General features: G+C 42.5%; 2 protein-coding genes across 2 annotated transcripts; both read right to left on the reverse strand.

Moving 5' to 3' along the window:
• Window positions 1-24,759: 24,759 nt before the first annotated feature.
• Window positions 24,760-48,762, reverse strand: sec63 (SEC63 homolog, protein translocation regulator). The gene is made up of 20 exons (XM_015974464.3): window positions 48,506-48,762; window positions 47,529-47,628; window positions 45,908-46,022; window positions 45,649-45,761; window positions 45,479-45,540; window positions 43,600-43,658; window positions 43,471-43,521; window positions 43,254-43,362; window positions 43,047-43,141; window positions 42,756-42,888; window positions 41,260-41,352; window positions 37,718-37,863; window positions 37,138-37,285; window positions 36,940-37,022; window positions 36,793-36,858; window positions 36,542-36,694; window positions 36,282-36,452; window positions 36,002-36,202; window positions 34,940-35,044; window positions 24,760-25,543 (listed from the first exon to the last, which is right to left on the reverse strand). The coding sequence occupies exons 1-20, from the start codon at window positions 48,627-48,629 to the stop codon at window positions 25,406-25,408; spliced, it is 2,265 nt and encodes a 754-aa protein (XP_015829950.1). The 5' UTR covers window positions 48,630-48,762; the 3' UTR covers window positions 24,760-25,405.
• A 1,210-nt stretch (window positions 48,763-49,972) lies between these two features.
• Window positions 49,973-52,388, reverse strand: iyd (iodotyrosine deiodinase). The gene is made up of 5 exons (XM_015974463.3): window positions 52,045-52,388; window positions 51,007-51,204; window positions 50,755-50,914; window positions 50,521-50,677; window positions 49,973-50,340 (listed from the first exon to the last, which is right to left on the reverse strand). The coding sequence occupies exons 1-5, from the start codon at window positions 52,226-52,228 to the stop codon at window positions 50,158-50,160; spliced, it is 882 nt and encodes a 293-aa protein (XP_015829949.1). The 5' UTR covers window positions 52,229-52,388; the 3' UTR covers window positions 49,973-50,157.
• Between the last annotated feature and the right edge of the window lie 8,560 nt (window positions 52,389-60,948).

A 60,948-nucleotide genomic window follows, 5' to 3' on the forward strand; every position in this document is an offset into this window, starting at 1 on the left:
CTTTTCACAAGTTGATCAAAAACACAACCTACGTTGTGAAAGAAGCACAGGTAAATCTCTGCTGCATCTGTTTTTTCTTCATTCTCAAATATCTTTTTCAGAGCTACGGGACAGCTCTCTCCGAGCGACCTGAAGTATGAGACGAGAGCAGGCCAGTGTTGGTCTCTCTTCCTTTAGACCAAGCACGGGTACGGAGTAGATGGAGTTAAACACCTTTTAAGTTGACAGAACGAGGAGACAAATGATCAGAAGTCCATTCACTGTTTCGCCGCTCATGAGGGGGAGAGTCTCTGCAGCAAGTCCCGCGACCTGCTCTTGCCAGATGCTTCGGACAGACTCTCGCCGTTCTGCTGAAAACGGCTGATTTTTATTGAAGATTACAGGAATGTTACATACGTAGTTTGCCATACACACACGTAATTCTGCCATCTGCACCTGCAGACGCACGTCAGCTAATAGCCTTGTTAATGAAAGACCAATTCATCCCAAGGACATGCAACCTTGAGATGATCAGGACACATCCTGCAACATCCTTTGCTAACAAAGACAGTTGTTCTTGTATTGAGGAACTGAAGGAAGGAACGCTTTCACTCCCTTATGCAGCTGTTCAGCTTGAGCAGAAAAGGCACAGAGAGGTCTTTGATATTATAACAAGATTCCATGAAAAGGCATATAATAATGTATTTATGATAATATATAAGGGGCAAAAGTGAGAGATACATATTTAATCATATAAAAGAGCTTATAATAATATATGAAAGAGCTTATATGAGAGATATATATTTTCAATCCCCCTTTTGAACTCTTTTAAGAGTTCAATAAAGATATAAGAAATCAAAACAATAACACCAAATTCCATCAAAAAGAATCCAATAAGCAAAGTTTTTTTAAAATACCAATACAAACAACCAATCAGATTACATTTACTCATCTCTCTAGCAGTAAACTAATACAAAAAACATGATTATACTTTCAACTGAACATGTCACAACATGTATGGATCGCATGCAACTCCATATGAGGGCGAAAAACCCTAATTATCATATGTTTATAGGGAAAATTCCCCCATGTCCCCCCATTTGTCATATCTCAATTTTGGGGCGAACACCTGTTGGCATAGAGTGTGCATGCCTAGGACATCAATGATCAAAAGAAACAAAAACAATAAAAACAAAAAACTCATAGAAATAAACAGTTTAAGGGATTGTTACAGAAATCACTCAATATTCTCACACTCTAACAACATCTTCTTCATCATGAGAGTCATCACTTTCATCAGAGGGTTCCCCTCCCAAATAGATGTTAGGATTGGCTAGTAACAAGGGCATCTGGATAATTGGGTCAGCAGGTGGAGGGTGTAAAATATTACCCTTGTAAAATAAATGAGGGTGTTAAATACAACCCTTGTAGAATGTTCATAGGGTGGTTACTTCTTCCCCCTGTTGAGGACCCTTCACTGGCTCCAGGCAGCTGCAGGGGGTGATGATATCAAGATTCTCGTCCTGCAGGATGTGGTGGTAGCTTGGCACGCTACTGTAGTCAGCTACTTCTCTTCCTGGTTTTTGGATCCTTTTTCTGGTTAGGCAGATGTCAGCTGCTTCTCGTCCTGGTCCTTGGGTACTTTTTCTGGTCAGGCAGATGTCGGCTGCTTCTCTTCCAGGTTAGGCTCCTCCCGTCCAGCCGGACAGCGTGTGATGTCCTCTCCGTGATCCTGTATGGCCCGGTCCACCTTGGTTCCGTCCACTTCCTTTTGGTGACTTTTAGCAGGACCCAGACGCCTGGCACCGAAGGCGAAGCCTCTTCGTGTGTGTAGTTTTGGTCCAATGAAGGCTTTCTCGACTTGTGCAGTCCTTGATCTCGGCAGATAGTTGGTAGGAAGGCTCACACTCCGGCCGGACCAGAAGTTCCCTGAACCGATCGCCTAGGGATTAAAGGTTATGCACAAAAATGTCCTAGCTCTTACTGACCCTAGCCTCTGATACCTTCAACATCAGACACATACAGTTACAAACAGCAAGCGCAATTAAAGGTATAGTGACATCACGACATGGACACACACAGACACACAAACACATACACATGCACATACACACACAGAGAGAGGGAGAGAGTAAGAATGTGTGTGGGAGAAAGAAATGAGTGGGATCCACTTTGCCACCAGCATCTCCACCTGTGTCACAGAGAAAAATTACAAAGAAATTAAAACACAAAGCAAACAACAATAATTCAATGAGTATAAATGATCAAACTAAAATATACAACCATGCATGGGTTTTATAACAGTTCCGGCAACACTGGAGAGGAAGCCTTGTATAATGAATACTTAAGATGTCCTTCATCAATTAGAGGTTATAGCCAAATTGTTTCAGGATCCTGAAGTTGAATTGGTCAATTTACTCAGAATAGCCCAATGGCTTTGTTGATGTTTCTCAAGGCTCAGCCACGCCCATATAGATAAATAAACAAGACAAACACAGTCAAACACACGGTCCATACACGTCTCTGTGCCCTCACACACCAAGCAAATGTCAGACTGAAGCGAAAGTGTGAAAACACTTAACCTAACGCTAAATCAGTGGAAAGAAAAAAAATAAGACCTAAAGCGTGTAATCAAATTAATCCAACAAAACTTCCCATAACTGCCGTTCTAAACTCATGTTGCGGTGTGATCTCTCCAATTAGAAATTAGGACAACCACTTTTACTATCAATTCAACCAAATAGTTTCAGGTTGTCCCTTACCTAAACTACCTGTCTTTCTTACCTTCTTTCTTTCTTTCTTTCTTTCTTTTTTAAGAACACTACTCGCACAAGAAATCCTAAGAATTAATTCACTACTTAAGGTTAATTCATAAATAACGAAACTGCAGTTACAGGTTTGTTTGTGCATAGTATTGGTAATCAGCAGTTTTTTTTCCTTATCTCCTCATCTAGAAGTGTTTCTGTGCTACTCCTCCATCTATAACACAAGTTAGTATCATCCTTAAAGCATCTGAAATTAAGCTGCATTGCTAAATCAATAACGTGATTTGTGCTAAGAAATACTCCCCTATCCTCTTCCTTTTTCCAGTGGCGCTGAATGACAGATTTTAGATCAATTTAACGTTTTATCACTATTACGTTTCATTTAATTAATTTTGCTTTTTCTCTCTTATTTTTGTCTATTTATTTATTTATGTTATTTACTTATTTATCATGCCATCCTGTGATGATAATCTTAAAGACTTTTTAGCCAATTGTCGTCAAAAAGGCCAATTAAAATATTATGTTAAAGATTTCACAAGATAAAAATGTGAACATAATTTTTATCGAATGAGGGGTACCATTATTCAATATTTTTGTAACACTATTTTCTACCTCACTATTGTCTCGGATGAGATGTTCCATGAATTATTTAGTCAGCTGAATGCCAAATTATTCATTTAATGTTTATTTTTATGCAATGAATGGAATGGGATGGAACGTTACTATAAACTGTCCGGAAATTTGCGCATGTTTGCTCGAAGGAGAAAACTGTTGAAGCCTAAAGCGTTCTCCTAGACTTATAAATAGACACCGTTTCCTTAACTAATGAAGATAAGTGATGACGCCGATGAATGACTTTTTGAAAAGAAAATAAGGCTTTACTGCATGTCCGCTGCAGCTGAGAATCCTAAGACAATAAAGATTATATTGACGTCCAATGGTGAGTTGGGCTGAAATCCAGGTTACTAATCCTATTATTTATTTATTTATTGATATTATTAGTATCTTTTTTTAGGCTAACTTTCTCAGTTAACTATGTTCTACAGTAGTTTAGTAAATTTTCCACAGTTCTGACATTTCATCAATTCAACTGGTTGTTGCCAAAAAGCCTTGTTCATTACCTGACTGCAGCAAGCACTCTTTTACTGGGTGTAACCATAGGAAACAGTCTCTTTTGAGCCTCTCTTTGTAAGTCCAGGATGACCACCGTCATTGATTGAAGTTCACATGTTAGCACACATGCTCCCCCTTTTGTACTTTGTTTCATCAGCAGCAGGGCAAATAAGTTTCTGCCTCTTTGTCCATCTTGTAGTGCTCCCCGTCTTTATGTTATGAGTCACAGCTTTTGGTGAGGGCTTCCAGGTTCTCTTTGGTGAGGGCTTCCAGGTTCTCTTTGTATAGAAGTCAGAGCCAAACATTCTTTGCAGCTGGTTGTGACAGGCCCACCCAGTAAAGTTCATGCCTGCCACAATGCACAGTAAACGTTTTCCTTAAATATGTTGATTGAGTTAAAATGACAGAACTTTCTCTTTTACAAATCAAAATCAACGATGGTTTCTAATATTTAGTCGACTTTATTGACTCAAAGGTAAATCTAGACTACTTCCTATGCACAATTTTTCTGAATCGTCAAATCGGTTCTACACAGGTTTTAAACTTTAGGCACAATCTATCCCAAATGCAAGATCCCTCCTTTCATTTTTTATTTATCTATTTTATTTTGGGAAAATAACTACCAGTTTTTAACTCAAAACAGCCTAGTACAGTTTCTAGCCAGGTTACAGGAAATAATACTTAGTTTATCTGTTTTTTCATTATTCAGCGTCCCAAAATCCAGCCATTAACGTTAATGGTTCTTAAAGTTGAGGCAAGACAATTATTGGATTTTGTTTTATAGCAAGATTTAACAAATATTTTATTTCCTTACTGATTATTTGTTAATTTTATGGTTTTCATAAAGATGATCCTGAGAGGTTCAGAGCTGCTTTTCGTAGCACCCTGTGCTATTTTTAGACTGCGGAACTCCTGTGTGTAAAAGTGGGTGGAGTCAGGTCCTCAGGCTGAAACTCCAGTCATTCTCACTAGATCTGTCCGAGAGGAAGGATCTCCTGAATACCCTAACCAGAAGCCTTAAGGTACGTCCAAAACACCGAAAAATATCCTTTCTAAAGTCACAAATTGCTTAAAACTGCATGTTACACAGAAAAACTGTGAGAGCGAGGGAGTCCAGCTGACTCCACGGCCCATAATCAGACAAAATACTTCCTGTATAACCACAACCATACAACTTTTGTATTTTAAAGGATTTTCTTGTCCTCACACTAACGATAAATTCTTTTTCTATTGTTTCCACAGTCTCTCGAACTAAATAACCGTCTAGTAAAAACATGGAACGCACCCTGTTTCTCAAGCAGCTGCTCCCTCTATTAAAAACTGAATCATTCAGAAGATCCAGCGAAAGCAGCTCATGCAAGAAGACACACATTCACTCATTCACAAGGCACAGAGACATTCTTTGTTTGTCACAGTCTCTTTTTATTATTATTATTATTTTTTAAGGTAAGTCAGTTCGTCACTTATTTATTCTCTCTCTATATATATATAATATTTTAAGCACAGAATTTATTTAACACTGCACTGGTTATTTTCAGAATTTAATGCTTACTATGCTTTTAAGCAGGCCTTATGTAACATTAGAGCAAATCCAATTGCAATTTTTTTTTGAGAGCGCTCTGAGGAATAGTTTATATATTTATTTTCTGCAGATCTGTTTTGATTTTACTGTTTAGCAGCTTATCTGACTTTATATATATGTATATCCATATATTTCTGAAATAAAGCTGTCATATACAACCTTACTTGCATTTCTTATTGTTTTTTTTTTTTTTTTTTTTTTTTTCCTTTTTTCATCTCCAGGTCACTTAACCCCCAGATCGGGGTCACTCACATGCTGCCCCACACACAAATGATTATCACGCTTCTACACTACATATGTATATATGTATACACATATACATACATACACACATACATATGCATATGTTACTTTAAAAACCTTTTATTTATTAACTTATGGTGTTCTGTTCAAAGACTGATCAGAACAGGGTTGCAGAATTTGAATTTTGCGTAGCTCCAAACATTAATTTTTAGCACTGCAGTGTAATTTACATATACGAGTTGCAACTTTTTAAAGCTCTTATTTATCTTATTTATTTATTTTCTGGTACTGCATCAGGCCTTCACACACACACCCAGCGCTGTACACTCACACGCACACACATGGAGCTCCCAAAACTCTGCTCTGCATTCTGCACTCTCCTAGTGCTGCACTTTCAATCCAGAGCCGTAAGCAGCCTCTTGCTGCGCCTCACACACACAGGCTGAACTCAGCTTACACACACAGGAAGCTTGTCTACAGCTGTGCCTTTTTTCTCTCGATTCTGCAGCCTTCACTTCCCAAATCTTTCTCCAGTTACCTCTACTGTTAACATCTACCCCTTTTTTCTTCATCGCCTCTTCCGCTGACTTTCTCAATAAAACCTTATTTCTCGTGGCTTCAACTGGGCTGCTTGTCATATTTAAACATTGCTCATTTTATGCAAAAACAGCCAAAAGCACGCAGAAATAGCCAAAAGCACTGCTCTCTTCACACAGAAGCAGTCAAAACATTTATCATCTTATGCAAAAACAGTTACCTCAGAACATTTTTCTCATCTCATGCAAAAGGTCCTTGACCTTAAAAATCCAGGGAGCTCTCTTTAGCCTCCCCTTCCCTTAACACAAAACCAGGTCCTTGACCTTAAAATCCAGGGAGCTCTCTTTAGCCTCCCCTTCCCTTAACATAAAACCAGGTCCTTGACCTTAAAATCCAGGGAGCTCTCTTTAGCCTCCCCTTCCCTTAACATAAAACCAGGTCCTTGACCTTAAAATCCAGGGAGCTCTCTTTAGCCTCCCCTTCCCTTAACATAAAACCAGGTCCTTGACCTTAAAATCCAGGGAGCTCTCTTTAGCCTCCCCTTCCCTTAACATAAAACCAGGTCCTTGACCTGTGGACTTTTAGGGTTCCCACACCTATGGATCCAGCCAAGCATTATATAACCTCGTTATATATTCTATCCGCTCGTCAGCAAATAGTGTGGTCAGCCACGACCTGGAAATGGAACTTTAGGGCTATTCTATTAGCCCTGGGTCACCATCCCTTCTTCTGTACTATTTCCTTATCTCATTTACCATTAAACCATTAAAAAAAAAAATCCTCATTTCATTTCACCATTAAACCATTACAAAAAAAATCTCTTATTTCTTCTGCACTTGTCTCCACTTTCGTCTCCAACTATTATTTTAGGACCACAGCTACTATGATTCTGGACACAAAGGCTTTGGATAAATCCAATGAGCAGATTTTAGATAATAGGCTCTGCTCACCTTGTTTTCCACCGCGGTGTTCTGTGCCAAGATCGTTCGCTGGGTCAGTGGGTCGAATCGTCCTCCAAAAAACTCCTTTTTCTTCAAAAAGAAAAAATCCTGTTCGTGACGCCAAATTTGTTGGTCTCTCTTCCTTTAGACCAAGCACGGGTACGGAGTAGATGGAGTTAAACACCTTTTAAGTTGACAGAACGAGGAGACAAATGATCAGAAGTCCATTCACTGTTTCGCCGCTCATGAGGGGGAGAGTCTCTGCAGCAAGTCCCGCGACCTGCTCTTGCCAGATGCTTCGGACAGACTCTCGCCGTTCTGCTGAAAACGGCTGATTTTTATTGAAGATTACAGGAATGTTACATACGTAGTTTGCCATACACACACGTAATTCTGCCATCTGCACCTGCAGACGCACGTCAGCTAATAGCCTTGTTAATGAAAGACCAATTCATCCCAAGGACATGCAACCTTGAGATGATCAGGACACATCCTGCAACATCCTTTGCTAACAAAGACAGTTGTTCTTGTATTGAGGAACTGAAGGAAGGAACGCTTTCACTCCCTTATGCAGCTGTTCAGCTTGAGCAGAAAAGGCACAGAGAGGTCTTTGATATTATAACAAGATTCCATGAAAAGGCATATAATAATGTATTTATGATAATATATAAGGGGCAAAAGTGAGAGATACATATTTAATCATATAAAAGAGCTTATAATAATATATGAAAGAGCTTATATGAGAGATATATATTTTCACCAGCTATGCAGGAGGCGGTCAACAGCTGGATGAAGAGAAAGCCATCGGGTGCAAACGTGACGCAGAATTTCATGCCACTCAATATCAACAAAGTTGAAAAAACTCTGCAGTTCCTCTCTCCGTGAAGCAGATACTGAAAAGTGGCTGTAGATCTTCAGGACAAGTGCCTCTATGTCCACAGAAAGCTGATCACATGCATGCTTGCAGGTGTTGTGCGCAATGTGAGCGGGGCAGTTTGCCTTGAGAATGCGATCGTTATCACTGCTGAACAGTGAATAAACTGAATGATGTTTACCAAAATTAACATTGGCATTATCTGCTGAATATGCGGAGATGTGACCAATATCTAGATCACATTTTTTTAAAGAGTTCATCAGTGCTTGATGTATGCCATTAGCGGTTTCATCACAGTCTTCATAAAAGTCCAGTAACTTACACTGCACTCCTTCAGAAGCAGAGAAATATCTGACACACACTGGAAACATCTTTCTATTACCTTTGTTCGAGGCATCAGTGGAGACAGAAAAATATGCAGGCTCACCTTCTTGTGGAGACAGCTCGTCCAAAATATCCCGCACAGTTTTGGGTCCTAGAACGTTCATTGCAATCATTTCTGCTTTTGTCCGACCCAAGTGAAGCTTTTTTACCACATTATTATCACTGAATAAGGCACCATTAAGTTTAACAAGGCAGTCTGTGCTGTTGTAACTTAGTCCATGTTTCACTGTGTGGTACACATAAGCAGCTTCAATTGCAGCAACTCTGTCATTTTCAGCCGTGGATGTTGCTAGGAATGCACCGATGTTGCTGGCACCTTTAGCTTGCTTGGCTTTCTTGTGCATGTCTGTGGCGGCGTGCTGAGTGAGGTCATTTTCACCTCCATGGCCAACAGAAAATTCTCAGCGGCATAAAGTGCAGAAAGCTTTAGTTGTGTTGCTGCTCACGGGCTTTATCCATGTTTGTTTTACCTCCCACTCCTTTTTGTACCTGCACAGCCTTTTCTTTTTCGGAGGTTTATCCATATTCCCAAAACAGCTTCCAAAGCCCCATTCCCACCTGTACCGGGTCGGCCCGGGCCGGGTAGCGTAGGTTGTTTACATATCTGGGTGGCCTGGAATTTTCCCGGGCCAACCAAGGCTCATTCTCGGCCCTCTTCCCGAGGGGTACTGCTTCAGGCCGACCAGGGCCAACACACCCACTGCTGACAAGAAATTCACACCTTCCATTAGAGCAAGCCTCTGATTGGTGGGTAGAGTCAGCCCATTCACACCTTCCATTAGAGCAAGCCTCTGATTGGTGGGTAGAATCAGCCCACATGGGCTTAAGACAAGGATGTGTGGAAACAACCGGGCCAGACTGGGGCCGACTGGGGCTACCCGGCCCGGGCCGACCCGGTACAGATGGGAATGGGGCTCAAGTTGACTCAAAATCTGACCGCTAGATTGCACCTGCTGCTGCATGAAATATGTCCTCTGTGGAGTCTTACTACCATCTGGTGGTAGGAGTAGGTAACTGCAATATAACAGGGGAAATATGAAGCAGCGCTGAGCAGCGCTCATAATAAGGGACAACAGAAATCCCGTACGGGACTCCCCAATTTACATTAATATACGGGACGTCCCGGCTAAAACGGGACAGTTGGCAACCCTAGTCAGGACACGGCTGTCTTCTACACCGCCGGCATTGCGCCCTCAAAAACATAAAGAGAGCCGAGGATAACAAGCGGCAGACACGGAGAAGCTTGAAGAATACCTCGCGAAAAAACTCTAAAAATATGAACGTTTAGTTCCCCGTGACTGGAGGAGTGAAAAGATGCGCAGCAAGCGTTTTATTTGTGGATGGAAATGACAGGAAACGTGGGTTTAGAGGTGGCGAGCACATGAAGAGATGGAGGAGAATGAGAGACAAATTTGTCCGTGTTAAAAGTCTCATATACAAAAAAACACAATATAAACACACTATCATGGACCGATACATGACAGGATACCATAGAACAGCGCTACGCCCTCTGTTGTCCTGCCGGGCAATTGCTTTGCAACACTCCCAAGGAGACGGAGAAGTCTGAGAGCAAAACGTATCGCGTCAGACCCGTGCCACAACCCGTGCACGCGCATTGGGTCCACAGCGCGCGTGTGAACGGGACTCGCGAGCGAAAATATACATGGCAGCGCGCGCGTGAACGGGACTCGCGAGCGAAAATATACATGGCGAGAGGTCATTTGTGCACTGAGAGGGAGCAAACTGTGTGAGCGCACAAGGATGTGCACAAGTGACAAACCTGCGTGCGCGCGTTGTCAACGAGCACACGGCAGAGGAAAACGTGCGCGCGCGGCAGCCTCTGTGCGCGCTCGGCAGCCTCTGCGCGCTCGGTTTCTGACTCCTGCTCGCTCGGCTGTAAGGGCTTTTGGCACTCTGGAGGCGTGGCCTGTGGCAGATGTTCTCTGTCCTCTGATTGGTTAGTTTACCCCGCACTTTACCATCTATATATATAAAAAAGTCTGATATTCAGTAGTTGCTGGCATAGCTCAGCTGGGAGAGCGGGTGACTCTCACCCCGGAGGATCCAGGTTCGAGTCCGGGCAAGGAAAATGCAGTAGATGTCATGTTAATTTTTCTTAATTTCAGGTATTTTACAGTTGTGACCGTTCAACTGTCATTAAACGTCCGAATGTTTGCTGGGCAGTGTTTTAAAAAGTGCACATAAGCTAGATGGTTTAAACCATATAAAATTACATTTTTTGTGATACTGGAAAAATACATACTGAAATAAAACTACTGATTGAAAACTTTATGACTGTGGTTGTACAATATATGACTCACTAATACACTGCAAACTCCCTTAGAGTGGGGCTTCCAGAGAGAGAGAGAGAGAGAGAGAGAGAGAGAGAGAGAGAGAGAGAGAGAGAGAGAGAAGTTCTTGCCTCATTAATGAATTGTTTATTTTTTTCAGTATTTAATTGACAAATTATCCTTTCAAATAATTAATTGATGAGTTACATAATTGTCCATTTAGAATTGTTGAATGGACTGAGTCAAGTTTGGTGCACTCTATATATTTCAAAACATGTTTTTTTTATTTTAATGATGCATATAAATAATTTAAATATTAATTTAATGAAATATTTCTATTTTTTCATTACCTCACCCTTGTTTTGACAAAAACGGGACCTTGCTGGATAATATCATGGAGAAACTATTTGTTCACAGTACATGGCTCAGTGAGGATCTGTGTACCAAAGGAGGAGATACTCAGAAATCTGTCTGCAGATTGTTACAACCCAGACTGGAAGTGGTGGGCTGTAATAAGAAAGGAGACCAAACAGAGGAGTGGGGGTTCAACAACTGATTTATTTGATTTGATTTATTCACTACAGCACTGCATTTAGAACAGAAAACACAAACTAAAATTAATACCTAACCTTAATGCAAAGTCATCAATAATGTCATCATATGAAATCTGCTCCCCTACTGAGTGATTGATACGAATCAGAGCCAGGTTAGTGAACCGCCCCTGAAACATAGTTGACCTCAGGTATGACTTGATCAAGTTTTGAAAAGCTCCTCTCAGCTTAGCAACAGTGACTGGCAGAGCAGTCCAAAAGTTGGGGTAGATCTCCAATAGATCTTTATCATGATCCATAATATTTTACAATTGCCTCTGATATTGTAATTTAAACTGACATAAAAAACTGTAGACTACCAATAATGCCAACTTTTACAGAACAAACCAGGTAAAAAATAATCAGTGCAGCCATCTGCAATAAATAAACAGGATAGTTAGTGGTGACTGGGGAGTTTTCTTCTGCTTGTAGAGTTGTTTTATTTATTATTATGTGAACTTGATCAACATGTGTTTGTTGTTGTTCAGGCAGGCCACAGGCTGCAGCGAGCATTTAACAAATCCTAGTTTGAATCAGTAAAAAACGATTCAAGGAATTTATTCGAACCATTTGAATATTCGTTTCAATATTTCAGCCCTATTAGCTCTGTTAGCAACTAGTTGACCGAATTTAACCGTTAAAATCCCAGTTAACTGGTTCATAAAATTGAAAACATTCATCATGAGAGCGAACATACCTTTATTTTTCTCCTCTTTTTTTCTTTTTTATTCCTGAATCGGGCACCTGTTGGTTTTAGCCTTTTTATGTTCATCTCTTCTGTTTGGCTCTTGACTTAATAAGTTTCCTTTAGTCAGGACTAAACAATTTGACCTTGATGGGGGGGGGGGGGGGGGTGACCACAAAATCGTTTTGTTTTTCCTTTTTTTATTTGGCCATTTCACACAATTCAGAAACACCTGAAAGAATGATAGGCCTGTGTTTATGATATTATGAATGAAATGTGGAAGAACATCAAGATGTGATCGACTTTAGCCATGTTGATACAGTTGATTCAGCCCCTACCCGCTCATTTCATTTGGACCCACCCAGAGGTGAATTCCCCCGCCGCACCCCTCCCCTCCCTCTTCTTCATACACACACGGTGCACGGAGCGCCTGCAGCTGCAGGGGGCGCCAACTTGCTGTTTCCAATCCAGACACTGTCATCTGACAGATAATAGAAAACCTCGGTGCGGCGCAGATTTCCTTTTTTTTTTTTTTTTTACTCAGCGCTTGAGCGCCCCTTTTGTGTCATGAAAAAATGCCGCCCCGGGCAACTGCCCTGTCTGCCCGTGCCTAAAACCGCTACTGCGTGTCTGTCCCTTGCGGAGCTGACGGAGAAGCATGAACCAGGCTTTAGACAGCATGTTTCTTTCTACATAAGCCGTACCATAGACATCATTGGCTGCTGGAGAGTAACTGCTTCACCGCCATATTGAGTAGGTTTCTAACTCCAAAACCCAATTTGAATCCAGTCATTGGATGCCTGTTTTTGTGCAGCTCACAGTTCCAACAACCAGCAGTTGCATCTGCCTGTAAGCTTTGTTTGTTAATAAAGTTATATAAAAATAAACAACCGTTACGTCACAATCTCATCGCTTTCTACAGGAAGTTTTAAAAAATTTGTTCAATAAAGATTGAAACACAAACATGAAGCTAAATGAGGAGCTCTATGAACATACTGAACGCCGCTTTAAAAAAATACTGAATGTGAAATATGGCATTTCTCTACTGCTGACTGATGAAAGGGAGTCCGATGTGCTTGTTGTCATTTTGCAGGAGGTTGAACGATCTGACAAGGTAGTTAGCCCGTTAAAAAATTGTGCTGCAACACTCCCAGTGCTTTTTTTGTGGCCTTTACGGCTATTCATAGGTAGGCTCCTCACAGAACACAAAAATGTAGCTTGTTTGTTATGATTTAGGTACGTACTGCCCCCTAGTGGCAGAAAACCACAGACTGTCGCTTAAAGAAATAGCATAAAATGGCCAGGGATGCACTTCAATATATATTCTCTTCTACGGTTTTAAAATTTTGAAATAATTATCTATCGATCGATTAGATATTTTAAATTAATATGCTTTTATTCATCAACCAGCCCTAAAACCTACTAAAGGTTAAAATTTTTAAACTGCAAACTGTACTTAATAACGGTGATGCAAGTAAATGACAATTACACCCCTGCAAAATAGTAAAAGTTCTAAATCAAAAACCATTTTGAATTTTTGTTATTCGTGTCCCTGCTATTTGTAAGTTTTTTAATCTAATTTTGACATATAGTAATCCTGCACAACCCTGTATACACAATGTGATAATTTGGTTTCTATTAAAATTTAGGGAATTTTGCTTATTTGTTGACAAATTGCAGCTCAATATAGAAACATTATCATTGTTCTCTTGTTGTAATGTCAGGATTTCCAAGAGCCAGATATCGACTGGGATGTTGCAGCTGAGTACAGCCCAGATGTGGACGATGCTGTTGTGGTCCCGGAGTTCTACAGTCCCCTCACTGAAGAGCAGCATGCTGAACTGCAGTTGCTACTGGCACAAAATTGGGAGCGTTCAAACACTAAGGAACTTTATCTATTGTGCAGAGAATATTTTAATGCTGCTTTGTCAGATTAATGTGTACTTGAAATAAAAAAATCAAGAGATCAGTTCCAGTGCTTTTTTTAATATTACAAAAGAAATACATAACATGTATTTGAAATGGCAATAGGCCTAACTTTATTGATTCATGTAACAATGTCGCTTTCTAGCCCCAAAACATTACATTATTTAACAAAACAATTTGTCTTTTTGGATTCAAAGTTAAATTTGAACCATTATACAGGTGCTGGCCAGTAAATTAGAATATCATCAAAAGGTTGAAAATATTTCAGTAATTCCATTCAAAACGTGAAACTTGTACATTATATTCATGCAATGCACACAGACCAATGTATTTCCGATATTTATTACGTTTAATTTTGATATTTATAGGTGACAACCAATGAAAACATCAAATCTGGTATCTCAGAAAATTAGAATATTCTAAAGGCCAATGAAAAAATGTTTGTTTCTCTAATGTTGGCCAACTGAAAAGAATGAACATGAAAAGAATGTGCATGTATAGCACTCAATACTTAGTCGGGGCTCCTTTTGCCTCAATAACTGCAGTAATGCGGCGTGGCATGGACTCGATCAGTCTGTGGCACTGCTCAGGTGTTATGAGAGCCCAGGTTGCTCTGATAGTCGTCTTCAGCTCCTCTGCATTGTTGGGTCTAGCGTATTGCATCCTCCGCTTCACAATACCCCATAGATTTTCTATGGGGTTAAGGTCAGGCGAGTTTGCTGGCCAATCAAGGACAGGGATACCATGGTCCTTGAACCAGGTGCTGGTGGTTTTGGCACTGTGTGCAGGTGCCAAGTCCTGTTGAAAGGTGAAGTCTGCATCCCCATAAAGTTGGTCAGCAGCAGGAAGCATGAAGTGCTCTAAAACTTCCTGGTAGACGGCTGCATTGACCCTGGACCTCAGGAAACAGAGTGGGCCAACACCGGCAGATGACATGGCACCCCACACCATCACTGACGGTGGAAACTTTACACTGGACCTCATGCAACGTGGATTCTGTGCTTCTCCGCTCTTCCTCCAGACTCTGGGTCCTTGATTTCCAAAGGAAATGCAGAACTTGCTTTCATCAGAAAACATAACTTTGGACCACTCAGCATCAGTCCAGTCCTTTTTGTCCTTGGCCCAGGCGAGACGCTTCTTGCGCTGTTTCTTGTTCAAGAGTGGCTTGACACACGGAATGCGACACCTGAATCCCATGTCTTTCATGAGTCTCCTCGTGGTGGTTCTTGAAGCGCTGACTCCAGCTGCAGTCCACTCTTTGTGGATCTCCCCCACATTTTTGAATGGGTTTGTCGTCACAATTCTCTGCAGGGTGCGGTTATCCCTAGAGCTTGTACACTTTTTTCTACCACATTTTTTCCGTCCCTTCGCCTGTCTGTTAATGTGCTTGGACACAGAGCTCTGCGAACAGCCAGCTTCTTTAGCAATCACCTTTTGTGTCTTGCCCTCCTTGTGCAAGGTGTCAATGATTGTCTTTTGGACAGCTGTTAAGTCAGAAGTCTTCCCCATGATTGTGGTGCCTTCAAAACAAGACTGAGGGACCTTTTAAAGGCCTTTGCAGGTGTTTTGAGTAAATCAGCTGATTAGAGTGGCAGCAGGTGTCTTCTATATTCAGCCTTTTCAGAATATTCTAATTTTTTGAGATACCAAATTTGGAGTTTTCATTAGTTGTCACTTATGAATATCAAATTTAAATGTAATGAACATTGGAAATACATTGGTCTGTGTGCATTGCATGAATATAATGTACAAGTTTCACGTTTTGAATGGAATTACTGAAATATTTTCAACCTTTTGATGATATTCTAATTTACTGGCCAGCACCTGTACAGTAACCTGAACCCAGAACAGTGGCCATCTTTCTTTCACTTAATGTCTGCTAAAATCAAATCCATCACAGACTGCCTGAGTAAGCTGACTTTCAAAGTCAGTGTATGTAGTAACGTGCCGTGTAGGTAAGGTGATTGCAACAGCACATGCATTAACAGTAGGAAAGCACAGTGTGTGGTCCATACCGGGTGGTACTGTCGTGATCAAAATTTACAGTTATCTTGTAAAATTATCTTTCTGTGTCTGTTAGTGGCACATGTGCCTGGCCTGAAACCCACTGAAAAAAATCCTTGCACTGACAACTGCTTTGCTCCACAGCCATTTGATGGGCTCCCATCTTGGTCATCTGTTCCTGAAGGGTGAAAAAAAAAATCAGTGTGTCACTAACATAATTGAGGTACTGATTACCTCTCTGTAATTAGCCAGTTACTTTATTGTCTAATTAAGGTGTGATGGCTAAATCAGTTTCAAAACAAATATATTTATAATTTATTTTTTTACTTTTTTTCTTTGATGGGGGATTGGGTGAAACACAATGGTCTCTCTGACACTTCAAAATGTTCTCAATCAATCAATTTTTATTTATGCAACACCTTCCACTGCCTTTACAGGAGCCCAAGGCGCTGAACATAACAATTTTAAAAAGAACTAAGCATTATGAGCAGTAAAAGTGGAATAATCCACTGGTGGAATAATACTGTGAATTAAAAAGATAAAACTGTTAGGGCTGCAGCTATCAAATAGGTAATGGACTATTCTTATGATTACTTAAGAACTCAAATAAATACAGGACATTTTTCAGTTATACAAATTTTATTCTGCTTATCCTGCAGAGCTAAATTAATATAAGAAAATGAAGATGTTTACCACTAAAAAAATGTAAAACTTAATTGTCATGATATTAGAATAAAAAATACATCTGATAGCTTCCTTAAAGAAAACTTAAAATTGATGTCTGTAAAAAAAATTATAGCTGTGAACAATAAATTGGGGCAAATAATGTTAAACAAACAGATTCTTGTACTTGTGAATCGATTTGATTCTTAGTATTTTTATAAGAATCGGTTAGAACTGTTGATGGAACAAAAACAGCTTCAGCTTCTCTGCATTTCCTATACGTTTTTATAATGGACATATTTTTTTGCAGAGGCCTAAAGAATTTGTACTTACCTGTTTAAGGTTCCCAGGAAGAAAGAGGGGCTGAAGTGCCTGGTGGTGTTGTGGCAACAGCTCATCCAAACCCTAGATGGCCAGTCCTTCTCTAAGCTGACTTAGCGTCGGTATGAGTCTCATCACTGAATGCAAACTGATGGCCCTAGTAAAAATAATTAATGAACTTGTAATAACTCATTTTTAAAAATTGCATGACTTGTTTAATGCTACATAAACATAGCCTACTCAATGATGGCCTTTTTGCGATCGCTGTTAATTGGACCGGTGTAGCCACATGCTACTGTGGCATCAGAAAGGTCTGTCAGTGCATCTTCTTCGGCATGTTACACCTTCAAACAGAAACACTTGTTAGTACAATTTACAGAAAATAAATTATTCTGTTCAATTTACCTTCTGGATTTCCGTATCGGTCACCTCTGGCACCTCATTTGTCCAGGACGCAAGAAATGGTAGGACCAAGTAGAAAAGAAATTCGGTGCTGGTCCTCCTTGAACCAAGCTGGTGGCAATGATCTCCCCACAGATCCTGAACACAAAACAAGCCAAGTTACACTGCAGAGCAGCATCATACTGTACATACCTGTATCTGTTTTCCTGGTAGTAAGAGATACTATATTTGGGGTTTTTGCCTTTGCGTGAAACTCCTTCAAATAAGTTCAACTCAAGGCCTCGCATCATTTCTATTGGGAAAAAAGAAATGACAGTTTGCCATTTTCAACTATATCCAAAGTTGGTATGTTGACATTAGCAAGGAATACATACCGGTTGGGAACTCTCGGCGTAGTGCTCCTTCATCAATGCCGTGTTCTCCAATAAAGGAAACACTTAGCTGGTTTTTGGGGTGTTGAGGGTCTGACCTCATGAGGAAATTACTATGCAGTGATTTTCTCCAAAATGACTGTGCTTAAATTGCTCTGAAAAGCAAATAATCACATCAGCGCCAAGAAACTTCATTTCCCATGATGCTTTGCACACGGAAGCATTGTGATGACGTCACCGCCTAATACCAGAAACACATTCGGTGCATGTGCGGGAGTCACGGAGCTTTCCCGCGAACTCAGACTATAAATCATCAGGAAAGACAAAGGAACCTCGTTCTTTTGCCCAGGATACCTGGCGGTAAGGACACGCTTGTCGAACGCTCCGACTCCCTTGAGCACGCGGAAGCTCTAAGTGCCCAAGTTGAGCCCACGGAACTGCTGGAAACTAAACTGCAAGCCCAGCTCGTTTCTGCTCCCCTCCAGCTGATGTTTGAGGACACAGAACTGCGGAGCCCGTGGAGAAACATTCGTGGAGGTAAACAACGGAGAAAGCATCAAACCGACGGACGACGCCAAACTGCGGAGAAACACGGAGAACCGTCAAATCAAACAGTGGGGGACGCCTTGCTGTTCTGGTGATCAGAAAACTCATTTCTCTCTCTCCTCTTCTTCTCCCGTTTCCTCTATAGTCAAGAATAAGCAATAAAACCACGCTATTGCTTAAAAAGTAGCTTCGTGTTTTCCTCTTTCGTCCCAAACACGTCAGTCGGGTCATTTTGAAAGAATAAACTGCTTATTGATCATCGTTAATATCTTTAGTCGTCAGCTCTGGCCAGGCTGCCGACTCCTTTTAGATTAAATAATTTACAAGTGACCTTTTGTTGTTTGTTAACTTTTGAAGTGTTTGAGTTAAGTTTTACTGTGATTCTAAGCCACTAAGTGTTCGGGAAAGTTGAAAACTTTACACATCCAGGTCTCCTGTGGAATGCGAGGGGAGGGGAAGAGCCCCACACACACTCACAGCTCACTCCCCCCACCTACTCTGGGGAAACAAAGACCCATTCATCTCACACACATACACACTCACACACACCACACACACACCACTCCTTTTATTATATCACATGGTTATTATTCATTTATTTCATTGTTTATTCATTTGACACATTGTTTAATTAAATGTTATAAAATTCAGATTTTTGCGTCCAGTAGCTTTGTTGTGTCGAAGAGAAGTCTCTGCTCCAAGGATTCTACGAACTTCAAGAAAGACTGATAAGAGTTTTGGATTCAATTTTTCCCCGGTTAAAGGGGAATGGTGCCCCGTATATCTAAGAATATCTTAATTAATTAATAAATCAGTAAATATTCCCATATTTACAGAATTTATTGAAGAATCCAAAAGTAAGTTGAAGCTTACTAATTGTTCGCTACCGAATAACCCCAACAGGGGAAAGCCTGCTTCTGTCTGGCCCACTGTTTCAGACCTCTCTGGTAAAGGTCGTCCCTTGTCACATTAATGTTAAAGGTATTAGTGTTGTCAACTCTTTCTTGTAGGAACTTCAGGATGTCTGATAAGCTATTGACAACAACATTGTGTTTATTATTATTTATTTTAAAACCTACACATTAACACAAATGTTTGTAAAAATTGAAACCAGCTTAAGTGCTTGGAAGAGTCATCCACATCCAGTATGATGCTGTTCAGATGTGTGTGTGTGGGGGGGGGGGGGGGGGGGGGGGGGAGATTAAATTCTCATATTGTGTACAATGTGCATGGGTAAAAACATGTACCTGTCCTCTTCCTCTTCACCACAAAAGCTGGCATGCAATTGTATAGACTCCTGAGTAAATTCTTTATCACACAATGGACAAGAAACCTATTAGACATTTTTTTAAATCAGTGACCAACAATCAGTGTTCAGTAAACAATAAATGTGCACAAAATGCTACTACCTCCCATTAATTTACATGGTTTATTTTAATCTAAAGCAGACAGACTGCTGGCAGATATGAATTACTGCGCTGATTAAAACAATCCTTTTTCATTCACTTATCCAACTCTGGGGAACATGGCACTAGAAAACATTTCTGGATCTTTCCCTGACAGATATCTAGCCCCTCATAACTCGATCCCAGCACCTGGATGAAGCACCGGACATTTTATTCCATGTAGGACCCTAACCCACCTAGCTGTGCCCCTGTTGTAATATAAAATGTGAGGAGTCGTAAAAAGTAGCATAACAAAACAATTTTATGGAATAAACTGCAGCTAGTAGCCTTGACAAATAACTTACTTGAGCGTCTTGTTGGTTCTGGTCCATTTTGCTGGTGCAGGTGAAACTCCCGCTCCAGATCAGGGCGGGTATTAGCCAGGCTGTTAGTGCGCAGGTGCGGCAGCCACACAGGAAAATCCACAGAGCGTCAAAACGAGCGCACCCCAAAGAGGTTTGTTCCCGCCCAGTCCCACAAGTCTTTCTATTGGCTGAGCGGTTGCTAGGAGATTGTACTTCTAAGTTTTGAGCGAGAGCAGATAAAATCCGTGAGAGCAGGGGACAGACTTGTGGGAGGAGTTTTGATCCTTGCAGAGAAAAAGCTGTCACGTGAGAAGACAATACCAGTGTAAGAAGGTTAAATCTGAGCGCAGAAACAAAGATTTGAAGGAAAACAGAGTGAATTTGAAAGAGAGCAGACATTTTGAGCGCAAGCATTACAAGGTTTGAGAGCAATAATATAAAATCTTATTCTGAAATTAAAAAGTTGGTCTCTTGATATGAAATTCTGCTCTCAAATTGAAAGTTCAAGTGCTCAATTTCTGGCCCTTTAATTCTTCCACGCCTTCAGAGTGCCAAAACTACCAACAGCCGAGCGAGCAGAATCAGAAACCAAGCGTGCAGAAAGGCTGCCACACGCGCAGTGAGGCTGCCGCGCGCATGTTTTCCTCTGCCGTGTGCTCGTTGCCCAACACGCGCACGCAGGTTTGTCACTTGTGCACATCCTTGTGCGCTCACAGACACAGTTTGCTCCCTCTCAGTGTACAAATGACCTCCTTGCCATGTATATTTTCACTCGTGAGTTCTAACCTCCACGCGCGAGTCCCGTTCGCACACACGATGTGTACTATACGCGTGCACGGGTTTTGGCTATGCTTGCACGGGTTTTGGTGGAAACCTGACACCATACTACTGCAAGCTGTGGTGTTTAAAAGCAGACTTCGATGGTACAAGAAGGGTCCTAGGTGGGGCCAGAATATCATCACACCACCAACAGAAGGATAGACCAACTGAAATAAGAGTCATTAGACCAGAAAGGGTGTTCCCAGTTTCTTATGGTGCAGTTCTGAAGAGCCTGTTTGAATTGTTGCCTCAGTTTCCTGTTCTTAGTCGACTGGAGGGACACTTGGTGTGGTCTTCTGCTGCTGGAGTCCATCTTCTTCAAGGTTCAACATGTTGATGCTGTTCGGCAGAACTTAGCAGGAAACGGTGCAGTTGAGCCACACCAGTCAATCTTCTCTGACACCAAGGTGTCTTGATACACAACAGTTCAATGAATACTTTCTCTTTTATGATGATTCTTTATAAATCTGAAATGGTTGTGGGTGAAAATCCCAGTAGATCTGCAGTTTCAGAAATACTCAGACCAGTCCATCTAGTACCAACAACTAAGTCACTTAAATATTTTTCATGAATGGAGTTGCTGCCATGTTGGCTGGGTAGTTATTGTATATATATATATATATATATATATATATATACACACACACACACACACACACAGTGTGGCAAAAAAGTATTTAGTCAGCCACCGATTGTGCAAGTTCTCCCACTTAAAATGATGACAGAGGTCAGTAATTTTCATCATAGGTACACGTCAACTGTGAGAGACAGAATGTGGAAAAAAATCCATGAATTCACATGGCAGGATTTTAAAAGAATTTATTTGTAAATCAGGGTGGAAAATAAGTATTTGGTCAATAACAAAAATGCAACTCAATACTTTGTAACATAACCTTTGTTGGCAATAACAGAGGTCAAACGATTACTATAGGTCTTTCCCAGGTTTGCACACACAGTAGCTGATATTTTGGCCCATTCCTCCATGCAGATCTTCTCGAGAGCAGTGGTGTTTTGGGGCTGTCGCCGAGCAACACGGACTTTCAACTCCCTCCACAGATTTTCTATGGGGTTGAGGTCTGGAGACTGGTTAGGCCACTCCAGGACTTTAAATGCTTTTTACGGAGCCACTCCTTTGTTGCCCGGGCGGTGTGTTTGGGATCATTGTCGTGTTGGAAGACCCAGCCACGTTTCATCTTCAAAGCTCTCACTGATGGAAGGAGGTTTTGGCTCAGAATCTCACGATACATGGCCCCATTCATTCTGTCCTTAACACGGATCAGTCGTCCTGTCCCCTTAGCAGAAAAACAGCCCCAAAGCATGATGTTCCCACCCCATGCTTCACAGTAGGTATGGAGTTCTTGGGATGCAACTCAGTATTCTTCTTCCTCCAAACACGACGAGTTGAGTTTATACCAAAAAGTTCTACTTTGGTTTCATCTGACCACATGACATTCTCCCAATCCTCTGCTGTATCATCCATGTGCTCTCTGGCAAACTTCAGATGGGCCTGGACATGCACTGGCTTCAGCAGCGGAACACGTCTGACACTGCAGGATTTGATTCCCTGCCGTTGTAGTGTGTTACTGATGGTGACCTTTGTTACTGTGGTCCCAGCTCTCTACAAGTCATTCACCAGGTCCCCCAGTGTGGTTTTGGGATTCTTGCTCACCGTTCTCATGGTCATTTTGACCCCACGGGATAAGATCTTGCGTGGAGCCCCAGATCGAGGGAGATTATCAGTGGTCTTTTATGTCTTCCATTTTCTGATAATTGCTCCCACAGTTGATTTTTTCACACCAAGCTGCTTGCCTATCGTAGATTCACTCTTCCCAGTCTGGTGCAGGTCTACAATTCTTTTCCTGGTGTCATTCAAAAGCTCTTTGGTCTTGGCCCATAGTGGAATTTGGAGTCTGACTGTTGAGGCTGTGAACAGGTGTCTTTTATACAGATAATGAGTTCAAACAGGTGCCATTAATACAGGTAACGAGTGGAGGACAGAAAAGCTTCTTAAAGAAGACGTTACAGGTCTGTGAGAGCCAGAGATTTTCCTTGTTTGAAGTGTCCAAATACTTATTTTCCACCCTGATTTACAAATAAATTCTTTAAAAATCCTGCCATGTGAATTAATGGATTTTTTTTCCACATTCTGTCTCACAGTTGAAGTGTACCTATGATGAAAATTAATTACCTCTGTCATCATTTTAAGTGGGAGAACTTGCACAATCGGTGGCTGACTAAATACTTTTTTGCCCCACTGTATATATATATATTTTTTTTTAATTAGAACATTTATTCTATTTTCATGGCAATATTCAAAAATATGCCACAATTTCACATAATACTTTCCATGACAATAGAACAGGAGTGAGATGAAGAAAAAGTCTTACGATCTCCCACCACTTCCTACTTCAATATTACTACAAACTTAGCAGACTGACCAATGCCCGAATACGATAAAACACAATTACTCTTCAAACCTCAACAGCGTTACCAATGTTAGTATCAACTGTACATTTTTCCTTTCCATGTAACAATATTTAACTTCCACATTCATTTTTATACAACTTGAGTAGCTTCTGCGTATACTGATACTTCAATTCAAAAGTGTTAGAACAACATTTTACATTATTTTCTGAGTTCCACTGTACCACACCAGTAACTGAGACACACATTTGTTTGAGGGTAGTTCCAGCAAAGGGTTGTTAAAAACATTTGTTAAAAATGCTTTGAAGTCCATGTGTCAACAGACTTTTTCCTCACTTAAGCAACAAACTCCATTTTTTATCTAATTTAAAATGAGGCCCAACATTAACACTGGACTGATTTTAAAAAAGATTTTTGTTTTCATTTTAATCACCATTGTTAAAGCCATCGATAACCGCCCTTCAGAGTAAAAACAAAAAAGGCCAGCTAGTTTAAAACAATTTATTTGAAATGATTTAAATACAAATAATATATATATATTTCCCATTTACAATGACAGTTCCTTTGTAAACAAAAGTGGCAGATAGTCATTTTTCAGGGCTTGTCCAGGATGAGGTGGCCTGCTGACCACTCAGCTTGTTATGAGGGATGGTGGGTTTTTTTCCTCACTTTTTTCTCTTTTTCCTCCAAACCGCATTATTCTCTGATGCTACATTCTATTGTTTAGTGATAAATATTCAGAATGAATAACTTATTAAACACCTGCTTCTAAGAGTTTGTGCCTGAGAGCCGGAGGGAGAAGAAGCAATTTAAATTTCAAATTTCTACCTCTCTCACACAGACATTACACACTCCTTTGTACTGTAGAGAAAGACATAAGATATTGGCTGTAGATTAATAAAACTGAAGAAACACGGTGAGAGATTTTTCTCCCCACAATCGAACATGGAAAATTAAACAAAACCAAACATTTAACACAAAAATAACTAAATGGGATGTCATTTTGCTTCACAAAACCTGCTTCCCAAGATAACAAAAAGGAAAAAAGCTTTTCAGATACTCTTAAAAAGGTTGTTATGCTTTGATTTAGAGGAAAAATTGGCTTCATCCCAAACTAAGAAAGGTTTTATTCCGGACACTCCTCCTTGCCAAATGTAGCAGGGATCTCACATTCAAACCCCTAAAACTAAGTCTCATTTTACACAAAAATGCAAAAGGATGGATCGTATTGAGGGATCAAACTCCTTGCTGGGATGATGTGAAAAGATGAAAAAACTAGGAAAAATAAAATTCAAAGTTGTATTTGACCAGTGCATAGCACCAGAGAGCTTGTATATAAAGTTATTTATTTTATTTGGGTTAAAGGCCTTTTAAAAACAATAACTATTAACTGGAATGTGCTACAGCAATGAAAGAAGTATGCTAAAAAACCACGCTAATGTACATTTGTCCAACAGTCCCTTAAAGAGACTGACAATGCTCATGTGCTATATGAAGATGATGAGTCGACCTCAGTTTATAACACTGTCACTTCTGTCATTTCTCCAACGATTCATGTTGGGATCCATTTACAAGTTGATTCTTTAAGGATCATGTTGAGGACAGAACGGTCATCGTTAACAGAACCAAAAGCAGATTGTATCTCTGTAGACGCATCGGCGAGTGCACACTGGTTTGTACAAGTACATGGAAATACAAGGATGACAAATTAAAACAAAAACTGTGCCCCCTCCCCCATGCACTGAAAAGAGAAGAATGTTTCTTTAATAGTCGACTCCAAAGTTCCCAGACAAAGAAGTCTAAAGCTTTGTAGATTCCGTCTCAAAGGTTTTGTTACTTTTAGCAGTTCTATAATCCTCACTCTTCCTTTCATAAAAGAAATAAGGTCCTCCAGTGCAAAGTGTTCCTCTCATACCTGTACAGACACTTACACACCTCTCACACACTCACTCAGGCCTGTTAGTATTCACTGAATTCACTTCCGCCAGCAGCAGACAGTAAATGAACAAATCTCTGTAAAAGGAGGAAATCGGAGAAAGGAAGAGAGGTGGGGTCACGGTTTACAACATTTTGTAAAGTTAACATGGTGGAGGGCTCTGCGTGTAGAAACTGTCCCCAGTGATGTGTCGTTTGTGGCAGGCACAGCTTTGCTTCTCCTCGTCACTAGTGGATAGGCGTCACCTTCGACTGCACATTCAGTCATTGTCCTCATCCTCGTCATCGCTCTCCTCAATGCCTTCGCTGTCCTCCTGCTCCTCGTCTTCTTCCTCTGTGTCGGGGATGTCCCACTGCGGGTGGTTGTCCAGCATAGCCTTGGCCTCGTGGACCTCCAGCTGGGAAAACAGTAAATTAGCTTTTATAGCTCCGTCTGCGGCTGTACTTCATGTGCTACCAGAACTTTAGATTAACTTTTGTATTTGCTTTTAAACAGCCTCCATAATACATGAGGTAATGTGCATTGGGATTATTTAGCTTTATGTGGCTCCCACTTTCCCATAATTCACCACACGTCATCTCATTTAAGGAGTGGGTGACTCATTTAATCAATACATGTGCAGTAGTCTCTAGTAGGAATGAATGCCTTGTAATTCGTACTCAGGGGAAAGAAATACTGATGCACCGTTTCCAGGAACTAGAAGTGAACAACATCACAGCTGAGCTTCAGACGGCAGGATCTGGAGTCGGAACGAGCCCCCGCAGCGTCAGAACAAATATCCCAGCTTTAAAGCTGATCTTCATCTGCGTACGTCACACGTCATGTGATCAGGAAGCAGAAAATCCATGTGTATTGGGCCGCCGCTGTAAAAAAAAAGTGATGCGCAAACCGGAAAAGCTTCTGCCGATCACAATTCAACAACGGATTATGAAAGAACGGATAACGCTCAAAACGCAGACTCTTCCTGATGTAAGAGGTGAGTCTCCTCTTTGTTTTGTTAGTTTTGGCATTGACATCACCATAGAGCGCAACGTTCTGCGACTCAACGAGGGTTACTTGTGGAGTACCACAGGGTTCAGTGCTTGGACCAATTCTTTTTACTATATATAGGGCTGAAACAAACGATTATTTGGATAATCGATGAATCGGATGGGGTCTCGACACGATTAATGGGATTACATGGGGAAATTTTTTTAAAACTGCTAGGGAAACGTTTTTTCTCTCCTTCCTTCACTTTATTAAACACAACGTTATTAGAAAATACTTCAATAGCAGAAGAACAACGCTTTCACCTAAAATGTCTTACAGCTGCTATTTGTGATGACAGCTGCTTGTTGAGGTGTGAATGATTTGCTTGACAATAATAAGCTGCTCAGTGTTTGTTGTTTTGCCCTGGAGATCAGAAAGAATAAAGTCAGCCTATTATGACACAACATGAACTTTTAGCATAGCAAGTAAGAAAGTGTTGACTCCACCCAGCCCCTTCCATGTGTACCATGCGGCTCGCCAGACAACACCTCTTTCTGCCTAATTTTTCAAAAAATGAAAAACCAGAAATGAAGCCTTCAGAATACTTTGGAAGGGGATGAGCAAGGGAGGATAAGGTGTATAGACAGAGACCTTAAGCTACACCTATCTGTGACCTAAAATGCTTGGTCCACGTTAAACAGCTTCAGGCAATTCTCATCTGTCTTGTTTGATCTCATCTGTAGACATTTATTATAATTGGGGATGTCAAATGACTCATTTTTAAATGTAATTAAACATAGGCTGTGAATTAATCAAAATTAATCACTATTTCCAAAAACGACTGAAAAAATACCAACCAAAACACACAAAAAAAATAAAAAATAAATTAAAGCTGCAAGCAGTGTCGTTCGGCCCTCGCAGCAAAGCTGCTCGCCCTCCTTCCGCACCCCCTCCGCTCCATCCCCGACGCTCTCCAAACCCAGCTCCGCGCTTCTCCATCCTGGCCGGCAGCCGGGGGCACCAGGGCACGTCTGGCAGAACAGAAAGTCAACCAACCCGACACCAGAAACCGTGAACGGCCTCCTCGTCCACACCTCACCCTGACTCAGCATCCCCTCTGAGCCCACCATTACACGTCTCACCACTAGGAGATACTCTATCTTTACCACACTGGTGATGTGATGTTCGGTCTCGGGCAAATCGGAGGCTGTTTGTGGAAGTTACAGTCAAACGTAAGGTCACAGCGTCACGCCAGAAATCGCCATGGCATCAAAGCCCCTCCCTTTCTGAAAAGCTATCAGATCTGAATGGTCATTACAACATCATGAAGACAGTGCATGACCTTAGTGTCATCTTGACTAAATTAGAGGAGACAAATATGGGCATTTCATCATAAAACAGTAGACTTCCTGTAGTCAGGGGGCGGGGCTTAGGTGATGTCAGCTGTCCACATTGTCACTGTCTTCAGATGTGGTCAATGATCACACAGACACAGTTTGAAATTGATCTGATCATGCACATGGGAGTTATTAAGTCAAGTAACGTAATGGCGACTGGTCAAAGTTTGAGGCTTAGCCACGCCCACACCTTTATACTTATTTAAAATCCGACGGTTGAATTTTTTCCTCTATGTCTCAAGAGTATATAGCAGGAGTTTGAAGGTGATCGGTGGAAAGGACGACGAGACATCATTCTCCTAATAACGTGTGCGAAAACCACTAAATCGAGTACTTGGACCAAAATGGCCGACCTCCTGTGTGACATTGTACTTGGCTCCAAGAGACTTTTTTGTAGGTCCTGAGACACTACATTAGTATGCCAAATTTCATGATCCTCAGTCAAAGCATGGCTTGGGGCTGACAGTTTTAATGGTCCTAGGTGGCGCTATTTCAGAAAATAGGCCACGCCCACAAACTTCAGCTGTCCAATTCTATTAGGGGTCAGAGTAAGATCACTCACCAGAAATTGTGTGGCGATGTCACAATGATTGAAGAAATGAGAGACAAACGTATTTCCATGGCGTGATGGCGAATTTCGCCATGCTCCCAAAGCCCCGCCTTTATTCTAAACCTGCCTGTACTGGAGACCAATGGGCCATTCCCATCTGTACCGGGTCGGCCCGGGCCGGGTAGCCCCAGTCGGCCCCAGCCTGGCCCGGTTGATTCCACACATCCTTGTCTTAAGCCCATGTGGGCTGATTCTACCCACCAATCAGAGGCTTGCTCTAATGGAAGGTGTGAATGGGCTGATTCTACCCACCAATCAGAGGCTTGCTCTAATGGAAGGTGTGAATTTCTTGTCAGCAGTGGGTGTGTTGGCCCTGGTCGGCCTGAAGCAGTACCCCTCGGGAAGAGGGCCGAGAATGAGCCTTGGTTGGCCCGGGAAAATTCCAGGCCACCCAGATATGTAAACAACCTACGCTACCCGGCCCGGGCCGACCCGGTACAGGTGGGAATGGGGCTCAAGTGACCTCAACTTGTCTGCTGCTATTTGCCAGTGATTGCTGGTGATTGGTTAAAAGGAGTCCAATAGGGAGCTGTGAAAAAAGGAGTGGCGTGGCGACAGGTCAAAGTTTGAGGCTTAGCCACGCCCACACCTTTATACTTATTTAAAATCGGATGGTTGAATTTTTTCATCTATGTCTTAAGAGTGTATAGCAGATGTTTGAAGGTGATTGGTGAAAAGGGCGATGGTGCAACACTCTCCAAACTACGTGTGCGAATACCACTAAATCGAGTACTTGGACCAAAATGGCCGACTTCCTGTGCGACTTTGCACTTGGCTCCAAGAGACTTTTTTGTAGGTCCTGAGACACCACATTAGTGTACCAAATTTTGTACTCCTCAGTCAAAGCATGGCTTGGGGCTGACAGTTTTAATGGTCCTAGGGGGCACTATTTCAGAAAATAGGCCACGCCCACCGGATGTTCACATCAGATTATTTTTGGGGCCAGACTAGGATCACTCCCAAGAAGTGTCGTGGCGATATCTCTAGAAATGACGAAATGGGAGGCAAATGTAAGGCCTAAGCGGTACGCCTGACTTCGCCGCACCGCCACAGCCCCGCCTTCTGCAGAAAACTCCCATAAAGTGACGCCAAGCAACCCCAACTTGTCTTCAGTTACCTGCTACAAATCTGGGATGATTATTTGAAAGGGCGAATTTTGGAAAATTTCCCAGTAAAACTTGACCTTTTAAGTCCTGAGGGGGCGGGGCTTATGTGACATCACCAATCGACCATTCATTTGTCTTCGGAGGGCGATGACGACCGTCCTTAGAAATTGCTTTAACTGTAATTCTTTCATTTGTGAAATTATAGCAATTTGAATTTTTTTGGCGAGTGCTCGAACTTTGAGGCCTGGCCCCGCCCTTTCAGTATTTACGAAAAGTCAATTTTATTGTCTCATTTGAATCGTCCATCGCTTCTGTTCGATCTCGCACTATTTTGAGACAATCGTGCGAAAAATGACCAAACTGTTCAACCAAATATAGACCCTAGAAATGGCCAAAACGGCTAAAAATCGCCATTTCAACCCAAAATGGCCGACTTCCTGTTTGATATTGACCAAGGTTGCAAGAGGCTTTTCTGTGCGGACTGTTGAGTAGTACCGGTATACCAAATTTTATAACTGTACGATAAACTAAGCTTTATGGAGAGGGGTATTTTTCACTTTCTAGGGGGCGCTGTCGAGCCATTTTTTAATCAACTTTCACACCGCCAGTGAAATACGTAAATTTCACGCACTTTCTATATTGAGCCAGAATTTGGTGAGTTTTTGGATATGCTAAGACCCCCTAAAGGCCATTCAAAGACGCGGAAGAAAAAAAATAATAAGAAACGGAGCAGATACAGTAGGCCTTCGCAGCTTCACTGCTCGGGCCTAATAATGGATGCCGCCCTCCTTGTGATGATGCCCTAGGAAACTGCCATAAGGTCACATCAAGAAATGCTGCTGATCATTCCAATGACCCCAAATTCCATTTCCAAAACATCACCAAAAAACTTAACATTTTAAGTGGACTCACATTAGGCCACATGAAAGCAACTGAACTCAAAAATACATTAACCAGTATATAACTGCACTCTCACACAACACGCCTACAGCAACAGTTAGGACACCCCCCTCCCTTTTAAAAGTGTTTTCGCTTCCGAGGACATTGTGGTTGTAAAGCCACATGTTAGTCTGGCCCCGGGATGATCAACCAGTGTCTGCGGGAACGTGATGGCGGAACCGGTTCCAAACACCTGCCGGCTCTCCCTCGCGCTGATCTGACTTGCTCCGGTCTTCGCGCAACGGCGGGGGGGGGCTTTGGAAGACTTGTGCAACACAACGAATCGATGACGCAATTCGTTGCCAACGCTTTTAGTAATCGATTTTATCGATTCGTTGTTGCAGCCTTAACTATAAATATATGCTCCCAACTGGTAAAATTATTACACAGCATGGGATAAACTTCCACTGTTATGCTGACGATACTCATTTATATTTATCCATTAACCCTGATGAACCTAATCGGTTGGGTAGATTACAGGCTTGTCTTGAGGACATAAAAAATTGGATGACTCTAAACTTTTTGCTTTTAAATCAACACAAGACGGAAGTTCTCATCTTTGGACCAGAAATCCAGAAAAGGAAATTGCTTAGCCAATCACCTGACCTGAATGGCATTACATTAATCTCCGAGAACAAAGTAAGGAACCTTGGTGTTATCTTTGACCAGGACATGTCATTCAAATCCCAGGTTAAACAGGTTTGTAGGATTTCCTTTTTCCACCTTCGGAATATTGCTAAGATTAGAAGCATCCTTTCCAGGAGTGATGCTGAAAAACTAGTTCATGCATTTATTACATCAAGACTGGATTACTGTAATTCATTACTCTCAGGAAGTCCACAGAATGTAGTTGAAAGTCTTCAGCTTGTCCAAAATGCTGCAGCTAGAGTTCTGATGAGAATTAAAAAGAGAGATCATATCTTTCCTGTCTTAGCTTCCCTACATTGGCTACCTGTTAAATTCAGAATAGATTTTAAGATCCTTCTTCTCACGTATAAAGCTCTTAATAATCAAGCTCCATCATACATCAGTGATCTGATTGTTCCATACGTTCCTAACCGAGCACTTCGCTCTCAGACTGCAGGTCTACTGGTGGTTCCCAGAATATCTAAAATTAGGATGGGAGGAAGATCTTTTAGTTATCAGGCTCCGCTCCTGTGGAACCAGCTCCCAGCTTTAGTCCGTGAGGCAGACACTTTGTCTACTTTTAAGAATAGGCTTAAAACATTTTTATTTGATAGGGCTTATGGTTAAAAACTGATGTTAGCCTAAATCTGGACAAGTGGGGGAGTACAGGGAGGTGGAGTGTTCAGTCGGTAAAGACGGCTCTCCCTTGCCCTGCCTCCAACATGCCTCCATCTAAATAGGAAAGATTATCCAGAGTTATCTCTGTAGTTATGCTGCTATAGGCTTAGACTGCTGGAGGACACACTGACCACTTTTCACACTCTACTGCTTTCTTCTACAGTCTGCTCTTTAACTGTATTATTTTCAGCAATTTCAGCTGTTAACTTTATTTTCTCTCTAAGTGTTTTTCTCCCCAGAAGAAGCTACAACAATGTTCTGCTGAGCTGTGGTGGCCTCATGGAGGGGGCCATCGTCTAGCACACTGCTGCTAACCACTTAAACATTCTCCCTCTCCTGATAATAACTCTTTGCTTTCCTTGACGTTGGACGTGTTACTGCTAGTTTATCCATTTAATCATAGATCCACTAGGATAAATACAATAAAGTTTATCGCTCACCAAATAGAATATTTACTAGAACATCACAATATAACTATAGACACATTACTCTCTCTGTCTGTCTGTCTGTCTGTCTGTGTGTGTGTGTGCTCTGTCTTCTCCATCCCCAGTGAGTCGTGGAGGATGGCTGCTTATACTGAGCCAGGATTCTCTGGAGGTTTCTTCCTGTTAAAAGGGAGTTTTCCTCTCCACTGTCGCTTTATGCTTGCTTAGTATGAGGATTGCTGTGACTCGATGCAATTTGCTGGGTTCCTTGTATAGGAAACATTATTTCTGATTGGCTTATTGAACTGACCTGAATTGGAATGTTTATTATGTGAAGTGCCTTGAGACGACTCTTGTCGTGATTTGGCGCTATATAAATAAAATTGAATTGAATTGAAAACGCTGAAAACCGCTGGCAGCGAAGGGCTTTTCTGATCAGGAAATGGCTGGCAGTGAATGAGTTAATGTTACTGTGGACACTTTTTGGCACCGATCAGTGACATCACTCACAGTCAAAGCAGTCGTGATACGCTGACGTCTGTTCGAAGTTCTGAAAGGGCTGGATTTGAATGGAGACATAACAGCTGAGAGGACTTGGACACCTTATCTCCTGGTCATTTTTCCCATCCCAGGAATTATCCTGGAGTTCCAGGAATGGAAACACAGCTATATCTGGCAGGGTAATTTCAGCCTTTATTTGTATTTTCATTTTCACTCCTAAAATCTAGCTACAACCTGTAAATCTAATTATCAAAACTCATGGCACACGCATTTCACATATTTAACTTTCTAGGGCCGCATTTAGAAAATGTGTTGGGATCCAATATGAAACGAAGCCTATATTTCCCTACACTTTCGACACTGTAGCGTTATGGATGACCATCTTTCTGGGACAAAGTTCACGTTCCAGCTAGGTCACAGCTGGGTCAAGATATAACCTTTATCCACAGATTAAAGCCATCAGGAGCCGGAGTGTCTGAAGAATAATCATCAGCCTGACTGTTTATCTGTGTCCATCCCAAGATGAAGGACATCTTCAACTATTATCAAATAACTTAATAAAAGCTTATTATTATTAAGGTTTATAATAATAATCATAAATAATCATCATTTTCATATTAAATGTATTTTAATTAATGAAATGACTTATTAACATTTGGTTAATAATAATTATTATTTATGATAATCAGTAATGTTTATTCAGTAACCAGAAGATGCCTTTGCACGTGTCCAGCTCATGCAGGATTCACTTCAAGGTAAATGCTTCACATTGACCCACATTTCCAGCTTCCTATCGGGAGAGGGGTGTGTTCTGAGGTTTTTGTGAAAACTAAGAGCTTTTGCAGCTTAGAGTCAGTTATTGAACCAAGCTGATGCTTTCGTGGCGACGAGAGCATCCCGAGGATTAGGGTCGGCCGCCCAGCCTCAACACAGCTGTTCTGTCACGTCGACAGGATAGCCTCGCACCTGTAACTGCAGCTAACGCTAAGAAAGCCTAAGAACCAGCTAACGCTAAGAGATTCCTTAAGAATCTGCCCAGACGCAAAACCAATTTTTCCTGTGCACCTGACATCAACTCTTGGACCAGAGCGTCGGTAACTTGGTCATCTGCCGGACCTGAGTGCCCCGAGCTGACAGCTCCCCAGACCTCCGGATCCAACCAGAGGGTCGTCTAATAGGTGAGGTAGAACACAGAAGGCGTCTGTATGCATTTATTTATATCTAAGAATCTAAGGTTAGCTGCAAACCAATGCTTCACCCAGAACTACTCTCTCTCACTCTCACTCTCTCTCTGAAAGAAAGCTCTGAGAACTTCATTCACGCATCCAAACTCATCATTCTCAAATTAGTTTTCCATCCAACACAGGGGTTTGCTTTTAAACAAGTATAATATCAAAGCAGTTAAAAATTGTCATTAAAATTGCCATCCATGAATTGTCATTTTATAATTGTCGTTTCAAATCTTTCAGTTTAAAATTGTTAGTAATAAATTTCTTCACTTTTAAAATTGCCTCCTTTTTGAAACGAAACACAGAAAAGGTATAAGATTTCTGGTCATTTGAAAGCAAAGATCCTAGCTTCTGATTCAAAATAACTTTTGCTATTACATTTAATTATCTAAATTAAACATTAATCTTTGGATTTAAAATTAGATCAAACAGGTTGATGTATGAACTTAGATCGTTATACAAGTATCTGGGATATTTATATATACGATATAAGCTTCATAGGTTAATCGGATTGGTCATTTTCGGAATCTCCACTGAATAGCAACAGAGGTGTTTTCAGTATGCAGATTAACTCTACATAAATGGGGAGCCAGCCAGTCTTTCAATAATTAGTCTTATTCATTAATCCGGCGAGCCATTTTTCCTAAATTAAAACGCTATTTCTGTGTTTTATTTTCAATATTTTACTAAAAACGGAAGGTGTCCCACCCTAATTTTTTTCCTCCGGAGATTTCCAGAAGGGAAGCTTTCACGGTGGCACCGACATCCGACACCCGGCGAATTCAGAAGCAGCGTTAATCCACAGATCTTGTGGGACTGTTTTAAAGACACCCTAATTGCTAAAGTAAGTGAATGTGTTGTTTGATTGTGTGTTTGACCGTTTATTTCTTCACAGATTAACTCTACAACACCGTGTTAAGTGTCCACATTCCCTACATTTGTATCTCTAATTTAGTTAAAAAAATCCCAGGCTGCATCACTATCAGATCATGCCAAAACAAATACAACATGACCCCCAAAGCACACTCAAATAGCAACCCAATGGAAAGAACTACTAGTTAACATCAGCCCATCTTTATTTAACGGCTGATCCGATTCTTTCCAGATATTTTACTGCATAGAAAGTGACTTACGTAAGATTTATAATGAGACCCCGGGTCTTCAATACCAAAATACTCCATTTACCTGGGTACCGTCTCCATTTAACCTCAGCATTTGCCTCCAGGTTTTAGGATAAATGTGATTTGTTATTAAAGTGATCAATAATTGCTGACTAGCAGAGACATAAACCTTAGTAAAAGCTAGTCATCACCTTAAGTGGTTTGATCTGGTCCAGTCCCAGGTAGGAATCAGAGCGGAGGATGACGGAGTACTGGTAGTTTCCGGTTTTGGAGGGAGCAGGAAACTTGAGCTCCACCTGTAAAACAATGGAAATGAGTGTCAATAGCTGAGAGTAACCTCCAACTTATTGCCACGTGCCCCACATCATGCAAGATCTCTGTTTGAAACTTTACCTTCTGCAGTCAACCACGTCTGTTGGCAAAATACACAAAGAACTACGCTATGCTGTTTCTGATGCACCCTGCCTCTGTTTCATGTTGCCAGGTGTGGCCCTACACCTAAGCAGATAAAATAAAATGACTTTTATTCAACAAGCTCACCCAATCATCTGTCAGCAAAAGGGCAGAGTGAGGAAGGTAGTGTGAAATGAACCGAACCATGATGAAAGGGTCCAAGTGTAAATATTAGACCGCGGCTGCCTCCGGCTGTGATTATTAGTTTGTGCAATTAGACCGCAAACATCTAATTATCGGCACAATGAGGCCATTTATTATTCAGCATGAAGGTGCAGAATAAAGGCTGAACATGGCTGCTTATTTATGGCCCCGTCCTGTTGGGGAAAGCAGCCAATCTGTCCTCCCTAAACAAACAAACAAACACACACACACACACACACACACACGACAGGAAGCTGTGATGACAGACTGATTGATTGCTAGCCAGCGACCCATCGTGCATGAAAGGTGCAACTCCCTACGGAGCGCTGACGGACGGTCACGCAGCGTCACACCAGACACTCGTTAAGCGTTCAGCTCGCTGACAATCTGAGTTACTGTTGGAGAACACCGGAGTCAAGAGGTGGAATTGTTCTAAATAACCACACACACGCACGCTCTCACAACCCTGAGGAAATAATGACAAGTGAAAAGAGTTGCCTAGCAATAAAATTTGAAGAGTTAGACTGCACAAGTAGAAACATCTTAATTGAGAGCTCCGGACCTCAGATTATCGGTGGATCTAAAACATTTGAAGAAAAGACAGAATCAGATAAAACTGATCACTTAAACATGAATGGGGTGGAGCCTGCTCCCACCTCTTCTGAGTCTTTTAGCGTGCAGACATGGTAGGGCATGGAGACGAGGGTCTGATCCCGGCGGTCGGCGATGTACAGCCACCACCACTCCTGCTTCTCCTCGGGGAAATAGAGGCTGTAAGCGGGATGCGTCACCTTTGATTTGGTTTCGAGTAGCGCCCGCTCTCGCCGCTGGATGCTCTGCTGCAAGGCCTCCCACTCCTGAGAGGGTGAGACAAGCCGAGAATTAGACTTCCAGGGATTTGACACAAACTTCTCTGAATCTTAAATGCTCTCTGACCTCCTCGTCGTCTCCGGCCACCTCGTCTACTTCGGTGTCGCTCTGTTTGTCGCTGTCCTCGTCTCTCTCGCTGGGTGAATCTTTATTAGCCTCACCTTCATCTGATTCGCTGCCTTTGTCTGAAGCTTCATCCTCTTCCTCCTTTGCTGCTACTGCTGCAGCCGTAGCTTCCTGGGACCAAAACACAACAAACATTCTTCAAAATCATGTGAAATGAGGAGGAGTTTGAAACAGGAAGCAGCTTTAACATGGAGGGTTACATTTCCTGTCACGTTGCCGTTAGCCTGCTTGGTTTTAGCAAGAGCGGGAGTGGCCTTCTTCTTGGTTAACTTTTTCCTCTTGGACTTGGCCGCCTTCTTCGCCCCTTTACTCTTGTTCTGCCACACTTTGGTTTTAGCTTTATTTGCATCTCCCTGTTTTAAATATAAAAAATTAAAAAACAGCAGGAATCTCAAGTTAATAAATTTACAAACAGCAGGACCCTGACGTGTCATCGGTTTGTTGTTCTTACCGCTTCCTCTGTGTTGGCCGCCTCATCTCCTTGACATGTTGATTCCTGCTCTTTTTCAAATATATCCTGCAAACAAACCAAGTCTATCAACAGCACACCCTAGTGGTCATCCAAAGAACTGCATAAATAAAGGTTAGTTTCACCTACCGACATGCGCTTTCTGGTTAAGGTGACAGTTACTGTCACGATTGAGCCTGCTGTGATGTTATTGCTGTCCTCATCATCAAGGACTGTTAAAGAGAGACAAACATTTTAACGCAGATTCACATCCACACAATTGGCTTTTCTCACATATATCATCTTCAGGACACCAAATGGTGTGAAGATGCATCTGTTAGAGCTTACCCTGAAGTTTGGTATCCATGGTGATGTGAGGGAAGGTTCCCAATACCGCCATGACCTCATCATACTTCTCCTCCCCCAGGAAGCGCAGCATGCTGCGTCTGTCGGAGTCCTTCAGACTCACCAGATCCTGCAGGGTTCGCACCTTATACTAAAGAGAAGATTGAAACCGATGTGAGTCGAGCCTCACGTTCAGCATTTGTTACGGATTTGACAGAATTTGCTGACATTTCCTAGCGTTTTTTGCAGTTTTTGCAGCAGAAACACACAATTTGTTTCTATTCCAATAAACGTGCAGAAACCACTGCTCGCCATCGATTAGGAAATACATTAATGTTTATGTTTATGTAAAAAACATAAATGTTCAATTTTTGAAATAAATTACACAAAAATGAGGAGAAGCATGAAATAATTGACCCCCCAACTTCCAAAATTGATTAAATGTAGTTCTGATGTATTAGTGTCATTCTCGTGTCATTCTCCAAAATATCTGATCATAACCCACTAAACTAATGAAACAGTGCTGAAATGTTTGGGAAAAGGTCACAGATGTGAAGTGAAAACAAACACAGGTAGAGTTTACCTTCTTAGAAATGCAGTAGCGGAGATGCTCCTCCTCAAAGTGAGGGAGCTGCAGCAGAGGCGACTTGGACTCCTGCAGACCCTGAACGATCATTTGGGTCAGCTTCATGCAGTTCTCAATGGTTACCAGTCGAGGAGCGTGGAAACCTGAGGAGAAGCAGGTCAGTGCAAGTGGTGCTCGCTGCAGAACCACAATGGCGGAGCTGCATCAGAAGGTGGAGCTGCACCAGAGTCAGCCCCGCCCATTCCAGAATCAGCCCCGCCCATTCCATCAGAGTCAGTCCAATTCCTTCCAGTTGTCAGACTTGATAGCATTCTGGAACCAACGAGGGTGTTATAGCTAAAAAATGCAACATTGAGGATGGAGTTGAGAAGTTAATTGAACAGTTTTTGTAAAGGTTGCATATAATTAAAAATCTAACTTTTGCAACTTTTAATCATGTTATATTGTCATTTCCTCATAAGAAACACGCCAAAGTCATTTTTAGCCTCATTCATGCATTTTCCTCCCATCTCAGCTTCAATTTGGTCTCCTCCCCCGAAGCGGGTCTGGTCTTGGTTCTCAAATCTGGATATTCTGTGAATTTTCTGACAAATTATTTCTGAAATGACTTCTACTGAGACACCGCCAATAAACCATACAACCCATCTCAGAGACACATTGGGCAGCACAATCACATGTAACGCCACACGATTTATAACAGATGTGGTGGTGTAGTGGTTATGGAGTCAGGTTGATATGCAGTTTTGCGCAGGTTCGCCTCCCAGTAGTGTAAGTTTTAGGTAGTTTACAACCCCTTTTCTTCATTTCTAGCTACACTTGCCAGTACTATGTTTACAACAATTTACTGGTATACTGTTTAACATATGACTAATGTGTTTATTTATTTATTTATTTATGCGTTTATTTAGCCAGTGTGAGTCCATTTGTGAGCAGAGTTTCAACTAAAATGCTGTTTAGGAACGGCCAAATTCAAAGAACTTTTAGAGACATAAATATTTTTGCTGAAAATAAACATTACAACTAAAATATAAACAAATTAAATGTTTCAGCTGGCTAAATAGATTGCTGACGCCCCCACCGAGAATCGAACCAGCATCAGCTGAGGGCAAAGCAAAAACTAACTCGGATGATCTTGCCACTAGACTACCAGAGCCCATTCAAAAGTCTGACATGCTGTCGTACACCAGTTTTGTTAGACCGGCTGTGGGCAGATATTCGCTAAAAGAAACCTTTTCATTTCTAGATATATTCAGTCTTTGTCATGTAGCACATTATATTTCTCTTGTTTAATTGGAGCATAGAACATAGCATTAACGACTGTAAACTAGTAACAGCCGTAATTCATGTGGGTCAGGTCAGTTTGCGATCAAGTTGAAAACAAAAACGGAAGTCAGTGGGTTAGGCTGAGATTGCGTGAATGGGCGGGGCTGACTCTGGTGCAGCTCCACCTTTGTGGTTCTGCAGCGAGCACCCTCTCGGTCAGTGTGGGGAAGGGATCAAAGGATCGTGTGATGCAACTTGTGTGTGTGTTGGGTCTGAAACGAATCATGGAATGGTTCGCTTCATTAAATTCCTCGATTCATTATTTAATGATTGGAAGCTTTGTTAAATGTGCAAACCACAGTCTGAACAATTTTACTGGTGCACTATGTGGTAATCTAGATGCTGTGGAGAAAAAGCAAAGACACAAACCACAGGAAAAGGCAGAGACGCTCTAAAGTTTAGGATCAAGAGTGAAATTACAAGCAGATTTGCTAATGCTAGCAGTTAGCACGCTCATGATTAAGTGGGGTTCAGAAAAAACGTGACTGTTGTGAATAAATAAACTCTAAAACCGGAAGAAAAATCCCACCCTCTTGTTTTTGCGGATGTCTGCCGTTGCAGCGGTGTGGGAGAGAGCCGCAGCAGCTACCTTAACCGCAGCAGGCCTATGTCAAGCTGTTGTAGCATGTAATTCACAAACGCTTCTATATTTGAATATAATTTAGTCTGAATTATGTTGCCAACCTCTACATAATAAAATAGATATGCCACCATTACATTATTACCAGTAGAAATGAAATGTTTTAATTTCCTAGCCTGGCCTGTCAGATGACTCCTCTGTTTAAAGGGACTTAACGGAGTTTTGAATTTTTATGCTTGTGATTGCCCCCTCGGGCCAAAAGCGTAACGGCAGCTTCAATAGTAGGCTCGTCACGAGGTGCGCATGCTGTATGTGCACACTCCTTAACGAAAATAACAGCTGAGACAGTCCCGTGTGTGTGTGTGTGCGTGCGTGTGTGTGCGCGTGCGTCCCAGAGGACAGAGGACAGGAGAACACGCAGCTAATTAATTAAATAATGTGGTTCTGTACCTTTCTCTTCAGCACAGCCGACAAAGGTTTATGATGGGTCAGTCCTCCTGCATGCTCAGATCATTCCCTTCCCTTGCTTGAAAAATTGTTCCAAAATGAAAGTTGAACCCACATCTTTTTTATCTGTGAATTCAATGCCGTTCAGCGAGTCTCAAATAAAAATGTGGGCATCTTACTGTAAAAAATATACCATTGATGTAAAAAATAAACTCTAAAACAACTATGTCACATCCAGAATCAAACCCGGGTCTTCTGCACGTCTTATTAGACGAGATAAACCACCAGTGACGTCTTCTGTATCTGTAACATTTATATTCTTGATGACAGCTAAAACAACGTTCAAAGAACGGTTTGGAGGGCTATGCCTGAGCGTGAACGTGCATGAAGCAGCCTGCTCAACCCGAGCAACTCTCTTTTTCTGTGATTTTACAGAAAAACAGGCGATCACAGTAAACATGCCAGGGCTCATTCTACAGGACCAGGGCATTGCAGGAGAATGTATGAAGCAGACATTTATTATTTCTATACATGTTTTGGCTGTCAAACTTCCATAATGTCCCTTTAATTCTGCACAGAGAAAGGGTCTGGGAACTCTCCTATTCAAATAACCCCACCCCCTGAGAATTCTAACCGAGCCAATCAGCGCTGAGTAGCGTACGTCACACACCGCAACGCCGAGTTTGTCATAAACATGGCGACTGAAACAGTTTGCTGCGGCTTTCCTCTGTTCTAAATTACTTGATTTTTTTTTAAAACCCCAATAAGTAGAAGTGCTAAAAGCCTTTCTTCAAAAAATAAAATAAAAAAATACGGTAAAATCGGCATTTCCGTCTTCTTCTGATTGGTTACTTTGAGCTGCCTAGTCCCGCCCCTCATGTGCCTCTCTGCCTGCGAGTAACCAGACTCATTCTCTGCGCAGAATTAAACAGAGGACGAGTCTGGCAGGACAGGCTAATAATTTCCAGTAGCTTAGTACTGAACATGTTAATGACATAAGTAAAATTTGGTTCCATTAAATATTTATTACCTAGAAATATCATATAGAAACTACACAACTCCAGTTTAATACATATTGAGCATTTTATCATTTTGTTTTTATCTTCATATTTTAGCAGCAGACCACAGTCTCGTTTCACTTGAAACGTTGTCAAATAGAATATTCAATGATGGCAGCCCTAGTGCGTACCTCCTCTGCTGTTGGCCATCATGGTTAGTTGACAGCCCACGTTGATCATCTCCTGAAGGAAAGCTGGACTTTTCCTCACCACAAACCTCTGATCTGATGCAGAAACAAAAACATAAAGTTTTAAATTAATTTGTGTGTCTAAAAGGAGAATGAATCCATCTGGAAACACCATTTAACTGTTCTTCTCCTAGACTTTTTAACAGTGAACCCACCTTTTCTACTACAGTGAAAGAGCACATTCGTGTAAACCAAATTTAGTGAACTGAGGTCAAAACACCACTGAGTCCTAGGGCTGGGCGATATGGCAAAACAGAATATCACGATTTTTCCAATATTTTATCACGATTTCGATTTTATCACGATTTTTTATCCATGAATAGCAAAACTTCAATTGCGTATTAAAGAAGAGAAACATTGAATAAATAAACATTTATTCATATTAGGGATAATCAGCACAGTGCTAACATACTTATATTTTAAACTCACACCAGAGATGATAAAAGCCCTGAGAGAAACAATTACAAAAATCAGTTTTTCTCGTTTTTCAAGTAACTTAACATAAATTAAAATCGTAAACATATTTAAAGTGCAAACATGTCAATTGCAAATGTATTGTGCAAACATTAACTTGTTCAAAATACTATGTAGCTCCCAGTTGCTCATGTAGTGGATAGTTAAGCTCAAATACGGCTCTGATGTGCGGCTGGACCTTGTGGTAGCAAAAAACTGCGCATTCTGAATATTTTCTGCAACTCTCACTTTGCATTCAGCGTACATGCGTGGAATGGCGGTGTTCGAAAAATACTTGCGGCTGGAAAACTCGTAGCGCGGATCCAATGTTTTTATCATTTTCTTAAATCCCACTCCTACTGTTCGCACGGGACACAAATCTTTAACCAAGTGGTACGTCACTGCATCGGTCACGCTGTTTCATCGTCTGCTGTCTCTGTCGTAGGGAGTGAGTTCTGTTAGCGTTTGCTGCCAGGAAGAAGCACTAGCCGCTGCCGCCGCAGGCTTTTTAGCTTTAGTTGCCAGCTGGCTGTCATTGTATTGTTTGGGATGCCTTCTTTTCAAGTGATTAAACAAGTTTGTGGTGTTGCCATCACTTGCCTTGATGCTCTCCTTGTAAATGACGTTTCGCTGCTCTTTGTCATCTGGTGAAAAACCAACCCAGTTCCATATAATGGACGAGGCGTTCCTCTTTGGAACGAAAACCTCGTTGTCGCTCTCAGCCGCGGCCGAAGCCATGTTTGTTCACACACAGGTGAAAACAAGCGGGGCATTAATATATTACTATGACTCACTCTGATTGGTTAAGGGTCAAACAAAGGCGTGTCATTCACCTGAGGTAAGTTCCCGTTTCATTCAGAGGCAGAATTTCAACAGTAGAGCTGTGAATCGTGATAAAAAGGTCTCTCAAAAATGACAGGCCGTCAGATGTGTAGATCGTAAAACGGTCTAAAACCGTCATATCGCCCAGCCCTACTGAGTCCTACCTTCCTCTAACTCCTCCGACACCTCCATACGGGCCAGGTGAGCCAGCACCAAGACTCTGGCCTTTAGGCTGTAGGGATAACAGAACGGAGGCTCCTTCTTCTTTACGTTGATGTTTCCTAGCTCACGGATCAACTGCAAGCCAAACAGGAAAAACTCTGAATTATTTTCATCTTTTTTAGCTTCATACAGAAACAACCTAATCAATTAGTGGCTGTACCTACAGAGGGCAACCATTTAATAAAAACGTAATCTTAATCTCTGATTAAGACAACAGCGATGCTGAACGTTACCTGTGGCACTTCAATGTTGTCTGTGGGTCTGATGGTGGCTTCTTTGTTGCTACGAGGATCAAACTCAAATGCTGCCGTCAGCACCATGGTTAAACCTGGATGGAGGGAGGATTTGGTCAACATTAGAATAGAATTCTGATCTTTCCACTCATTAATCTCGATGCTTCTTCATTCAAAGTGTTTGAATTTTCCTGGGGGGAAACTCACGCTTCATGTTCATGTTTGGCGTCTTGTACATAAAATGCATAAAGAGCTGGGTGGTGCTGATGAGGATCTGGTCTCCGCTGTATCTGATGGAGCGGTACCACCACGTGCCCTGAAGCAGAGGGACAAACGAGGCAAAAAGTTGGAATGAAAATGTTTTGAATCTGGAGGAATTCAGTGTAGGGACATTTTAACGTTTTCAAACAGCGCAGAAACGTACCACCACTACAGGGAGGATGACCATGAAGGCAAGTCCGTACACCAACAGCACCTACGGCAGGAGAAGCTCAGAGTCACATCCATAGTGTTTGGTTATGCTACGATTACGTTTCATCAGTAATCAAATTACCAGCATCGAGTTCTTTTGGTCAACAATCCAGGCAGGGAGGGCGATACCAAAACTGGTGGCTAGAAAAACATGAGATAATAAGTTTGTTAAACACAAAGCATGATGACTAATCTGATCTTTAAATTTAAGGGGGCCATATCATGGAAAATCCACTTTTTGGAACTTTTTACCACGTGATATTTTTTTCCTCATGGAAAAAAATAAACCCAAACCCATTTTAGGCTGCATTCATGCATTTTCATGTTTCAGCTGCTAATTTTGAGTTTTACTTTGAAACTCTTGTAAGCGTCAATGGACACTAGTCTTGTCATTAGGCCCTGCTGCTCTCCCAGAAGCTAGTCAATCAATCAAAAAACTTTAATCATCCCCGAGGGGCAATTGTTTCAGTACAGAAGAATTGGTACTGTGGTCATTCGCAACAAGAGTCGCGCTACCGTTAGATAATAGATGAAGAGGGGATTACATGAGGAGGATTGGGGGAGGGAAAAAAAGGCAGAGCTGAGTTACACCCAGCAGGGAGTAGCTCGACTATGCAAAAAAACACCTCAACATGTAAGCACGAACGTCACAGTTCACAACATGAGACCCGGTAAGGGGGGGGGGGGGGGGGGGGGGGCTGGGATCCTGGTTTCCTCAGTGGGAGCAGCCCGTGTGGCGCTCGGCCAACTGAATCCACAGGTGGGTGGGAGGTCATGGGAAAGCACAGAGCACATTGAGTGCCTCCATTTTGATGACCTCGCTGCAGAGACCACAATCTGAAGGCGGGGGGGTAGGTAGGGTTTTCACTGCATCTGTATGCATTCCTTCCATCGTGGGGGTTGTTGCACGCAACTCCAAGGCTGCTTGTGGCGTCAGATTGGATAACAGGACTTTGTTTGAGTCAGGCAGAGATAATTTTCCTCTCTGCCTTAAAGTCTGTATTGATCATTCAAGTCCTCCAGTGAAGCCAATTCGGTGATTAAACATCTCCACACTGTCCGGTGACCCTCTCCGAGATGACATCCATTTTGCGCACTAACACCGGTAACGCAGCTAAGACATTGTCCAGCTTACGATTCACCTCGAGTAACGTCCCAGTCTGTGAGGTCTCCGCCCGGACGGTGCCGTCCATGGGTGCGGGTCGCCCTCCAATCGCTCCTGTCATCCCAATTTTTCGGAAAACCAGATATCCTCCCACTCCAATCAGAAGAAATCCAGTGATCATCAGGACAAATATCCACACATCTTCGACGTCCTCAATGGACAGCTGAGAGAGACAGATGACATTCCACTTCTTCCAGGAATCGAGCATATATCCCGCTGCGTGTGTCCCGTGAGGGCAAGCGCGAGCCCCCTCCTCCATTCTCATCGTAGAGAAAATCTTATTAATCGCGTTGAATGACCAATTAATTAAATCAATTTCTGAAAAATAGTGATTTCCAGAGGAAATGCAGAGAAGCGCTCTGTAGGCAGACGGGACAAAGAGCCTTGGGAAAAAAGATGAGGGAGCAAAAAGGGAAGCGTCTGTGCTCTGTGAGTGCCAGAAGTCTCTTGTCTGAAGCCTGTCTCCCCAGGTCAGCACAAGATAAAACTATCGTCATGTAGTCACAGTTGTAGGCACGTTTTGTCGGAGGCGTGGGCGGAGCTTCACTGAAACAAAGCATTTTATTTCTGAGTATAAATTCAGGCTGACAATAACTTTTATTTAAGATAAATGATATTCCATGATATGGAACCTTTAAAAGTAGCTAATAAAAAAGTGTTTGGCACTAACTAACCATGTAAATAAGTGTGAAAGAAGAAAAGAAATGATGTCAAACATTTTTTTTCTCGTGTCAACAAGAAGCCGAGTCATGATCGTAACTACTAAAGATGTCTTCGTGCTAGCAGTTTAGCTTACCTCCGGGGCCGTCGGGGTTTCCGTACATTTCCCAGTTCTGCCGAGACTCGTCGTTGGTTAGTCTGTGGAAGAAGAGGCAAAACATTTTAGCAGCCAAGTCTAAATGACAAGCTGCAACAAAGTGATTTCTGTTTTCGACGGACTGAAGTTAAAGTCGGGGGATCACGTACGCAGAATGGGCTTTGACGATTCTCATGAATGTGGCTTCATCTCCACCTTTGTCAGGGTGGTGCTTGAGAGACAGTATACGGTATTGCTTCTTAATTTCTGACACTGACGCACCCTGGAGACAAAATACAGTCAAAACAAACTGTTACTACAGTGTTTACATTACTTCTATTTAAATCCAACACAAATGTGTCAAATGTCTAGAAAGATCACAGATTAATGAAGATTCCGTTTGTATGAGAGAGAAACGCGTGGGTTTACCGGGTCCAAGTTGAGGACTTCATATGGATTGTATTCCTGGTACTCCCTGTCCAGTTTGGAGACCTTGTAAGCCAGCAGCAGGAACACCGCCCACCCAAACAGCAAAGCTGCTTTCCTGAAAACGTCCAGAGGAAAACCACCAGATGGGTTTCCATTTTGAAGAACATCTTCACATTGAGGCTTACACCCCAGTCACACAGCTCACATTCAAAGCATTCATAAACATTTATTGCAGAAAATAATTGTGTGTTTTAGAGTTTAGATTCCAGTCTCATGACTTCCTGTAAACAAGTTTTCTCAGCAGGACTTTTGAGGGATTTCTTGCCCGACGATTGTAAATGTGGGTAGTGGAGTTAGAGAGGGCCATGCCCACTAGTAGTAGTGGCAAATATGTGACTATGGATGAAATGACTACTGGTATTACTGTGGCAAACTGGCTAAATATTTAGCTTGCTGTAGTCCCTGAAATTAGCTTTTTTTTTTTTTTTTCCTTTGCTTAACCCAGCTCTAGGTTCTTTCAGTTTTGTGACAAGAGGTTACAAGGGTGCATATAATTGCTGGAATAGCTAAAACAAAACTTTATTTGGTTTAAAGAGTCATAATTCTATGTTGATTTCAGACGTTGCCAGAGGAGTTAACTTAATTGCCCATCTCATAACCTAAGGGTTGTGGGATGAAGTCCCTAACCTCCGTTAGCATCCATTAGAGGTGCTGAAAAAAATTGATTCAAGTCTGAATCGGGATTCTTATTTATAAAGATTCTGAATCGATTCACAAAGGCTCAAAATCGATCCCAAGAACTCAAATATTTGGCATGTTACAGGTTTGAGATGCACTTTTCTCTGTTTTTTTTATATCTTCGTTAGGAGAGTCAGTACTCTGTTTACTTTTGTGGTCCCATAAATTGAGATGATTTATGTTTGAATCTCCTGATAAGAGGGCACTTGAATGTAATTTTTTCCATACTCATTAATTTGAGATATTCTCATATTTATTTTCTAAGTTGATAAATGAGTACTCAGGATTACTCATGTAACTTGTTTCTACACATACTTGAAAAGTATTTGACCATATTACTTTCAAAGCTACTGTTAGGTAACTAAAGATTTGTTATATTTTACAAGGTAAGCCTTAGTCATCTGAAATGCTCAAAAGGGAGGACATAGGACTCATTCCTATAATAACTTTCATTGCTAGGAGACGGGAGTGACGAGAGAGGAGATAAACAGATTTTTGGTGAGAACATATAAACATGCCTTACTTGGAAACAAAGCACATGTGAGAGGAGATGTGACCAGAGCTGCTGGATACTGAATGTTCACATGTAAACACTGGAGGAGGATGTGGTCAAAGAGTAAGAGGGCCAAGTAAACGAACCACACAAGGTAATAAAAAGGTGATGCTCTAGAAATATTTACTCCACAAAAACATGCAGGCTTGAATCTTCCTATTAAACATGGCCTCGTTTACACAGAAGGGTGAAAACAACGCTCTCAAGTTTCAAACAAAACCATAACAGCAAAAAATAAAGAAAGAAATGAATCCAAATTAAACAACACTTAAGCATTGAAGACCTTATGACACAAGAACTAAAAGAACAAATCCAGTTCTCTGGACTCACTTTAGAGTTGGGACAATGCTTTGCTGTGATTTCATCAACCTGAGCCGATACCACAGACACCTGCCGTGAACCCGCCGCAGGCTCTTTAGACGCAGTTGTTCTATCAAGAAAAAGAACAGGAACAGGTTAGCAACACATAACCAACGTCACATCAGCTAGATTTCCTTTAGCATCAAACTCACTGGTAGTGATTTGTACAACTGATATGAGAAACTGGTCACCAGTCAGCGATAGAGGTAAACATTAGTTTTAGTTACATAAGAGAATCTGCTTTCTAGGCTGGCAAAAAGATAACAAACGGCTGACAAGAACACATCAGAACAGGGTCAACAAATAAAAACTCGAACAGGAAAAAATGTTTTCAAGCTTCAGATTAAGCAGGAGAGAATAACCGTAATCTCCATAAACAATGTGCAAATGTTTTAAATTATTTATTTTGATTTTTCTTCCAATGAGATCACTTATCTGGTCAATTTTTACCTTTTAATTCCTAGTGTTTTTTTAGATGCCTTATAGTCTTTTCTGTTTAGTTATTTACCCGATCATAGAAATTTTTAAAAAGTCGAGGACAAGAGGAGAAGCATTAAGCAGAAATTGGTTCACATAGCAGTGTTAATGTCAACACACAAACAAATAAATAATAATCAACATTCCTCTGAAGACTGTTGAGTAGTTGACTGAAAAGAATAAGACAGTCAAAGTCAAACGAAAACTTCAATACTTCCATAAAGCCTTAAGAATTAGTTTTACAAGAAAGTCCGACTGATTTGAAGCAAAATATATAAGAAAAAAGTGAGATGATTGAGACGACATTAGCTTCAGCTGCACGCTGTTGTATTGCCGGGCTTCTTGAGCAACGTAAGCAAATTAACAACAAGCAAGCAGTGGAACATTTACAACCAAAAAGGTGCATAAACGTTTGAACTGTAAGGGGTTAGCTTGTTACCAGTAAGCTAAGCTAGCACAACAGGCCTTACCAGCATTCTGATCCCGCGGCCAGAGATAATATGTAGCCGGGATCACAATAAGTCCGACGAAGGACGTAAGGAAATAGAAAAAGGTGTTGCCGCTGTCATCATACTGGAACTGCTGTCCGGCCATTTCGAAGCGGCTCAACAGTCGCCCTTCTTCTCCACCGCTGCGTGTTCCCCTTCGAACCCGTGAGACTTCACAACGCGTTAGCTAGCCAGCTAGCATCCAGCCAAGAAAGCTCGATGCGTCGGTGTACGTGGTGTACGCATGCGCAATGCCATTTCTCTGTTTCTGTTGTGACTTCTGAGTGGGTAGTGACAATACTGACTCCTAGCGCAAAGCTAAGGGAATGGAACACTTTGAACTGCATAAAAATTAGTGTTTGGAGTTTAATCGATGATATGGGCGTATTTCTTTTAGGGGGAGCGGGGTGGACATGCACCGCACTGCCCCCCCCCCCCCACACACACACACACACACACTTTTTATAAGGCCTTAAGGATCCACATTAAATTTATATTTATTTTTACTGAAATAAGGTAAAATCTCATGTCAATGAGGTCTAGTGACCAGACATTCCAAGTATGAGTTTAAAATTTGGATCCATGAAAAAATAATATGCGGTTGTAATGTAGTAAAGTTTCAAAGTATATCACATAATCTTAAAAGAATAGAATTGCAGAAAAAAAATTACAATCTGTTTTTCGGAATGTTGCTACTCGACGTTATTTTGAACACACTTAATACAAAATTTCTATAAGAGTAAAAAATAAAAAAATAAAACCAAACACATATAAAAATATTTTGTTTAGTTTTAAAACAAAATGTGAACTATCTCTGAACTTCATTTCTGATTTTTATTGTAATGCAAATTTGCACTTTTATTTTGATAATGCATTAATAGCCATTAACCTTGTGCTGCAAGATGAATTCTAGCGAGATTTGGAGTTTTCCAAACTAAAGAAAAATGTGTAGACTCGACACGGGGTGGGGCTACACATAGAGATCTGCATGCTGCCAGGTTAGATAGCCAGTGATAAAAACACTACATTTTATATATTTTTCTACATTTTCAACATTTGTTAGAGTAAGTGTATGACCTTAAAAATGTTTAATTTATCAACCTGTAGAATCTAAACATAAAAATACTGATTCATGCTTTACATCTTGCTAAGAGTAAACCATAATTGGACCTTTTGTGGACATTAGATGTTAGCTCTGAGATTATGTGGTCTAACAAAAATTCTAATGATGAAAAAAATAAAATAAAATACCAAATCAGTATGTCGTAGGAGAAATTACAACATGTTGAGTTATCAGTTGTATTTTTGCACAGGGAAAATACACTAAAAAGGAAATAAGTCACGTCATGTTCCAACTCAGGTAATAATTAACAAAAGATTTTCAACCTCTGACCTCATCAGGCAACATACCAAGTTCTGTGCATCTCTGCAGGTATTCAAACACAATGCTTTGTGTGTTAATAAAGACATTTATTTAATTGTTTTAAAAATAACAAAACAATGCTTGATTTTAAAGGTTTTATGCTGCGTAACTATCCAATGGGTTACCAAAAAAAAGTTTTAGCAAAAGCGTTGGCATTTTTATTGAAAGGAATAATAAACAAAATTTTGCTTTAAAATATGTTTTCATTTGTTTAGACATGGACCATTATATCCTCCAAATGCTTGCGCTTCAGGTCTGGCACAGTGGCGGCGGCGGCGGCATAACCAACAGGAAGTAACATCAGGAGCTTCTCATTGGCTGGCCGTTTAAGGAGGATCCTGAGCTGGGGGCCACAGTTAAGGGGTGTTGTCGTGACGGTGACAAGACCTGCATTCTGATGGAAAAATGAAGAGAAAACACATCAATTCACCTGATTATTAAACCCTTTTATGAGTGAATGAGAACCCTAGCTTGAATAACTTCCAATATGATCGAAAGATCAATTTGGTTACATTAAATTCCAAATTCCAGGACACTTGGGGGTATTTTTAGGGGACTGGATTTTTTATTTTACCTGTAAAGATGCCAGTAGGATCCCACAGGATATAGAAACACTGATTTCATTGTAATAGTGAGTCTCCTTTTTGCCATTTGGTAGAATCCCATAAGTTTGCTTGAATATGAGGATCAGGTATGGAGCCACATCCAGATACTCCTTAATCCAATTTGTTCTGAAGGAAGAAGAAAACACTGTGAGCATTTATACTGGAACATTTGGACAAAACTGTGGAATGAAATGGATGTTCACCTAAATTTGGCCAAATCGTGGACCCACTTATCCCCCATTCTCTGTCGGTAGTTCACCTCCTCCTCTTTCTCCACGATCAGTCGGACCTGGTGCTTTGTCTCTGGATCTGACACCACAACAAATGTCCAGGGCTCCGTGTGAGCTCCACTAGGTGCTGTTCCTAATCAGAGGAAATGAAAAACACCCTAGAAGATCCTTTAAATGATGACCACATAATTTGGTTTAAAATAATCTGAGAAGTTTTTCTCTTGCCTGCCGTGAGAATGATGTTATCGATGACTTCTTTTGGGACCGGCTCAGGACTGATGAATCGGACAGACCTTCGCTGGTTCATCAGGGTGTAAAAATCCTTGGACCTCTGCAGCATTGTCTCCTCGCAGTAACGAGGAGGTGAGTAGGGCACGTGTGGAAGGTCGTCCTCTTCATCATTGTCCACCCACTCATCCTCATCTGCAGGGATGACAAGCAAATCAGAATCAGAATCAGAATCAGAAAAGGTTTGTTGCCATTGTCAGTGAGCAAACAATTCACAAAGGAACTTGCTTTGGTACTAATGTATACATATAACATGAATGGAAATGGAAACGGAAACGACTGGAGAATTGGTCTGTCAGTGCGCCCCAGGGCAGCTGTGGCTATCTATCTGTGTGTGTGTGTGTGTGTGTGTGTGTGTGTGTATAAATACAGAGAGAGAGAGAGAGAGAGAGAGAGAGAGAGAGAGAGAGAGAGAGAGAGAGAGAGAGAGCTAGTCTCTACTACAAGTTTTTTTCATTATAATCACCACAAACTATTATCCCACAAATGTTTTTAACAGTTTTCAATTCCATTAAAAACAGACCTTTCTTATTAGTGCTTCATGTAAAGTTGAATTATTTTTTATGTTTTTATTTAGCTAAAATTGATCAGTAAAAATAGAAAAAGTAAAAGAAAAGTTTGAATTTTCAAGTAACTTGATGAAATTTCAACACTTCTGTCATATTGCAGATTTCATAATACATTTCTGCCTATTAGTAGTACTTAACACTGTTTCTCCATTTCTCAATTAATGAAGGTAAAACAAAAAAAACATTTTATGTCTTGGCTTAAAAAATTTTCCTAAGTAAGATATTAAGGTAATGAACTCTATGTTTAATGTTGTTTAAAATAAAACATTTCTAATCAAGGATTCTTTCCAGATGGGCTTTTTAAAGTTTCCTTTTTTGGAAATAAAAAATAAAATGGCGCTGCATCTAATGAGGAAAAAGAATCAGTCGCTCAAAATAACCGCATATCTGTTCAGCTTTGACTCACCTCTCTCTGTAATTTCTGTATCATCCTGTAAATCCTGGTCCACCCATGGTCTAAAGTCCAATTTTGAGGCTTCTTTGTCTTTCCCAGGGGTTCTCGAAGTCTCCCGAGATCTCAGAAATACAAATCCTATCACCAGGCACAGAAGCAGAGCGAGGACGGGCGTGAGGACCGACAGCAGAGCCATGGCTGCCTGTGAGACGAGGACAGGACACGGGACGTCTGAGTGGACCTGTCTCTCTTGTTGTCTGAAGGGGCTTTTACCTGGAGCTCGCCACTTAGATTCAGTCCACAGATTCAGTAGGGCCTCAGAAAATCAGACCAGGATAAAAAACTGTTCCAAATCTACGTTTCAAAGTCCTGCTGGAAAGTTAATATTCTACCTCATGACTCCTCCTGTGATCATCCGTAAATGTAAATCTCAGATACAACAGATTCTCAACAAATAATAATCTTTAATAATGCAAATAAAGTGAGACTTTTAAATAAAACAATCACTATTACATCTTAAAATCCAACATTTTAAAGAAACTTTAATAATGTAAATGCAATGCTCTAAATGACCTGATTCTGAAAAACTGTTTATAATGGTCTTTTTAACATTTTGGCCCAAATTAACAAATTATTTTGTTCTAGATAAAGTATTTATTAATCAGCTCCTCTAAATCTGAGACCGTGGTCTTGAGTCTGAAAAGGGAAGAATGCCTTCTCCGGGTCAAGGATAAGGTCCCGCCCCAAGTGGAGGAGTGTTTCTATGTTTGTAGTAGCCAAATCTCTTTGGCAAGATTAGCATTTTCAAAAACAATCTGCAGTTTTAAATCTTTTAAGGGGTTTCTGCCCATGGATTATTTTGTACTTAAGTGTCAAGTGGGATTTTTATTTATAATTATTGTGGTATTATTATAGAATTGCTTGATAAATGTAATATGAAAGTTAATAATTGTTATATTATCATTACCAATCAAATGTTTAAAATTTGAATGGATTTGAGTTTTTTGAATATTATTTAATGTGTTGGGTCTTAAAGGGTTGTATCTCGGGGTCTTGTTCATGAGTGAGGAAAAAATGAAGCGTGAGATTGGGGCTGTGTCTGCAGTAATGCGGGTGTTGTGCCGGTCTGTCGTGGTGAAGAGAGAGCTGAGCTGGAAGGCAAAGCTCTCAATTTATCGGTCGATCTATATTCCTACCCTCATCTATGGTCATGAGCTTTGGTGACCGTAACAACGAGATCGCGGATACAAGCGGCCAAAATGATTTTTTTCCACAGGGTGGCTGGGCTCTACCTTAGAGATAGGGTGAGAAGCTCGGTCATCCGGGAGGGGCTCGGAGTAGATCCGCTGCTCCTTCACATCGAGAGGAGCCACTTAAGGTGGCTCAGGCAAAGGATGCCTCCTGAACGCCTCCCTGGTGAGGTTTTCTGGGCATGTCAAACCGGAAGGAGACCTAAAGGAAGACCTAGGACACGATAGAGGGACTATGTTTCTCGGCTGGCCAGGGAACGCCTTGGGATTCCCCCAGAGGTGGAAAGGGAAACCTGGGCCTCCCTGCTTAGGCTGCTGCCCCTGCGACCCAACTCCAGATAAGCAGCCAAAAATGGATGGATGGATGGATGGATAAAGTATTAATTTAACAATACAAAACTTTTGCATGAAAGGGAAAGGAGCATAGAAATGAATCTGAGGATCATTTATTCAGCTGATGAAAACTCTTCAAAGAATTTAACAATGGTATGGCCTGCAGGATGTGGGTTATGGTTTTGCTGCGCACATTTGGGATTTTCTTGTGCATCTCACAAGAAAACTGCAATTTGAAAAGGCTTTGAGTTAATTTTCTTTATATTTTATTACGAAGTCGTTTTTTGTTCTTAAGAGAAAAAACCCCTCAATAATTGTTAATATTACTTCTAACGAGTTCAAGAAAATCTTGATGCTCAGAAGCAAACTACGAATAACCGGGGAATTCGCTGACCAAGATGGCGCCGGTGTACGTGGCAAGCCGTCTGTCTCATGTCGGATATTTTATCTTTTTATTATTTTTGAGTGTTTTCGTGTGTAATGTGACTTTGTTGCTGACTTATGACCGAGAGGCTCTTCTAGAACTTCGGTCGGCTGCTGGCCTGGTGAAACCGGGTGCTTGGACGGGCTGGAGGAGTTCCGGTTTTTCGTCCTCCTGCCAGTGCCGCTCGGCACCACCGCTTGTCCCTCGACGGCTCCTGGATCGGGCTAACTGGAGGAAGCGTCGTAGGGGTCGTGGAAGGCGTGGTGGACGGCGGGTGAGACTATGGTCCAAGCTGTCACGGTCCTGTAGGGAGCTTGCTGAGCTGACGGGTATCAGCTGTCATCTTGTGGCGCCATCACGCCTGTTGGAGCCGGCCCCGTCCTGCCTCGTGCCGTTGGTGGGGTTTGAGGAGGAAACTGCGCACCTGCGCTTTCGTCCAGTGTCTCGGTACCGATGGAGGGGAGTCAACCCAGCGAATCTCCACCCGGTGACCTGTACGGGGGTAGCACCCACGTCCCTGGGCTTAAACAGCGCTGAGCCGACGACTCCACATCTCACACGGCTAGGTCTGGTCAACGCCAGGTCGGTAATGAATAAAACTTTCATTTTGAAAGACTTCTTTGTTGCACAGGGGATGGAACTCCTGTGCATATGTGAGAGCTGGCTTCCTATGGGAGATTCGAGTGCTTTACTGGAACTACTACCAGTGGGTTGTAGCTGTTTTAATGTCCCGAGGTCTTCTGGCAGAGGCGGTGGACTGGTTGTTGTCTATAAATCTCACTTCAGCTGTAAACAGCTTATTCCGTGGAATCCTCCTTCCAGCTTTGAAATGTGCCTGTTTGAACTTGGCCCACCTCCTCTGTTGCTCGTGGCGTTGATATATCGTCCTCCTAAATTTGAAGTGGACTTTTTAAAGGACTTCTCTGACCTCCTGTCTGTAAACATGCTAAAATATGATCATGTTTTGATTCTTGGTGATTTTAATATTCATGTGTGTTCGAAGGATCTTTCATGGCGGTTAAAACGAAGAGTCGGAGTACCCGGCCCGGAGGGTTACCGGGGTCCCACCCTGGAGCCAGGCCTGGGGTTGGGGCCCGTGAGCGAGCGCCTGGTGGCCGGGCTTTCGCCCATGGGGCCCGGCCGGGCCCAGCCCGAACCGGATACATGGGCTCGTCCAACTGTGGACCCACCACCCGCAGGAGGAACATGAAGGGTCCGGTGCAATGTGAATCGGGTGGCAGACCAAGGCGGGAGCCTTGGCGGTCCAATCCCCGGACAAGAAAACTAGTTTTGGGGACATGGAACGTCACCTCGCTGGCGGGGAAGGAGCCGGAGCTTGTGGCAGAGGTTGAGCGGTACCGGCTAGATATAGTCGGACTCACCTCGACACATAGCATTGGCTCTGGAACCCGAGACCTGGAGAGGGGTTGGACACTCTACTTTGCTGGAGTTGCTCCGGGTGAGAGGCGGAGGGCTGGGGTTGGCTTTTTGTTAGCCCCGAGACTCTCTGCCTGTGTGTTGGGGTTTACCCCGGGGGACAAGAGGGTAGCTTCCTTGCGCCTTCGGGTCGGGGAACGGGTCCTGACTGTTGTTTGTGCTTATGGGCCAAATATCAGTTCAGAGTACCCACCCTTTTTGGAGTCCCTGGGACGAGTGCTAGATAGCGCTCCATCAGGGGACTCCATTGTCCTGCTGGGGGACTTCAATGCTCACGTGGGCAATGACAGCTTGACCTGGAGGGGTGTGATTGGGAGGAACGGCCCACCTGATCAGAACTCGAGCGGTGTTTTGTTATTGGACTTCTGTGCAAGCCGCAGTTTGGCCATAACGAACACCATGTTCGAACATAAGGATGCCCACCGGTACACTTGGTACCAGGGCAGCCTAGGTCACAGGTCGATGATAGATTTTGTAGTCGTATCATCTGACCTGCGGCCGTATGTTTTGGACACCCGAGTGAAGAGAGGGGCGGAGCTGTCAACTGATCACCACCTGGTGGTGAGTTGGATCAGATGGCAAGGGAACATGCCGCGTAGACCCTCACTATGCGTTTGGGTCTGCTGGGAACGCCTGGCAGAAGAACCTGTCAAGACGGTCTTCAACTCCCACCTCCGGCAGAGCTTTGACCACGTCCCGAGAGCAGTGGGGGACATTGAGTCCGAGTGGGCCTTGTTTCACTCTGCGTTTGTCGAGGCGGCTGTTGCTAGCTGTGGTCGTAAGGTGGCCGGTGCCAGTCGTGGTGGCAACCCCCGTACCCGCTGGTGGACACCAGAGGTTCGGGGAGCCGTCAGGCTGAAGAAGGAGGCCTACAGGGCGTGGCTGGTCTGTGGGTCTCCGGAGGCAGCAGACAGGTACCGGATAGCCAAGCGGGGTGCAGCAGTGGCAGTTGCCGAGGCAAAATCTCGGGCGTGGGAGGAGTTTGGTGAGGCCATGGAGAAAGACTATCGATCGGCTCCAAAGAGGTTCTGGCAAACTGTCCGGCGCCTCAGGAGAGGAAGGCAGCAACTCGCTCACACTGTTTACAGTGGGGATGGGGAGCTGCTGACGTCAACTGAGGCTATAGTCGGACGGTGGAAGGAATACTTTGAGGAGCTCCTCAATCCCACCAATGCGCATTCCGAGGAGGAACCAGAGCTGGGAGGCCTGGGGATGGACTGTCCGATCTCGGGGGCAGAAGTTGCTGAGGTAGTCAAACAACTACACAGCGGCGGAGCCCCGGGGGCGGATGAGGTTCGTCCTGGGTATCTCAAGGCTATGGATGTTGTAGGGCTGTCATGGTTGACACGTCTCTACAACATTGCGTGGTCATCGGGGGCAGTTCCTAGGGAGTGGCAGACCGGGGTGGTGGTCCCCATCTTTAAGAAGGGTGACCTGAGGGTGTGTTCCAACTTTAGGGGGATCACACTCCTCAGCCTCCCTGGAAAGGTCTACTCCAAGGTACTGGAGAGGAGGGTCCGATCGATAGTTGAATCTCAGATAGAGGAGGAGCAATGTGGTTTTCGTCCTGGCCGTGGAACTGTGGACCAGCTCTATACCCTTGCAAGGGTGATGGAGGGGGCATGGGAGTTTGCCCAACCAATCCACATGTGCTTTGTGGATTTGGAGAAGGCTTTTGACCGTGTCCCCAGGGGCACCCTGTGGGGGACGCTCCAGGAGTATGGGGTGGGTGGCTTTCTGTTAAGGGCCATTCAGTCCCTTTACCAGAGGAGCGTGAGTTTGGTCCGCATAGCCGGTAGTAAGTCGGACCTGTTCCCAGTAAGGGTTGGACTCCGCCAGGGCTGCCCTTTGTCACCGGTTCTGTTCATCACTTTTATGGACAGAATTTCTAGACGCAGCCGTGGTGTGGAGTGTGTCGAGTTTGGTGGCAGGAGAATCTCGTCTCTGCTTTTTGCGGATGATGTGGTCCTCCTAGCTTCATCCAGCTCTGACCTTCAGCTCTTGCTGGGTAGGTTCGCGGCCGAATGTGAAGCGGCTGGGATGAGGATCAGCACCTCCAAATCTGAGACCATGGTTCTCGACCGGAAAAGGGTGGCTTGCCACCTCCGGGTCGGGGGAGAGGTCCTACCTCAAGTGGAGGAGTTTAAGTATCTCGGGGTCTTGTTCACGAGTGAGGGTAGGAGGGATCGGGAGATCGACAGGCGGATTGGTTCGGCGTCTGCAGTGATGCGGACGCTGAGCCGATCTGTCGTGGGGAAGAGGGAGCTGAGCCAGAAAGCCAGGCTCTCGATTTACCGGTCGATCTACGTCCCAATCCTCACCTATGGTCATGAGCTTTGGGTAATGACCGAAAGAACGAGATCGCGGATACAAGCGGCCGAAATGAGTTTCCTCCGTAGGGTGGCCGGGCTCAGCCTTAGAGATAGGGTGAGGAGCTTGGACATTCGGGAGGGACTCGGAGTAGAACCGCTGCTCCTCCGGATCGAAAGGAGCCAGTTGAGGTGGTTTGGGCATCTGGTCAGGATGCCTCCTGGACGCCTCCCCGGGGAGGTGTTTCGGGCATGTCCTGCCGGCAGAAGGCCCCCGGGTCGACCCAGGACACGTTGGAGAGGTTACATCTCCAATCTGGTCCGGGAACGCCTTGGGGTCCTGCCGGAGGAGCTGGTGGACAAGGCCGGGGAGAGGACGGCCTGGAGCTCCCTAGTTGGGATGCTGCCCCCGCGACCCGGACCCGGATAAGCGGAGGAAGACGAGACGAGACGAGATGTGTGTTGCCCTGATAAGCCATTGGCCAAAGACTTTTTACATCTGTTGGGCTCCCTTAATCTGTCACAGTGGGTCCTGGGACCTACTCATGCGCAGGGACACACCTTGGATTTAGTGATGTCTATTGGTCTCTCTGTTGCTGGTGTAGAGATACTGAGCCCGGTTTTTTCTGATCACTCGCCCATTTTATGTGATTTTAACTTGCCCTGCGTGCCTGCTGTGGCTTCCTCTCATGTGAGATTCTGTCATGTTTTAAATGTAGCAAAGATTATTGAGCTTGGTGAGCTCCTATGTGCAGAAGGAAGTGAGCTACACACAATGTCACTTAATGCAGAGGAGCTTACACTCCAATTTGACAGTATTTGTAAAAACATTTTGGATAAAATTGCACCTCTTAGGATTAGAAAGAAGAGGCCTAGGCCAGAACCATGGCTCTCTGATGATGTTCGGGCCTGCAGGCAATCCTGTAGGAGGGCAGAAAGGAAATGGAAGAAAGACAGACTCCAAGTCTCTCGTGAGATATTCAGAGAATCTTTGTTTAGTTATCAGCAAACTCTTAAAGCAAGGGTGAAGTTCTTTGCTGATATCATGGAAAAAATTCTCACGATCCACGCACTCTTTTTTTCTGTTGTAAATTCGCTACTTGAGTTCTCTGATTCTAGCTCTTTGCCTCCCACAGTTGAAACTTGTAATGACTTTCTTCACTTTTTTGTTGATAAGGTTACAGCTATTCGAGCTGCCATTACAAACTCACCATCTGACTCTCTACTCCCAGAGCCGCTCCAGGCTACACTGGAAACATTTGAGACTGTTACATTATCAGACTTGGAAAAACTGGTCGCTCAGCTCAAACCTTCTGGCTCTCCTTGTGATGTGCTGCCCCCTAGAATTTATAAAGAACTCTTTCCAGTGATAGGCCCTTTGCTGTTGGCAATCATAAATGGCAGTCTTACTTCTGGTATGGTTCCGTCCTCGTTTAAAAAGGCTGTTGTTCATCCCATGTTAAAAAAGCCGGGGCTGGATGTGACAACCTTAGCTAATTACAGGCCCATCTCAAAACTCCCTTTTCTTTCCAAACTGCTGGAGAAGGTCGTGTATTCACAATTGGTTGCCTTTTTGGACACAAATGATTTATGGGAAACCTTTCAGTCAGGGTTCAGGAAAGGTCACAGCACTGAATCTGCTCTTTTGATGGTTTTTAATGACACGTTTTTAGCCTGTGACATGGACAATGATGTTGTTCTGCTATTGCTTGACTTATCTGCAGCTTTCGATACAGTCGACCACGAAGTCCTTCTGGACCGACTACAGCATTGGGTGGGGATAACTGGGCAGGCCCTCCAATGGCTTCGCTCTTATCTTCAAGACAGGACATTTAGTGTTAAGATGGGTGAGGTAACATCACCCAGCGTGAAACTTCGTTGGGGTGTGCCACAGGGCTCTGTCCTTGGTCCTCTCCTATTTGCAGTGTATTTGCTTCCTCTTGGAGTCCTCCTTCGCCAGCATAATATGAAATTTCATTTCTTTGCTGATGACTGCCAGATCTATCTCCCTCTTCAACGTGGGGAGGATAGATCAGTTTCTCCTTTACTGGATTGCTTGAAGGACATAAAATGCTGGATGGCTTCTAATTTTTTGCACCTAAATGAGAGCAAAACGGAAGTTATAATACTTAGTCCTGGCAGAAGAAATGGCTCTGGTGCTGATATTGACCTTGGCCCATTGACACCCTATGAAAAGAAAATGGTCAGTAATTTGGGGATTAAAATCGACTCAGCACTTAATCTTGACACTCATGTAAATACAGTGGTGAGGTCCTGTTTCTTTAACCTGAAAAGACTATCCAGGATCAGGCCTCTGCTGTCCAGAGCTCATCTGGAGTTTGAGTTGCATGCCTTCGTCCTGTCTCGGCTGGAATACTGCAACGCTCTATATGCTGGTCTGGCCCAGTGCACGGTTGCACGGCTCCAGTTTGTGCATAACTCTGTGGCTAGGTTCCTGACAGGCACTAGATGTCGAGAGCACATTACCCCAGTGCTGGCTACTCTGCACTGGCTCTCGGTAAAATATCGAGCTCAGTTTAAAATCTTAACTCTCGTTTATAAGGCCCTCCAGGGCAGTGCCCCCTCGTACATTACTGCGCTTTTGAACAGGTATACTCCATCTCGGTCTCTTCGCTCAGCCGAGCAGGAACTTCTGGTGGTCCCCCGGTCGAAATTTCGATCGAGGGGTAGTCGTGCTTTTTCTATTTTGGCTCCAACTCTGTGGAACGAATTGCCACTGAGCATTAGGCAGGCACCATCCCTTCAAGTCTTTAAGTGTCGTTTAAAGACTCATTTTTATCTGATTGCGTTTCAGCGCTAGGGTCACTTGAATTGCCCTAACATTATGGTTTTAACTATTCTTCTTTTTAAACCGGATGCTTGATTTTATTTTGTCCGACATTTGTTTTTTTTATCGATTGGTCTTATTCCAATATCTCTTATCTGTAATGCTGTTTGCTTGCTATTTTATGATTTTATGTTTTTATCCTGCTTTTATGCCCATGTATTGGGAATGTTTTTCTTTTAATGATGTTGTTCAGCACCTTGGGCTTCGGATAATGTTGTAGAAGGTGCTATACAAATAAAATTTGATTGATTGATTGATTGAAATGAGGATCGGTTTAAAACTTTTGCACAGTACTGTAAACCATTTACTAATGCA

Source organism: Nothobranchius furzeri, chromosome 2, assembly GCF_043380555.1.
Source record: "Nothobranchius furzeri strain GRZ-AD chromosome 2, NfurGRZ-RIMD1, whole genome shotgun sequence".
Classification (NCBI taxonomy): domain Eukaryota; kingdom Metazoa; phylum Chordata; class Actinopteri; order Cyprinodontiformes; family Nothobranchiidae; genus Nothobranchius; species Nothobranchius furzeri.

Excerpts from the sequence above, each read along its gene's own strand:
- sec63 (XM_015974464.3), bottom strand. The coding sequence starts at position 48,629 with ATGGCCGGACAGCAGTTCCAGTATGATGACAGCGGCAACACCTTTTTC. Across the intron at positions 46,023-47,528 it reads AGCATTGTCCCAACTCTAAA|GAAAGCAGCTTTGCTGTTTG; the intron begins GTGAGTCCAGAG and ends GGACGTTTTCAG. Across the intron at positions 36,859-36,939 it reads TAACCAGAAAGCGCATGTCG|GATATATTTGAAAAAGAGCA; the intron begins GTAGGTGAAACT and ends GTTTGTTTGCAG.
- iyd (XM_015974463.3), bottom strand. The coding sequence starts at position 52,228 with ATGGCTCTGCTGTCGGTCCTCACGCCCGTCCTCGCTCTGCTTCTGTGC. Across the intron at positions 51,205-52,044 it reads TACAGAAATTACAGAGAGAG|ATGAGGATGAGTGGGTGGAC; the intron begins GTGAGTCAAAGC and ends TCATCCCTGCAG. Across the intron at positions 50,341-50,520 it reads TCCTACTGGCATCTTTACAG|AATGCAGGTCTTGTCACCGT; the intron begins GTAAAATAAAAA and ends TTTTTCCATCAG.